Raw genomic sequence first — 72,089 nt, forward strand, 5'->3', positions numbered from 1 at the left:
TTCTGTGTTCCCCCCAGTGTGACAGGTGACTGTACCCACAGGTGTGTGAGTTGAGTGTACCTGTGGTGAGAGTGTCCAAATGATGTGTTCGTCCCCAGGACATTGGTGTGTGTGTAAGTCCCCTGTCATGTGGGTGAGTGTCTATGTGGAGTGTTGCACCCCAGCTGCATGAGGGATGCCTATACCCTACCCATCTGATGTGAGCAGGGAGCAGCGCTGTGTGTCTGACGTGCTGGGCTAGCCCAACACCTGTGACACCCCCCAGTCAAGTGGCACATGTGCAGAGTGAGGTTTGTACCCGCAGTTGCCAATGGCAGGTGATTGTCCTGTGCCTGTGTGTGTCTGTGTATTCTGCTGAGGTTTCCTCAGTGGCCTGGGGCATGTGCCTGCTGTGAGGTGCTGTACATAATCCATAATCCTGGTTTAGCTTGTGATGCACAGTGTGAGCCATGATCATTGATTGTGTCGCACCCCTCATTCCACCTGTGTACTTTCAATGCCACGTAGTGCATTTTGCCTTCCCCAGAGGAGAATGTCCCTATGACAAAGGTGCAATGAGTCTGCTGCATACTATGCCCTGTTCAAACCAGCCAAATTCTTCTAATGTGTGTCTCTGTGACATGTAGCATGTATATTTAAGTAGTCTCACTTTGTCATGCTCACAGGTAGGCGCCTATGCCAAGGGGGAGATTTGGAGGGAAGCCGTCAGTGCCGTGAGGTCGGTGGAGGGTCGGAAGCGGCGCCTGGCCCAGGTGAGGAAACGCTGGCAGGATATTCGGTGCTGGACCAGGAGGATTGCCCGGGTCCTGCTGGGGGACTCACCAGAAGGGAAGAAGAACCGTGGGCGCCGGCGCCTGACCCACATCATGAAGCGTGTGCTGGCGGTGGTCTTCCCTGACTTGGATAGGCGCTTACTGGAGAAGCAGCAGCAGGAAGGGGGTAGGTACATGTGTGTTTGTTGTGTGTCACCAGCTTTTGGAAGTGCGCTGTCGAATGGATACACTGCCAGGGTTGATATGTGCAGTGCATATCCTGTTCCACAAAGTCAACCCGTGCTGTTCTTCCTCCCTTCCCCTCCTTGACATGTGTTCCCGGGTCTGTGGGTAGTCACTCTTGCGCAAGGTTATCTAGGCTTCCAGTTAATCCAAGTACCCAATGCTTGCAGCATCATGTGTGGGGGTGGTGTGTTTCATGTGTTGTGAGCTTGCCTGTGCCCTGGCCAGTTCAGTCATTGTGGGGTCCATGTTAGTTGGCACTGCTGCTGAGTCCCGACATAGGAGTGTGTCTTAAAAGTGTACTGCCTTACAGCATGCATGACCAATGTTGTGCCCTCAGACATGATGTGCATGAGTGTGAGATATGCATAGTGCAGGGACGGTCGCCTCTGTTGCAAGCATATCCATACAGGACCATGGAGGAGTGTGGCCACTACAGTCCCCTGGGGCACCTTTTCCTAGGTATCATGTGTGTCAGCCAACAATGTTGACATTCTCTGTGTCTTCAGTTCAGCATAGGTTGGGCTCTGTGGCATTGTACCCTGGCCTCATTTGTATTTACGTTAAGAGTGCTACATGTGTCCACTTGACAGGGTGACCCAATTTGGCTTGTGCATACTCACAGTGGCCACTGCCTGTGTGTCTTGGTACAACTATCTTATGATGGTTGTTTGTCAATTATATGTGTGGTCAGGCGCACGAGGGGTAGTTCGTGTACAATCAGGATTTATTGTAGGGCATTTTTTTACTCCCGGAGTACGAGGTGTAAGTACTTCCTCTGTCTCAATCACATTGTCTCAGGTAGGGGGGGGGTTGTGCGGGCAAGGCCTACATGTCCAAACCGTATTTCTCCTTGCCAGGTCTGGCCTGTGTGTGATGATTGTCTGGACATACACTCAACATGCAGTGACCCAGTCATGTTGGGCATGGTTTAATGTATTTGCTAAGCATGCATGTGCCAAAAGTTAACAGACATGGTTCTGATCATCCCTTTTTTGGCAACGGTGTGTGGTCCAGATGCTGTGCTCGACTGTCCCCAGACACTAGCTCCTCTGTCTCATTTGATATCAAGTTATTTGCTGTTGTGTCATGCACTCCATTGTTTCTCAGTGGCATGGTGGGTCAATCCACTGTGTGGTGCAGGGCCTACATATGTACGTAGTATTGTAGATGTTACTCATGTTGCTTTTCATGCTATGCACTGTGACCTATGTAGTTTTGACTCATGTGTCATATGTATACAGGTGTCTGATTATTTCCTGTCTCTTCACCTTGCCCACAGCATCGTCAGGGGACACAGAGGGAGACACTGGCACGGACCTTGAGGAGGGATCCAGCACCGGTGCCACCACTGCTGGCGAGTCTTGCGCAGCGAGTGGCACGGAGGCCCAGGGGAGTGAGGCGAAGGACCTGTCCAGTCCCACCACCGACTATGACGCTGACAGGTCCGAGGCTGAGCTCCCAGAGGGGACGGAGGCTGCTCCCAGAGCTGAAAGCAGCACTCCATCTCTCGCCGCCCCCTCCATTCCCATCACCGGCCTCCCACTTGCTCGGGTCCCTTCCCTCCGTGCTAGGCAACCACATGTCTCCTTCGTGCCAGGCACCGCACCCCCTGCCCCTGTCTCCCCTGCTGCCGTCAATGCCGAGTCTGTGGACATTCTGCGGCAGTTGCAGTTTGGTCAGACATCACTGCTTAATGTCATCCATGGCCACACCAGACTGCTGACACAGATGGTGTCGTACATGGAGGGCATGTCAGCAGCGATGTCTGAGCAACTGATGTTGCTGAGGTCCATAGACTCGTCACTGGCTGCAGCAGTGGATCTCCAGCAGCGCTCCGTCCCCCCCTGCCCCTGCACCATCCACACTTCCCACTACCATGCCTGTCCCACGCACACCCAGACGTCCCCATGCACGCACCCCATCAGACACAGGCAGCACACCACCAGGGAAGGCCAAGCGCACACCTCCTGTCACGCACACACAGGGGGAAGTAGGCACAGCCACTGGGTCGGGGGGCAAACAGCAGCCACGCAGCCACAGTGGGAGTGCGCAGTCCTCACAACCCACTTCCTCCAAAACCACTCCCCTTAGCTCTCCTGGCCAACTGTCAGATAAAGAGTCCTTCATGGACAGTTTGTTCCTCAGCCCCAGTGTGGCACCACCCCGCAAGTGGTGGAGGCAGTACCTGGCCAGGGTAGTTGAGTCCCCCCCCTGTCCACACCCTCCCCCAGTAGTGCTGCAACCCATCCCTCCGACCCCCCCTTGGGGCCTGTTGTTTCTCCGGGTGCAGGGGAGACGCTTGAAGAACTGGCAGAAGTGTGCAGCGCCGAGCTCGCATCCACCTTTGGCGCTGCCCCACCCCCTGTGGTGGAGTCGTCCGTCCCTGCACCCACCACACCTACCCTTCCCCCTCCTGTCCCTGCGGTGCATGGTCCTTCCCCCCCACATGATGCCCCCCCCCTTCTGTGGATGATATGGAAGAGTGAACTGTGCAGGCAAGCAAGGGGAGACGCGTCCCAAAGTGTCCCCCACTAGGACTTCGCACAAGGCCTGGCCTATTGGCCCTGTATATAGTGGACATTTCTTTTGCTATAATTTTCTATGCTGAATAAAGCATTTTGTTTTTCATTTGCACACGAATGCTTTTCTGGTATTGCTGTTGGTGCTGCTGCTCCATGATTTGGGGTGGTGATAATGTGTTAGGTGTCTGGGAAATGTTGTAGTGTGCTGCTCATGGGGTGGCCCTTGGTATCTGTGTGCCATCACAAGGTATCTGCAAATAATCTTTGGTCATGTAAGCTCTTACTGTATGGTGACATTGTCCCAAGGTGTGTTCCTTCCTCTGTGGACCCTGACATCTTCCCTGCAGGGTGTTTCCCAATTGTTGTGCTGAGCTGTGTCTACATTTCCTGGGTGTGTGACGGATCCCTTCAACTTTGGCCATGCATGCTCAGCAATGTCTCCACCTGCATCATTTGTGGCATCCTTGGTGGTCACTGTACTTGTGTATGGAGTATATTGACATGACTTCATGTGGACATGTTCCCTTTTACGCACTATGCATGTGTGTACTCCCAGCCTCGCACACATGTGTTACATGTTCTGCAGGGTCTTTGGGCACCTGTCTGACAATTGTGGGCATTGTATCTGTGGGTACTCCACCCTTTTCCTTCCATGGGAGGCAACAACTTGTTGGCTGCCCCAGCACCTGTACATTCCTATCAGTCCTGGAATGTGCGTGACAGTGTGTGTTCCCTTTGGGTCTCTTAGTTTAGTAGGGTGGCACATGAATATACAGTCTTGTTGCATGCTCTCAGTGTATGCATTGTGCTGCCAGCGCCAGGGGTGGGTAAGCATGTGTCATTTGTCATCACACCCACATGTGGTGTGTCATGCAGTGGGGGATGGACATCCACCCTCATGGGAGTAGGACACTGCTGTCAGCGATGTGTTGGCATGCCACTCTCAATATAGTCGCACTTTGTGTATGCCTTCATGCACCCATGGAGTTTGGCTAATTGTAGGATGGTGTACACACCACCATGTCTCTGTCCACTGCTGGGAGGACTCTGCACCCACCCCTCCTGTGTCTGGGCACTGCTGGGAGTGATAGGCACCCACCCCTCCTATGTCTGGGCACTGCTGGGAGGACTCTGCACCCACCCCTCCTATGTCTGGGCACTGCTGGGAGTGATAGGCACCCACCCCTCCTGTGTCTGGGCACTGCTGGGAGGACTCTGCACCCACCCCTCCTATGTCTGGGCACTGCTGGGAGTGATAGGCACCCATCCCTCCTGTGTCTGGGCACTGCTGGGAGGACTCTGCACCCACCCCTCCTGTGTCTGGGCACTGCTGGGAGGACTCTGCACCCACCCCTCCTATGTCTGGGCACTGCTGGGAGTGATAGGCACCCACCCCTCCTGTGTCTGGGCACTGCTGGGAGGACTCTGCACCCACCCCTCCTGTGTCTGGGCACTGCTGGGAGGACTCTGCACCCACCCCTCCTGTGTCTGGGCACTGCTGGGAGGACTCTGAACCCACCCCTCCTGTGTCTGGGCACTGCTGGGAGGACTCTGCACCCACCCCTCCTATGACTGGGCACTGCTGGGAGTAATAGGCACCCACCCCTCCTGTGTCTGGGCACTGCTGGGAGTGATAGGCACACAACCCTCCTGTGTCTGGGCACTGCTGGGAGGACTCTGCACCCACCGCTCCTGTGTCTGGGCACTGCTGGGCGGACTCTGCACCCACCCCTCCTATGTCTGGGCACTGCTGGGAGTGATAGGCACCCACCCCTCCTGTGTCTGGGCACTGCTGGGAGGACTCTGCACCCACCCCTCCTGTGTCTGGGCACTGCTGGGAGGACTCTGCACCCACCCCTCCTATGTCTGGGCACTGCTGGGAGTGATAGGCACCCACCCCTCCTGTGTCTGGGCACTGCTGGGAGGACTCTGCACCCACCCCTCCTGTGTCTGGGCACTGCTGGGAGTGATAGGCACCCACCCCTCCTGTGTCTGGGCACTGCTGGGAGGACTCTGCACCCACCCCTCCTGTGTCTGGGCACTGCTGGGAGTGATAGGCATCCACCCCTCCTATGTCTGGGCACTGCTGGGAGTGATAGGCACCCACCCCTCCTGTGTCCGGGAACTGCTGGGAGGACTCTGCACCCACCCCTCCTGTGTCTGTGCACTGCTGGGAGGACTCTGCACCCACCCCTCCTATGTCTGGGCACTGCTGGGAGTGATAGGCACCCACCCCTCCTGTGTCTGGGCACTGCTGGGAGGACTCTGCACCCACCCCTCCTGTGTCTGGGCACTGCTGGGAGGACTCTGCACCCACCCCTCCTATGTCTTGGCACTGCTGGGGCTGATCGCCACACACCCCTATGTGTCTGTCCACTGGCGTGGTACGACCCGTACCCACGTCCTTAAGGGATGGGTATGGGCCATAGCCCTACGGCACCCCAACAATGGCGGTACAGCTCGTACCCACATCCCTAAGGCATGGGTACAGGCCGTACCGCCATTGTTGGGGTGACATAGGGGTGGGCGTGGTACGACCCGTACCCATGCCTTAGGGTCGTGGGTACGGGCCGTACCGTCATTGTTGGGTTGCATAGAGGTACGGCCCGTACCCACGCCTTAAGAGCGTGGGTACGGGTCGTACCACGCCCACCCCTACGTCACCCCAACAATGGCGGTCTGGCCCGTACCCACGTCCCTAAGGCATGGGTACGGGCCGTACCTCCATTGTTGGGGTGACGTAGGGGTGGACGTGGTACGACCCGTACCCATGCCTTAGGGACATGGGTACGGGCCGTACCGCCATTGTTGGGGTGACGTAGAGGTGGGCATGGTACGATCCGTACCCATGCCTTAGGGACGTGGGTACGGGCCGTACCGCCATTGTTGGAGTGACGTAGGGTTACGGCCCGTACCCACGCCTTAGGAGCGTGGGTACGGGTCGTACCACGCCCACCCCTACGTCACCCCAACAATGGCGGTACGGCCCGTACCCACATCCCAAAGGCATGGGTACGGGTCGTACCACGCCCACCCCTACGTCACCCCAACAATGGCGGTACGGCCCGTACCCACGTCCCTAAGGCATGGGTACGGGCCGTTCCGCCATTGTTGGGGTGACGTAGGGGTGGGCATGGTACGACCCTTACCCACGCTCTTAAGGCGTGGGTACGGTGCGTACCACAATTGTTGTGTTGCCGGTTCACGTCCATGTCGACTTCCGTTGTGGCGGACGCAGGCCTTGGTGGAGACGCCCCCGCCCCCTGAAGTGACCAGGCCCTGGGGGTCAGGTATGTACAGGGCATGTATGATTTTTAACTTGGGTGGGGGTTATGTTTCCTGCCCCCCCTTTGCCCCTGGGTGTTGTTCTGACCTTCTGCGGCGTCTGCGTCGGTTCCTGTACACCATGTGGACTGCTATGAGGGCCGGGATGACACGTAGGTTGGGGTCCATGGCCGTCCGTCGCGTACAGGTGCTCCTTCTGCGCGTCGTCCTGATTTCCCGGCAGTTTTTGGCTGCCGTAAAATATAATCCGTGCGGAGTGACGTGGGCACGGATCGCACTTACTGGTTCGTGAAACGCTGCCTGACTCCGTCCGGACGTCACGTATGCGGTGTCCCGGATCGGAATTGTGTGTTTGTGTTTTGTCGGTCGGTGGTTTTTGCGATTCGTATGGAAATGGTGTTTCCGTACGAATCGTACATGCATGTTTGTAAAGGTATTTTTCCCGGGTACGAGTCGGACGGAGAAAACGCTCCGTCCGACGATTCGTACCCGGTTTTTCCAGGATCGGAATCGGCCCCTATATAGGTGCCGATTCCGACCCTTGAAAAACCGGGTACGAACCGTCGGTCGGAGTGTTTTCTTCGTCCGACTCGTACCCGGTAAAAAAACCCTACAAACTTGCTAGTACGATTCGTACGGAAACACCATTTCCGTACGAGTCGGTAAAAACACCGACCGACTGTAAAAACACATACCAATGTGATCCGGGACAGCGCCGACGTGACGTCGGGACGCATGCAGGCTGCATTTCACGAACCAGGAAGTACGATTCGTACAAACACCAGTCCGGACGGCAACATTTTTACGGCACCCAAAAAGTGCCGGAAAAGCGAAGTACGGCGCGATGCGAGCGGAATTGGGGGCCCGGTACGTGGCGAACCCCCCCCCAGCCCCCGTAAGTACGCGCCGTCCCCCCCCAGCCCCCGCATGTACGCGCCGTCCCCCCCAGCCCCCGCATGTACGCGCCATCCCCCCCAGCCCACGTCCTCGGGTCGGGAAAAGTGTCCGACACATCCCCGGACGATTTACCGTACGATTCGGAAAGATGAAGTCCAACCACGCAAGTACGATCCGTCCCGTCCTTCCGATTTTACAACCGTATGGAAAAAACACCGTCCGGAGCGAACTCCTATAGCAACCATGGAGATGTCCAAACAGGTGCCCGGTATGCTCCGAACCCCCCCCAGCCCCCGCATGTACGCGCCGTCCCCCCCAGCCCCCGCATGTACGCGCCGTACCCCCCCAGCTCCCGCATGTACGCACCGTACCCCCACCCCACCCGTGTATGTACGCGCCGTACCCCCACCCCACCCGTGTATGTACGCGCCGTTCCCCCTCTCCCATAGGTACGGCGCGTACAACCACCCCCGTAGGTACGGCGCGTACCCCCACCCCCGTAGGTACGGCGCGTACCCCCACCCCCGTAGGTACGGCGCGTACAACCACCCCCGTAGGTACGGCGCGTACCCCCACCCCCGTAGGTATGGCACGTACCTCCACCCCCGTAGGTATGGCGCGTACAACCACCCCCGTAGGGGTGGGGGTACGCGCCGTACCTACGGGGGTGGGGGTACGTGCCGTACCTACGGGGGTGGGGGTACGGCACGTACATACACAGGTGGGGTGGGGGTACGGCGCGTACATACACGGGTGGGGTGGGGGTATGGCGTGCACATGCAGGGGCTGGGGGGATGGCGCGTACATGCGGGGGCTGGGGGGGACGGCGCATACATGCAGGGGCTGGGGGGGGGTTCGGAGCATACCGGGCACCTGTTTGGACGTCTCCATGGTTGCTATAGGAGTTCGCTCCGGACGGTGTTTTTTCCATACGGTTATAAAATCGAAAGGATGGGACGGATCGTACTTGCGTGGTCGGACTTCATCTTTCCGAATCGTACGGTAAATCGTCCGGGGATGTGTCGGACACTTTTCCCGACCCGAGGACGTGTCGGGGAATTTTCCCAATGCGATTCGTATGGACTTTTTCCCATACGAATCGTACTTGTATGGTACTTGTGCGATTCGTACGGAAAAAAATCCGGATACGATTCGTACGGGGAAAATTTTTCCAGGATCGGAATCGGCACCATAGTTGGAAATAATATCGACACATAGGTAAGTAATATCGAATGTCATTATATTGAATGTTCGGTATGCTCCGAACCCCCCCCAGCCCCCTCATGTACGCGCCGTCCCCCCCCAGCCCCCGCATGTACGCGCCGTACCCTCCCAGCTCCCGCATGTATGCGCCGTACCCCCACCCCACCCGTGTATGTACGCGCCGTACCCCCACCCCACCCGTGTATGTACGCGCCGTACCCCCACTCCCGTAGGTACGGCGCGTACAACCACCCCCGTAGGTACGGCGCGTACCCCCACCCCCGTAGGTATGGCGCGTACAACCACCCCCGTAGGTACGGCGCGTACCCCCACCCCCGTAGGTATGGCACGTACCCCCACCCCCGTAGGTACGGCACGTACAACCACCCCCGTAGGGGTGGGGGTACGCGCCGTACCTACAGGGGTGGGGGTACGTGCCGTACCTACGGGGGTGGGGGTACGGCGCGTACATACACAGGTGGGGTGGGGGTACGGCGCGTACATACACGGGTGGGGTGGGGGTACGGCGTGCACATGCAGGGGCTGGGGGGACGGCGCGTACATGCGGGGGCTGGGGGGGACGGCGCGTACATGCGGGGGCTGGGGGGGGGTTCGGAGCATACCGGGCACCTGTTTGGACTTCTCCATGGTTGCTATAGGAGTTCGCTCCGGACGGTGTTTTTTCCATACGGTTGTAAAATCGAAAGAATGGGACGGATCGTACTTGCGTGGTCGGACTTCTTCTTTCCGAATCGTACGGTAAATGGTCCGGGGATGTGTCGGACACTTTTCCGGACCCGAGGACGTGTCGGGGAATTTTCCCAATGCGATTCGTATGGACTTTTTCCCATACGAATCGTACTTGTACGGTACTTGTGCGATTCGTACGGAAAAAAATACGGATACGATTCGTACGGGGAAAATTTTTCCAGGATCGGAATCGGCACCATAGTTGGAAATAATATCGACATATAGGTAAGTAATATCGAATGTCATTATATTGAATGTCATTATATAGAATGTCATTATATAGAATGTCATTATATAGAATGTCATAATATCGATTTTTTTTAAATTGTATTATATGTTAGTGTATGTGTTAAAAGTATGTAATATTTTTTTAATGTATGTTACCATTTTTTTAAGATAATGAATTTTATGTTAATTAATTTTTGCCTATATTAGTTCCGTAGCGGGTTGTGGGTTTATAGGGGAATATGGTGGGAAGTAATTTAATTTAAATTAAAAAATGTATATATTAATTAATAATTTATTGTTTAATAATTAATATTGGGAATTCATTTTTGCGTATATTAGTTCCGTAGCGGGTTGTGGGTTTATAGGGGAATAGGGTGGGAAGTAATTTTATTTCAAATGTTTTTTTAAATTAATTAATAATTTATTGTTTAATATTGGCAATTAATTTTTGCGTATATTAGTTCCGTAGCGGGTTGTGGGTTTATAGGGAATAGGGTGGGAAGTAATTTAATTTAAATTAAAAAACCTAATTTATTAAATAATACTTTTATGGTAAATAATTAATATTGGTAATTAAGTTAATTAATTTATTATTAAATATTTAAAAAGTAATTAATGCAAGGTTTTAATTAATTGATAATTATGTAAATTGTGTACATTTTTATTAATTAGTAATTAATTAAATATGAATTATTAATAATTGATGTATTAATATGCCAATTATGTTAATTTTTTTAGGAGTGTGTTGAGTGTTTATAGGGGAGTATGGCGTGTATTAAATGTATTGAAAATATATTTTGATTAATATTTATATAATATTTAATCAAAGTTATTTTATACTGTTAATTGTGTTCATTAATTTAGATATCATAGTTATTATTTTTTTTGTTAATTGTGATTAGCTGGGAGGAGCCTAGCGCGCATCCAAGATGGTCGCGTGAGCACAGGGCTCCCCGGACCCTTTCTGCTCCTCGGAATTTATCCTGAGAATATCCTGATGTGGTTTATGGAATCTGGGAGATGAAGACCAGCTGAGCACATATCTCTTTTCAAAAATCAACTCGGACCTGGGAATCCTGAGTTGTCGTCGTCGGAACTTTTGGGACCCACCCGACGGAGGTGACCGGGGTGAGGGTGACCCGTGGGGCCGGGCTGCAATTGAACAACAGCGGCTTCAGCGCGGTTCCAGTTGCCGATCCACCACTTTCGGTTTCGGTTTTGGACTTCAGGAGACCAGCTGGCGGGCGCGCTCGGGGTGGAGAGGTGCTTCCTGGGCCTCTGCACGAGGTTTTCCTCCACCTGCCACTAGAGTGCCTATAGCCTCGGACCCCCTATACCGACATTTTGAGGTCTTCTTGCTGGTGCCCTTACACCTCTTGGTTGGAGGTCCCCTTGAGTGACCGTGTTCACATGGGGGGCAAAGGGGGTCCCGAGGGGCGCAAGACCAAGGCCTCCCTCCGCGGGGGAGCGGTCCAGAGCAACAACATGGACCGCTACACCCAGGGCAGAGGGTCCCCTGGCGCTGCTGGCCTCCCCCCGGACGCTGCAGGGGGAGGCACGAACGTCTCTACGGAACTTTCCCTGCAGGACATTATGGGCGCCATTGCTGGCATCAGGGAAACCATCGCCACGCAATACGAGGCCCTGGCCCGTAAGATTGACACCGTCGCGATTGATGTCACCCTGATCCGGGCCGACCTCTCCAAAACAAACGAGAGGGTCCAGGCCCTCGATACACGGACCTCCACCCTCGGTGCGGAGGTGTCGGATCTGCGGGCCGCGCTTGGAGACATCAGGGTGGTCAACGATCATATGGCCCGGCGGCTTGAGGACTTCGAGGGACGGGCCCGACGCAACAACATCCGCGTCATAGGTGTACCGGAGTCCTCCGACGGCCGCCCGGTTGACCTCGTGGTCGAGGAACTTATCCTGCAACAGTTGTCCCCGGCAGGCCTAAGTAAGTTCTTTGCCGTGGAGCGGGCCCATCGAGTTCCGTGCGGTCGGCCACGGCCGGGGGCCCCCCCGAGGCCTATCGTGGCCAAACTATTCCACTACAGGGACCGCGACGCCATTCTGCAGGCCTCACGGACCCACGGCCCGGTTCGTCACGAGAACTCGACCATCAATTTTTACCCGGACTTCACGCAACTGGTCCAGAAACAGCGGATGGGATTCCAAGGGGTGAAGCGTCGTCTCCGCGAGCTGGGCCTAAAGTATTCGATGCTCTACCCTGCAAAACTCCGAGTGGAACATGGGGATCGGACAGCCTTTTTTGACTCTCCTGTGGCCGCAAGTGACTGGCTGGACTCGCTGCCGGACGGAGGTGGCCGTCCCGGACCCTCTGCGGGCACCGCAGGTGACGGGTCCCCTTTAGAATGACTTTTGGTCCTTGATTTTGCCGTTTTGCACTGTTCAGTTGGGTCTTACTTCTTTTGTATATTGTGTTTCACCAGGACCTGTGAGGGGGGCGGGCGGGGACGGGTCCCTTTCCTCCTCCGGGGTCTTTTCGTAGAATGGGGTTAGTGGGGCGACAGGCACACTGCAAGTTGGGGGGGTTTTTTGGCCCGCAGGGGTGCAGGGAGGGGGGAGTTGGACTTGGGGTGGGGTTGGGGGGGAGGAGGGGTTGTTTTGTTGTGTGTTTTTTGTTTACAGGGCGAGGTATTGATTTTTGTCCACATCTGGGAACTGTGCTGCAGGCTGGGGGACCCTTGATCTATTGGAGGGGATGGGGGGGGACGGGTTGAGGCTTATGTCATGGAACGTCAATGGGTTGGGGGACCGTATCAAGCGGGGTGTAGTGCTGCAATATTTGCGTCGTTTGACTCCTGATGTGGTGTTTCTCCAGGAGACGCATCTGGTTGGTAATGTTTGTCATGCAATGAACAGGGGGGGATATCGCCTCGTAGCCCATTCTGGTTTCACAACTGGTTCCAGGGGGGTGGGCGTTCTCCTGCGAACCTCCCTTCCGGTGGAGATCACTAAGATAGTCTCGGATGACAGAGGGCGCTATGTGTGTTTGATTGGGAGGTGGGAGGGGCAGCCCCTTACCCTGGTTTCAGTCTACGTCCCCCCGGGCCTCCAGAACTCCACCTTCACTGACTTGGGTCGAATGCTGCTTGACCTTCCGGACGGCCTCCTGCTCATGGGCGGGGACTTTAATTCTGTGGTTTCGGGTGAACTGGATCGTCACCCACCAAGGACCCTCCCCGCTGCCCAGGCATGGCTGGGTGGGATGTTGGAGACCTTCGGCCTGGTGGATAGCTGGAGATTAATGCATCCGACCCAATGTCAGTTCACCTTTCACTCGGGGGCGCATGGGAGTCTCTCTAGGTTAGACTACTTCCTTATGCCCGCGGCGCAGACTGGTCGGATTAGAGAGGTCAGGCACCTGGCGCGGGGTATCTCCGACCATTCTCCGCTGTGGCTTCTTTTTGACACCGGGTCGCGGTCTGCTGGGCGGATCGCTCCCATTAACCCATGGTACCTGCGAGACCCTACGACTCGCGACAGCCTGGTTAAGGCTATGGACCAATACTTCCTTGATAACGAGGGGTCGGTGTCGTCTGCAATGTCCCTGTGGGAAGCCTTTAAAACCGTGATCCGCGGACACGCCCTCTCCCAGATAGTGGTGGCTAAGAAGGTCAAGAGTGAGGCAGTGGTGAGGCTGGAGACTGACATCTCGGGGCTGGAGTCGGCCTTGGAGGCGAATGTCACTCCGGACGGGCTCCATGCCCTTAGCCTGAAACAGTTTGAATATAGGTCCCTGGTCACTGACGCGGCCAAAACTATGTATAGGGAGCAGCAGGGTCGACTGTACGACGCCGGGGACAAGGCGGGAAAGTTGATTGCGTGGCTGGACAAAAAGGAGAGAGTGAATCGTGTGGTCCCGGAGTTGCGTGCTGCGGATGGTGCGTGTGTGACTGAGCCGGATGAGATTGTGGAATGTTTCGCCGACCACCTCCGGGCTGTGTACTCCCCAGTGACTGACAGAGATGAGGACGACTCTCGCCTTCTACTGAGGGATATTGCCTTGCCCGGCCTGTCCGTTGAGGACCGTGAGCGGCTGGACGCCCCCTTGTCGGCGGATGAAATAGCGACCGCGATCCGCTCCCTTCGCTCGGGCAAGGCTATGGGTCCCAACGGTCTGCCCATTGAGCTATATAAATTGCGCCCTGATAAGCTTGCGCCCTTCCTCAGTCGCATGTTCCGTGAGTCTCTTGCGGCGGGTTCCCTTCCGGCTGACCAGCGTTTAGCCACGATAGTCGTGATCCCCAAGGAGGGCAAGCCGCGAGACCGCTGTACTTCTTACCGGCCTATTTCACTGCTCAATGCAGAGCCTAAAATCCTGGCGAAAGTCCTTGCCAATCGTTTGTTGAGCGTCGTGTGCGATCTTATTCATCCGGACCAATGCGGCTTCATCCCGCATCGCAACACCGCTCTTAACTTGCGGCGTCTTCACGGCGCCCTGGCCAGGGCGGAGCTCCTCTCCGAACCGGCCGTGCTGGTTTCTTTGGATGCCACGATGGCTTTTGACACCATCGAGTGGCCATTCCTCTGGGCTGTCTTGGCTAAATTTGGCTTTGGGGAAGGATTTATTGGCTGGGTGAAGCTTCTTTACACGGGGCCCATGGCTCAGGTGGTGGTGAATGGGCGGGTCTCTCGGCCCTTTGCCCTCGGCAGGGGCACGAGGCAGGGGTGCCCGTTGTCCCCTTTGCTCTTTGCTCTCGCCCTGGAGCCACTCGCTGCTTGGCTCCGCTGGGAGCCCTCGCTTAGAGGGATCCGGTGGGCCCCGGGCTTCGAAGATCGGGTCTCGCTGTATGCGGACGATATTCTCCTGTATCTCACCTCACCGCGGCAGTCGCTCAACGTCCTCTTTGACGTTCTGACTTCCTTTGGGAACAATTCGGGTCTCACGATCAATTGGTCTAAATCCTGCGTCTATCCTATCTCTGGTGGTCCTCCTCTCCTGCCGCCTCGGCTTCCGATCCAAATATCTCGGAGCGGCTTTAGGTACCTGGGGATATACGTTTCGCTGGACCCGGTGGCTCGTTATGAGCAGAATCTCCTGCGTCCACTCCGGCGATTGCGAGAGGACACGGCCCGGTGGTGCAGGCTGCCCCTGTCCCCGCTGGGTCGGGCCGCGCTGTTCAAAATGATGTCCCTTCCCAGGTTCCTCTATGCACTCCAGAACTCCTTCGACGTTATCCCAGTGGCCTACTTTCGGGAGGTGGAGAGCCTGCAGAGGAGACTGGTGTGGGACGGGCGGGCGCGTATTGCTCTTGCTAAGCTTACTCTCCCCTGGTACGACGGGGGCATCGCGCTTCCTGACATTCGCAGGTACTATTGGGCCTCGCAGCTAGCGGCCATTAACCATGCCACGTATGCGCCTGGCTTGAATCCGGCGTATGAGATGGACAAGTTCCTGCTTCCCGGCGGGAACTATAACAGGGCACTTTATTCCCGCTCGGCTGGCCGGACCCTTACGGGTCCTACTAAGATTGCGGTGCGGACCTGGAGGGCTGCCACTGCGGCCACGGGCTGGAGTGAGCGACTAACATGTGCTACTCCTTTGTTTGCCTCCGACCGCCTGGGCAGCCTCTGGACTACGAAGGGGTTTGACCAGTGGGATACGATTGGTATCAGCAAAGTGGGAGACCTGTGGCATAAGGGCACGGTTAAGACTTTCGCGGTGCTCCAGGCCGAATACGAGCTTACGGACAGGGAGTTCTTCCGCTATGCCCAGGTTCGACACGCCCTGCTCTCGGTCTTTGGGGAGGGGACCAAGATCCCGGTTTCCTCGCCCCTCGAGGACCGCATACTTGACGGACATGTCCCTGACAGTACTATTTCTTTAACTTATAAAAAACTGATCAATCATCGGGCTGACCTCTTTGTGCGCCTCCGGGAGGCTTGGACGGGGGACGGGGTGGAATTGGACGACGAGGACTGGCAGTCTGCACTGTCGTCCCCCAAGGAGGTCGCCATTCCAGCCCGTCTCCGGTTGGTACAGCTCAAGATTCTTCACCGGGTGTATGTGACGGGTCCTCGCTTGGTCTCGATGGGATTTTCCGACGACGGGCTCTGTAAGCGGGGTTGTGGGCTCAGCGCCACCTTTCTCCATATCCTGTGGGAGTGCCGCGAGGTGGCGGACTACTGGCGCCGGGTCCATATGGTTATGGGACAGGTCACCGGGGTTGTGCTGCTGCCGGAGGTGCGTCGCTGTGTCCTGAATGTGTGGGAGCCCAATGATTACAGCGCGGCTCAGACTCGGTGGGCGGCCCTGGGGAACATGATTGCCAAGAGAGATATAGCGCAGCTTTGGGGCGCCCAACGGCCGCCCACCGTGTCAGTATGGAAGGAGAATATGGACTGGTGTATGTTCAGGGAGAAGACTGTGTATGTGGCCCGTGGTAAGCCGGGGGCATGGGGTAGAATCTGGGGGCAATGGAATGCGTATCGCGGGGGTATCTGTACGCCCCCCCTGGTGGACACCGATATCGCCATGTCCCCCTGACCCCTGATGGTTCCTGGCACCTTTTGGAATAACTACATATGGACGTTCATCTCCCTTGACCCCCCCCCCCCCCCGTCCCCAGCCTCCCGGTACTCCTTCCTTTTGCCGGCTGCTTAATGGTCTGCACTGGAGTTCCCCGGAGGAAGCCTGACTCGCACTGTTTGCCCTTATGCCTCGCCTTTTGTTTTTCTTTTAGTTTTTGTGTCTGTTGGACTTAAGTCTCCTGTTCCTTTAGAACTATCCGGAGCCACTACGGGGCTGCGCCCCGGGACTTGACTGCAGCCATGATAATTGTATATTTCATTCTGTACCTAGCGGCCGGCCCTGGTGGTTGTAGGCCCGTGCTTGTAACCGAATTATTGTTCAATAAAAATTAAAAAAAAAAAAAAAAAAAAAAAAAAAAATTGTGATTAGCTAATTAATTAAATGTTAATTAATTATGTTAATGTATTAATATTTTAGTGTATTGAAGGTGACGTTTATAGTGGAAAATAGTGGGAGGTAAATTAGTAATTTTTACACTCCCTCTATCCAACACTTTCCCTACTGTTCCACTCACTGGAGTGGGAATAGTAATTTTTATTATCCCGCTATCCAACACTTTCCCTACTGTTCTACTTGTAGGAGTGGGAATAGTAATTTTTACCCACCCGCTATCCAACACTTTCTCTACTGTTTCACTCACTGGAGTGGGAATAGTAATTTTTTCCTCCCGCTATCCAACACTTTCCGTACTGTTCCACTCATTGGAGTGGGAATAGTAATTTTTACCGTCCCTCTATCCAACACTTTCCTAACTGTTCCACTCCATGGAGTGGGAATAGTAATTTTTACCCACCCGCTATCCAACACTTTCTGTACTGTTACACTCACTGCAGTGGGAATCGTAATTTTTACCCTCTCGCTATCCAACACTTTCCCTACTGTTCCACTTACTTGAGTGGGAATAGTAATTTTTACCCACCCGCTATCCAACACTTTCTCTACTGTTTCACTCACTGGAGTGGGAATAGTAATTTTCATTCTCCCGCTATCCAACACTTTCCCTACTGTTCCACTCGTAGGAGTGGGAATAGTAATTTGTACCCACCCACTATGCAACATATTCTATACTTTGGCACTTGTTGTAATGTGAATACTATTTTTATTCACTACGCTATGCAACATTTATATTGTTCATTTAATGTAGTGTAAAATATTAATTTGCATAAAACATATTAATATTAGTATTTAAATTATTGTATAATATTTATTTTTAAATGTATATGTTTATATATATATATACATGTGTGTAATTATATTTTTAATAATGTTTTAAATATTTTATCATTAAGAATATTAATTATTTTTTAATGTTATTAAGTTAATATATATATGTTAAAAGATTATTAAATTTTTTACAGTACATTAATTATTTTTATATTTTAAGCTTTTTTACATTATTTTAACTATGTTTTATTTAATTGTGTTTATTATTTAATTACTTTTATATTAGTTTCAATATATTTTAAAAAATCGATATTTTAGTTACCTATATTTTTAACGATGATATTTTGTACTCTATATTTTAGTCCTTACCTGTTTGTAGATACGGACTGGATATTCTGTTCCTCGATATTTTGGCTTCGATATTCTGGGTAGTCGATATTCCGTCCCTTGATATTTAGTCACTGATCCAGCTCAAACCTAGGGTGATTCCTTGCAGTACTTGAGAACCAGGTCATTTGTGATATTTACAGGGGCAGCTGCTGGGACAGAAGGGATTCACGTAGCTCTACCCATCAGCCCCCCATGAGGAGATAATCCACTTGTATTGCAGCTGGTACTTCGGGTATATTCATTAGCACCCAAGGAAGAACATCAGGCCATTTGAGCGACATAGAGGCACTGGTTTTAGCCAGTTTAGCTTTGATTACATAGTTCAGACTTTCCATAATACCTGATGCTTTAGCCTGTAGCCACAGTGGAGTCTCTGGTCTATCCTTAAAGCTGTACACAATAACTGCATCACTTCACTCTTGAAGTGAGGTCCTTGATCTAATTCAAGATGAACTGGCATCACGAATCGCAGTATTAACTACTGCAGCAATAGTTTAGCGACTGTTCGACTGTCAAATTTCTGGGTTGGATATGCCTCAACCCATTGTGAGACAAGCCTCACAATGAGGAGGATATGCCTCGTTTGGTTATATTAGGTCATCTCCACAAAGTCAATTTGAAGGGACCATCAGATTGCCAAAATGTGGCTTATGGTCACCGCTACCCTTATGTCTACATTTCGATTTATGCAGGTAACATGGCGCTTGCATTCATTTTCTGGTATTGTTCTAAATTGAGGATTGTACCAATATAATCACACAATAGACACCATTCTGTCTTTGCCCACATGGGTTGTACAATGCAGGTGTTGCACCACCGTGGGCAGGAGGGAATCAGGAAGAATTGGTTTCCCCTCTCTGGATACCCAAATGTCACTGGCATCCCTTACGATTCACCATCTGCCGCCTCATTCCACTCAGGTAACATGTCCTCCACAATTGACTACACTCTAGTATCTCTCCCATTTTTCCATCATATATTAAACTTCAGCCTAGGAGATAAAGGAGACAGTGACCACCGACCTCAGGAAGTCTCCATTCTGGCCTCTCCAGACTTAACCCTCCCCAATCCGACAGGATCCCAAGCTTGCCACACAATAAACCTCAAAAGAATTAAATCCTCAGTGGCAAACACAAAGGAGGTACTCTCAGCAGCAAAATCTCAATTAAACAGTCTGAAATACCCCATGGGCAATCCTATAGCCCTATGGGAGATCTTCACAGATGTATTTTCAAACCTTTACTCTACCACAGTTCAGCACCATCCGTCTCACGGCTCAATGACCACAGGGAAGATATCCAGTGCTCAGAAATCGGCCCTGAAACATCAAAAAAATGCCATAAACAGACTACTAAGGCTGCAGAGGACACATCAGGGGGGCACGAGCACTCTCCAACAGCTTCGCAGACATAAGGCTGATCTTAAAAAACTTAAATGGGAGATCAAAAGATGCAAAGAAGATGACTTTTGGGCTAAACTTTACTGTGACATTAAAGCAAATAACAGTGCGCGCTTCTGGTCCACCCTGAATAAATTCCTAAACCCCAAACATGGAGGCATAACATCACATGTAACAGATGTCTAGACAAAAAAAGGTCCCCACAGCCGACTAATGTTGAGCACATCAATACCAAGGTCCCACAATTCAAAGAGTCCCGTGCCAAGCGTCTCCAAGACCTGCTGCAGAAAGGTCTTACTAAAAAAACCAGGAGTAAACTTTTAAAGAAAAGTAGAGGCGGCACCAGGAATGACGTTACACATCCGAAAAGATCATCATTTTTCTAGAAAATCCTTTATTCATCTTCAAATATTGGTAGGTATACACAGGACGACAGCCAACGCGTTTCGTTCCAATTGATGGAACTTCATCAGGGCATCAAATTGTACAGATGTAGAACACAAGCATGTACGTATATATGTAGGTTCAGCAATGAATACTTCGATACTGCAGCGTTTCGATTGGCGCTGTAGTCATGGTTGACCATACCCGTAGTGTGAAGGCAAAGCAACGTAACAGATGACTCCTGGGAACTCTATTTAGCTACTCACTTGAATCAACAGCCTGTAGGAATAATTAGGCGCCAGGATGTTCAGGCGACCAACCCACAGCAAACAATAACACTACATGAAGAGGCAGCACCTGAAATCAGCGCTGTTACAATCAGGGAACTAATTTCCAAAGGGAGGAAAGATGGAGCGTCAGGGCCAAATGGAATACCACCAGCTCTCTTTAAACACGATCCGGAGTACTGGTCAGAAATTCTGACCCCACTTTTCATCTCGGCCAGCCTGTCTGGGAGCCTCCCAGCGTCATGGAAGGGCTCAGTTATCTCACCAATATATAAAGCAGGCGACAGAGCTCTTCCTAAAAACTATCGCCTGATCGCTCTATTGGACATTGAGGCAAAGTATTTTGCAGGGCTATTATTGATTCAGCTGCGTGAATGGGCTACCAAGAACAACTTAATTCCGCCTAGCCAAACAGGATTTTGCAGAGATGCCGGAACAACTACAAATCTTTTAGCTTTATCACTACTCATTGATAAAGCAAAACAGACCAAACAAAGCCTCCACTTCTGTTTTGTAGATTTTAAAGCAGCCTTCGACAATGTCAATCGAGCAAATCTGTGGAGGAAACTAGCTCTATGGGGGATTCCCACACCACTCTTAAATCTTCTGATAGAACTGCACTCCAACACATGGGTCCAAGTGAAGCTCGGAAATGGCACCCATCTTTCAAGGCGCATAACAACCACAAAAGGCCTTAAGCAGGGGTGCGTTTTAGCACCAACTCTCTTCAACCTATACACGGCTGATTTGCCACCGGCTCTAGAGGCTTGCAACGCACTCGCCCCTCGTTTGGGGGGTCGAACCCTGCCCAGCATATCCTATGCAGACGACGTGGTTCTGATTAGTCACACTAAGGTAGGTCTGCAACACCTTATTAATGTACTGCACGGATATGCTGAGGACAACCTGCTCAAAGTCAACATTGAAAAAACCAAAACATTGACAATATCCAAAAAAAGAAAATCCTTCTCCTGGTCTTTTGGGATAAGGGCAATTGAGAACTGCTCTGAATACAAATATCTTGGCGTCATTGTCGACAAGGGCGGCCAGTTTTCAAAACATCTTGAGGCCACCAAGAGGAAAGGTATGCTGATCGCAACAACTCTCAGACAACTTAAAACCAATCTGTCTGGGCCAACTCTTCTGCCACTACTGCGTGTTGCCCAAGCAAAAATCGAGTCATCAATTACTTACGGTAGTGAAGCCTTAAGAGGTACAGATGCAAAACTGCTGGACATAACTATCTCAAAAGCTTACAGAGTCCTCCTAAACCTACCATCATATACCTCACAGGCTCAAATCCGGCTAGAATTTGGTTTAACCAAGCAACTACTCGCTAGGCGAGGATTATACATCAAATGCTGGTACAAAATAAAGAACTCGCCTGAAAACACACTGAATCACCAGCTTTGGGAAAACCTGCGCGGCAGCTCCACTGCACTTGCAAAAAACTACCTAGAGGAGTCACTAGTAAAGACAGGTCTAAAAGACCTATGGGAAACTTCCCTTCCGAACACACAATTTAAACGCGTTGTAAATAGGAACATAAAGCGACTCTCCTTTACAGAGGATAAAGCTACCTTTGCTCACAGATGCCACGCATGGATGATACTGAGCTCTTATAAATCGCCCTGGTTACAGGCATACTTCGGACTGGGTTACTGCAGGAAATCAAAAGAATCAGTTTTAAAACACAGGTTCGGAATCTTACCAGCCATACCCCACCTACAACCTTGGCTGAGAAAGAACTGTGGGCCCACATGTAGGCTGTGTGGCTCAGGGAAAGAAGATATGGAACATCTGATATGCTCCTGCAAAAAGCTAAAAGAGGAAAGAGTAGCTATCCTGAAAACCAGCTTCAACAAACTTAACATACGTACACGGAGACAAGCAGTCATTGCATGCTTCGACCCAAGACTTTTACATCTGAATGGACTGTTGGTAAAATTCCTGAAACTAGTTAAGTTTAAACAACCTAAAACAGATGACGGTGCACAGAAAATCAAGGAATCATGAACATCTCTTAAACTTTTACTTTTTAACTCTTATTTTCTTTTTAACACTGTCCTCAAATTCAGAAATTGATGAAATGTGTATTTATTATGAACTTTTGTAATGGTTTTAATTAATCAGAAACAATAAACTTTTACTCACTTACTTACACTGGCATCCCTTACACATCTAATCTTTTCCCATTTGGCTTTCTCTAGCTCTGGGCCAGCATGCTGCAGTTCTATCAATTCATTCAAGTACAGTATTCAGTAGCATGTTGGATTCAGCTTCTCCTTCTGTATTACATGGGTCATCAAAATAGAAGGTGTTGGACTCAAGCAAGCAGTGTCAGGCAATTTCTTCGGCATAGCAGTTGCCTGTGGTGACAACATCACTGCCACTCTTATGTGCAGCATACTTCACTACAGCAATTTCCCTTGGCATGTGCAGAGCATCTAATACATTGAAAATATACAACCCATTCCGTGGGGGTACCTGCTGAGGTCAGAAATCATCATTGCTACCATAGCTGCCCGAGGTCGTGCACACCTCCAAAACCATACTTGCTGTCAGTATTAATGTGACTAGTGAGCCTTCTGAAGAGCAGCAGGCTTTGGTAAGGCCAATTAGTTCAGCTACCTGTGCAGACGTTACATGGCTCAAGTACGGCACTTCTACAACTCTGCTTAGTGTACATACAGCATAAGCAGCTCTTGAAATACCACAGTGGTCTCTCAAACAAGACCCGTCAACAAAAAGAGTATGGTCAGGATCAGGAAGGGGAACATCCAGTGTTTCAGGTCTCAGTTTGGTGCACAACTCGGTAGAACTAACACAATCATGATCAAATTTGCCCTAATCATCTCCCTATGAGGTTGGTAACAGAGAAGCAGGATTTGGTGTGTCACACCTCCGAATAGAAATAATTTCTGCTGCCAAAATTACTCTATCATAGCGGGTCAGGCTGCTATTTGTCAGGTGTAGAGTTCTGGTGCGAGTCATGAGGATCTCAATGGAGTAGGGTACCATTATAATTAAGGGGTAGCCCGTCACAATCCCTTCAATCTGCTGAATTTTAAGGCTCACAGCTGCAACCACTTTGAGACAACCAAGTAACACTGCTGCCAATGGGTTAAGAGTAGCTGAGAGGTACCCAATGGGGGTGCTTAATCTCCGCATGGTGTTGTGTTAGAACAGACAAAGTACATCCATCTCTTTCGTGACAAAAGAGGACAAATTATTTTGTGTAGTCTAGCATTCCAAGACCGGTAGTACTACAAAGTAGATTCCTGAGCTCCTAGAAGGCTTCCATGCTTTCAGCAGCCTTTGGTACTGGATCATGGATATCAGTGGACATCAGCCTCAGTAAACGCTTTGCCACAAAGAAAACGTTCAGGATCCATTGTCAGGAGTTCCTAACCATGCCCAAAACATTCTCTCTTCTCTCTGAGTAGTTGGGAACTTCACCTTAAGGACTTTCTCTATTCACTCATAGGATACTCACCTCACTCCCTTCTCTATCTGATGTCCCACTCCCAGGGATATGAATTCCCTCTGACAGTATTCTAATTTCTTGGGTGAGAACTTCTGCCCATTCTCGGACAAATGGTTGAGCAGAGCAATCATGTCTTGTTTGCAAGCTTCCTTGGTCATGGAGGCAATCAAAAAATTGCTGATGTATTGTACTAAGGTCGAACTACATGGCAACTACAGAGACTCTAGGTTCTTTTTACGTATCTGATTGAAACAGGATGAACTTCCAGTATAGCCCTGTGGAGTACAACACCACAGGAGGGTCTTTTCTTGGAACCGGAACTCAAAGAGAAATTGGCTCTCTTTGTGTAATAGAACCGAGAAGAAGTCTTGACAAAGTTCAATGATGTGAACCATTCAGCCTCTGGGGGAATTTGGTACAGAATCATAGCACGGTTCGGTACCACAGGATAACATGTAACAACAAGATAGTTAATCTTTCAGAGGTCTTGAATGATCCTCCACTTTTTGTTTGCATTCTGTAGGGCCATGATTAGGGAGTTACATGGACTCCCAAGAGGATGCCTTGTTCTATTATGCTTTCGATGACACAGTGACCCCTGCTATAACTTCTGGGGTCATTTTATAACGGCGAGCCTGGGGGGAAAAACAGTATTGGGTCAGAGGGTGATATTTAGGGGCTTATCCCCTTTAATTAACCCAGTCTCTCTCCCTGTGAAATCCCAGACCTCTTCCCCTACTGTCTCTCTCAAATCCACTGGTCAGGTTCTCCCTTGTAATGCCCAGGAATAACCTGACAACAGGTTCCGGGGACTGCAACTTAAATGCAGCATCGGCTACTTGAGTTTCAATTGTGACCTTATCCTGCGTACAATAGATGACGCAGTTATGTATTTGAGCTTGCAAAGGAGATACTGACACAACAGGTTTACGAGACTAGAATCATAAATCACGAACTGATGTTGTTCTCTGATAGCTTCTATTTTCACCGGTCCTGGGGCATTAATTTGGTTGGTACGTTTTTGATTTGTAATTCCTGTGAATTGGACTTCTTTCAATGAGAGGGGTAGGTTAAGAACGTCTAATGGTTCTAACCATTGAACTAATGGTCCTGTGTCTATTAGGAAAGATATGGGATGTCTGTAAACCTCTTCATCCACATATGGTTCACTCTGAACAACTACCAAAAACAAAAACACTTTCTCCCAGGTAAAAAGCTGAAAAACTGACCAAACAATAATTTCTCAACAATTCCCAATAGGACTATGTCAGTTAAAGAATTGCCACAAGTCCCTTTAATCATTGGGCCCTCACAATTGTAGGATCATTCAACTCTGTATAGTTACAGTTGTCGGAGCCTTAATTCTCCCCCACAAAAGACATAGTTCTGTTGGTAATTCAGTCCAGAGTCTGAGGATAATACAGATATTTTTGGGAAAGAAATTGGGGAGGAAAAATGTATATGTAAGTCCTGTAGAAGATGATGTTTTATACTTGGGTGCCATCGATACAGGTTTATGGAATTTGAAACCATGACCTACAGTACATGGATTATATTTATATGTTATAGAATATACTCAGAGATCCAGTGACATAAAAAGTAGGAGTGCTCCTATTGTAAAAGACAAATTGGATTGTGTTGGAAATTCTTCTTCTTGTTTTGTACATGTTATGTTTGCATATTTGTGTTGTTATATATATTAAATCTTAAATTTATGAATTTTTAAGAGAAAATTATTAAAGCCATATATATATGTTTTCAAACTTTTGTGGTATTTTTTGCATCAGATTAGATATCCTGTTGTGATTGTTGAGTGAGTGATTGTTTAGAAATTCGGGTTGTCCGTTTTTTCCCTGTGGAATGTGTTTTGTTTTAAGAACCCTGTCCCCTTGGTTTCAAAGGTATCTCTCATTGTTTTGACCACTCTGATCCACTTCCAGGACTGTGTCAAGTACACTCACACCCCACCAGGCACTGTCAGTGGTCCTAGTTGAAATCTATGGAAGTCTTGCACAACATAGGGACTGGACCTCCTAGTGACATCCTCGAATTTTGAGGTACCTTGGGGATTTGAAATGCCCCCCTGCATCTGCATTGGGTTGACGGAATTCGGCAATACCCTGGATTTATGAACCTTCTGGGCTGCCATAGGGGGTCTAGGTATTAGGGGAAGATCCCCCTGGCCTGCTGGTCACACACCTTGGGAATCTGTCATGATTCGGTCTGAGTTGTAATGGCACTCCTGCATCCAATGCCCCACCCTGCTGTAAATGTGATATGGAGTAACTTTCTTTAGTGCACTTATACTGGTCCCTGACCCTTGCCCTCTCCCCATTCCTGGGACATTCCCACTGCAGTCCAGGGAGACCCTTTCCATTGCCATTCCGAAACTGGGGTCTAACTCGCATCCTTAGAGAAGAACCTGTAAGTTCCTTTGCCCCTTCATTCTGTGCCACCTGAGCTTGGGCTACCATGTACTCCTTCCCTCCTGGATTTCACTGCAGTATTTTGCACTGTAAAATCTCATCAACCAGTTTGCTCTGCCAATAAAAAACACCTTGGGTCATTTCATTCTTAATCTCTGGCCTCAGTCCATATACAAAGGATGCAATAAACCCTCCCATGTTAACTTCTAGTGGATCGTTTATCCCACTGTGCTCTCTCTACATTTTCATCAATCTCTCAAAGGAAGTGTGCACCTCCTCTTTTCACTCTTGAGAGGCTCTTGGGCCAATTCATATCCCTTTGGGGAACCTGCATCTTTAGGTGTTTTATGACCTCTTCGTATTTGGTTTTAACGATGGGCAAAGGGGCATTAGTCATTGCCACCTGAGGTGGTTCTTGTGTTGGACAATCAACTGCCCTTTAACACTCTGCCCACAGATCCTTCCGAACTACCACTTCACACGTCCAAGTCTTTCCACAAAAGTTTGGATATGGTCACAATCTGTTCCATCTGGGTGTACCATTTATTGGGATTTTCTCTGAGGTTTGGAAGGGTGTTAGCAAAATGGAAAAGGTCTGTTTGCTCCATGGGACATATATGTGTTCTCCCCCTGCACTTCCCATAAGGTACACTCACTTACCCCTCCTCCAATGGCTCCTTCCTCATCTTCCCTTGATCCATCTCTCTTTTGCTTCACCTTGACCTTCTCTTTCTTGGACCACAACTCCCTAAACTTTTCAGTATTTGCCCATTCCCTAATGTTTTCAATGATTTCCCTCACATGTGCCCTCAACCCCCTCAATTTTAATATTCGTATCTCCTTCTCACTCATTGACATCCTAGCATTCTTTTGCAACTTCTTTTACTGGATTATATCAATTCCACATTCGTCTGCCACCTTTTTCATCCTTCCATGTGCTTCTTTTGCCACTCTTGCTGCCTCCCTGCCCATGTAGAGCAACTCATTCTCCCTGTAATGTCCTAAGTAAGCCATTCTCACATTTCCCTTGACAATTTCCTCAAATTCTGTTTTCAGCTGGGTGAGGTTGATTCGTTGTGGCATTTGCCCTACACTCAGTGAGGTACCTGTCACGTCTTTACTAAATGTCTGACCTCCTATCCTGTCATTCCTTGCACTTACTTCTTGTAGGAGGGTTTGATGCCACCCTTCCAAGGCTTACTGTTGAGTCCTGAGGTATACTTTGGATAGGCTGACTCAGGAGGGTACCAAAAAGTGTCTCAGCCGGATAAATGATTGTGGTACTTGATAAAAGCAGGGTGTCTACTACTACAGGCACTGGAGTCTGAGCAAAGGATAGAACTGCAATTTCTGTATGACTTGGAGGGTGTGTGGACTCCTCTAGAGGGTTTTGCAACTGTTCCTGTCTCAGTGGTTACAGGGGGGGTAGCACTTGATGCAGCATATGCCGTATTATATTGGGGTGGTCTTGTGCTAAGGAGCTCTTCCTCGCTATCCGTGGCTGTTTCCCTCTTTAGTTTCTCCTTTTCTTTTTCTTCACAATAGATCAGGGGATAGACCCCAATGGTCTCCATGGCTTCCTCTCTCTACTTTCTCTGCTTCTCCTCATCCTTTGCGCTTTTCCAGGAATGAGCCCACTGGGGATTTTTTATTTAAACGTCTTTCTTTTCTTTTCAATTGCCATTTGTTGACAAAGATTTTAGGCTTCAAATTGTGTAGGCCTAGGCTGTGGTTTTAAGTTATATAGTCTTCTTCTCAAATTCTCTATTCAATGGATGTGGAAAGTCCCACTCAATGGGAATCAATGTTCCCCATCTTTGGAAATATATTTCTAGCATTGGCTAAAGCCACATGCATGTGTTTAACCCTTTCTTTGCCGCCATCTTCCTAGCTGAAATACCTTTGGGAGGAAACTTCTCCTTCGTTTTCTGTCCTTCTCGTTCTTTGACAAAGAATTCCCCATTTTAGCAAGCTCTTAGCCACTCTCTGTTTGAATCTCTCACTTATTCTGCACCAACAATCTCCCAATCTGTCTGCCAATATCAGTGTATCTCTGTCAAAGGTCACTCTATCGCAGTGAGGCTACGGCCATTCAATACTTTCATAGCACCTTGATGACGCAATGCTCCAATACCACCAGACAGCTTCTAAACCACTTTGCAAACATTTCACCATTTGCCTGCTTTAACTAAACAAAGGTTTCTATAACAGTAAGAATGCTACCTGCTTTCATACAACACTGATCTATTGACCTGCGAAAGTCACTATACTCAGCACATCCACTACCCGTGCACTAAGCAACGGACTGCTACCGACCTCAATTAGTACACTCATGCAAGAAAATTATGTCTCTATCTTTGTGTAACTGAGAGCGCCTCACAGTACACCTTATCCAGCAAGCTAGTTCAATAGTTTAATGTTCCAACATGAGGTACCTCTCTTTTGGTCCAAACAATGTGTGTAACAACCAAGACATCCATCCCTTTCAAAAGTCCAAGAATATCATCAAAAACACAATAATTATTGCTCTAGCTAATCCAACAATCAATGCCACATAATAATTACTCTAAAAATTCATCCATTGCATTCCATCACAATGCGCTTACTAAAACTCCCAACATGCACTGCTCCACAACGAATTCATTTTTGCATTTTGCATGCAAACCCTGTTGATACTCACATTGTTCTCCTACTGCCACCTCGTCTTTCCATAATCAGGATCGGGTTGGGACTTGGTCAGTTCTGTTCTCTGGGTAAGCCACCTGAACCATGAAGATGCAGTAATCGTTTCTATAGACTATTAATTTGTCAAATGTAGGTCAGCTCAAAATGGAACCATCACCTCTGCTACCAGATCTGTCTTCCCATAACCCAATCATAAATTCCAGCTTATAAAGCACACCAACGGCTAGGACCAATAGCAGAGTAGTCCCGATACTGACTTTGGTGCTGCCTGACTGGAGCAGTCAATATTGATATGAGGTTAAATTCCATGGCAAATGCTGAAGCATTCTTGTAAGAATGAAAGACAAATTTTTTCATTTTAAGTTTTATACATAGAATTAATAGGTAATTACATGAAACATGCCACAGGAATTTAGCAACTTAGGGGGAGAGTTACCAAATCTCCACGCAACGCAGTGCAGCCACTGCGAGACTGCACTGCGTTGCACAACAGGGAGGGAGCAGGAGAGTGCCATATGTTCAAAGAGATTGCTCTTTCCTCCCCTTCCCTTGTGCCGGCGCTGATTACAACGATACCCTTCCTGTACAAAATACTATGCCTAGACACAAGGGAAAGCTTTTCCCACTTTGTATGGGTGCTGCACAGCTCAAGACACATGCAAAGTCAGAAAAGGAAGGAGAAATGAAAGCATTTCTCCTTCCTTGAGCCTAGTTTAAAAGGACTCAGTTTTCTCATGCTAAACCCAATCTACTGTATTTGGTAAATTGGGTTTAGCATGAGAAACCTTGAGTGGTTGCAATGAAATGCCCATGCACCACCTTTGGAACGCCCACATGGCTCTGCTTCGCATTGCTTTTACGTTAATTCCAGCACTAAACGAGTTTAGCGCTGAAAAGTAAATTAGGAAAAAAAGATTTTGTGCCATTTCACAACACTTTTGTGACACAAACTCTGCGCAAATTCTTAGTAAATCTCCCCCAAAGCATACAGATCATAGGTACAAAGAACTTAGTAGAGTTCTAAGTGAAATCCAGTATAGATTCGCCTTCTAAAGGTGGGGAAATACAGAAATCTACATGTCCTGTTTTTAGGACTTCGAACAAAAACATACACACATTCTAAATGAGTACATGGTTCTTAAGATGTGAACCAATGGAAAGCAAGCAAGATTTTTTTTTCTTCTACAGAATGCATTTGAAGATTCTCTCATGGTAGTAATACATTGGATTTTAGTCACTCTCATAGTTTATTCAAGCAATTCCAATTCAGTTGGTACACTGTATAGTAATAGCCTAGGACTATGAAATGTCTTTGGTTAGGTACAGTGAGAGGAAGATTCTGTGAACACTCTCTGGGGCATATTTATAAGCCTCTTGCCCTACGGGTGCGTCATGTTTAATATGGGAAAAAGTGACGTATTAGGGTGCCCCAATACAATGCTTTATTTAGAACATGAAAAACATAAATATACATCACATGATATATTGTGACATCGGTGCAGGATGGAGAACAGTGTAAACACAATCTAGATTTACGTAAGCTCAGCTTATAATGTATTTACTATGAAAACCAAAGACAATGACTCCCCCAGAAACATATGTTATGTTATATTAATTATATTTATAGAGTGCACGATTACCCACAGGTGTCCTGGCGCTAGTAGCTCAACTCCACTGAGATCAAGGTTGCAAGGACGGATTAGCTGAGGGATTCTATAGGTTAAAAAGCTACATTTTAAGTTCCATCCTGAATGCGATGAGGTCAGTGGAGTTCCTCAGATTCCAATGGAGGGCATTCCAAACTTTGGCTGCACCTAAAATAAAAATTCTACCCCCCCCCCCCCCCCCCACGGAGCTTTCTTCGTGGGCGGTATGCTCACTAGTTTGGCTCCTAGTGAGTGCAAAGTTCTGTTGGGAGTGTACCATTGAAACTGGTGAGTTGAGAATTCAGGACCTTGGCAATGTAGTGTTTTGAATACAACGAATAGCAACTTAAAGTGCACCCGTTTCCTGTTAGGCAGCCAGTGTAAGCTTTTAATTTACTTGCTGACCAATACAAATTACAAACATATGTGCCAGTCCCCAAAAATGAGTGCAGGTGGGCTCCAACTGCAACCACTTGCTCTAAGCACAGACCAGTACCTTCGAACTGCAAACATCAGCTCATATTAAATATTGAATATGGGACCCAAACATTGTTTTTGAGCCTGGGCAGGAGACCACAGCTCCTAGGCTTCACCGCTTCCTAGCATCACTGTCGGCGCCAGGAGGCGCATTTTAAGCTGCTGCGAGGGACCCAAACCTTGTTTTTGAGCAGGGGCAGGAGACCACAGCCCCCAGGCTCCACCGCTTCCCAACATCACCGTAGGTGCCAGGAGGTGCACTTATGTACCACAAAACAATGTTCACAAGGAACTCATTTGAAAATAGTTATCTATCCCATACAACATCAGTAGTTGTCTTTGAGTTAATCTCTCACCAAACTAACATAAAGTTAGAAATTCACGCAGTAAGCCTATACACAACCAATATTTTACAAAGCCTCAGCCGAGGTCTTTTATTTAGCAAAAAAACTTTTTTCAAAGCACATATAAAAACATATCATATATACAATACTCCTCTCTTTTTCTTACATTCACAGTGCAAAGTGACCCCAGTGAAACCATAACCATACAGACACAGATAAACAAAAACAATTTTTGATAAAGGTGCAAAAGGTTATTGGAAAAAAATTAAACAAGGACAGTTTTGTAAATAATATAATAATTCAGTCAGAGCTGTCTCTTATTTTGTTTGTCGACGGCGTTTCGACCCACTTCTAAATACCGGGTCTCATCAGGACTGTAAATATGGGGACTAGTTTATGGCATACACAATGTCCATTTCGGATCCAGTATGCAAATTAAATAATAGTATCCACACTTTGACTTCGTTAGCAAATAAAGCATATAATTATATCTTCCACTGATATGGGTCAATTGGTAGGTCGAATGATTTGCGGAACAAAATTCTTGGGATTTTATGTTAATATAAATCCCTATTTTCGGGGTGCCCCATCGTTTTAGGGAGATGCGGCCTGTTCTTGTAATGTTTTTGGTTTCTGTTGAATTGTAATGTAGGAAAAGGGGTCCGTAATACAACCGGGCAATAGCCGATTGATTCCACCCTCAACACGCTCTTGATCCGTGTCTTGCCAGTAACGGACTGAATCACGCTGGCTAGCGTGATTCAGTCCGTTACTGGCAAGACACGGATCAAGAGCGTGTTGAGGGTGGAATCAATCGGCTATTGCCCGGTTGTATTACGGACCCCTTTTCCTACATTACAATTCAACAGAAACCAAAAACATTACAAGAACAGGTCGCAACTCCCTAAAACGATGGGGCACCCCGAAAATAGGGATTTATATTAACATAAAATCCCAAGAATTTTGTTCCGCAAATCATTCGACCTACCAATTGACCCATATCAGTGGAAGATATAATTATATGCTTTATTTGCTAACGAAGTCAAAGTGTGGATACTATTATTTAATTTGCATACTGGATCCGAAATGGACATTGTGTATGCCATAAACTAGTCCCCATATTTACAGTCCTGATGAGACCCGGTATTTAGAAGTGGGTCGAAACGCCGTCGACAAACAAAATAAGAGACAGCTCTGACTGAATTATTATATTATTTACAAAACTGTCCTTGTTTAATTTTTTTCCAATAACCTTTTGCACCTTTATCAAAAATTGTTTTTGTTTATCTGTGTCTGTATGGTTATGGTTTCACTGGGGTCACTTTGCACTGTGAATGTAAGAAAAAGAGAGGAGTATTGTATATATGATATGTTTTTATATGTGCTTTGAAAAAAGTTTTTTTGCTAAATAAAAGACCTCGGCTGAGGCTTTGTAAAATATTGGTTGTGTATAGGCTTACTGCGTGAATTGCTAACTTTATGTTAGTTTGGTGAGAGATTAACTCAAAGACAACTACTGATGTTGTATGTGATAGATAACTATTTTCAAATGAGTTCCTTGTGAACATTGTTTTGTGGTACATTGTACTTACCCGGTTCGCAGGGACATAAGGGTTGCTCTTGTGACTTTAAATATAGGAGGTGCACTTAAGCCGCTGTGAGGCCCCACTGCACGGGACCCAAACAATGCTTTTGAGCCGGGGCAGGAGACCACGGCCTCCAGGTTCCACTGCTTCCCAGCATCACTGTTGGTGCCAGGAGGTGCATTTAAGCCGCTGTGAGCCCTCCCCTGCATGGGACCCAAGCATTGTTTTTGAGCTGGGGCAGACCACAGCCCCAGGCTCCACCACTTCCCAGCATCACTGTCGGTGCCCAGGAGGCGCATTTAAGCTGCTGTGAGGCCCTGCTGCACAGGCCGCACCCGGGCCAAGGGCAGGCCCGTCTGTGCCCATCAGAGACCGAAGGAGGCCGGGCTGGGCCATCCCCCTTGGTTCTCTGGGCAACTATGGTAGGAATTTGTTCTGGGCGAACAGTCCGAGAGGGGGTGGACCACTGACAACTAAAAGGGAACTGTTGGAACACAAGAAACTACGGGGAAGAAATCGGACTTGCCATCTCTGGACCACAGGTACTTGTGCAAGCCAATAAAAACAAGCCGCAGCCTTTAGTTTCTCATTGCTTCTGCCAAATTTTAACAAAAAAGATAAGACCTATATTAAGTTCCCTAAGGCTTAAAGCAGGTCCGATGCTTTACAACCAGGAAATATATATAGAATAGGACTTCAGCTGGATGACACTTTTGATTTACAAACTATATCTATAATATTTTCTATATCTTATATATCAACTTTTAATTCTCAAAGTTTTCTTGTATGTTCTGTATGTTTATTTTCATATAAACTGTATACTTCTATCTAGTTGTTGATCCCAATTTGAAATAAGTATGGGAAAAAGGAAGCTTACAGGTGAAATGGGAAGGTCAAGATCGCCAAAAAAGCCACAGACACAGACCACGTTATTAAAATTCATTTCAGGAGCTATGGGAGCTATAGAGAAACAAATCTCCTCTGTGGAGGAGTCATTGTCAGTTTGTGGCGATCAAATTACGGCCCCCACAAGTTTGGTACAGTGCCCAGATAACCATGTCGATAGTATCAGGACCAGTGATAAAGGCAGACCGGCTATGATCAGTAAGGGGGGGAACAGCTGCATTCAGCATACATCTGAAACTATTCATCTAAATCGGATTCTCCACCATCCCCCAAATGAGTAAAAAAAAAACTGTACATGTACCACATCCAGCACTTTAAACAATGAGGTAATTCGAAATTAAAAAAAACGGACCCCAAAATAAGAGCAGCAACTTAAATAACCAAAAACTTGATACTTTATGCACGGAAGTTAAATGTTTAGAACAATATGTGAAAATAACTTTAGATTCAATTAACTCTCGCCTAAAGCAAATGGTAATTAAATGCATGACCTGCCTAGACCTACTTAAGATTTGAACTACAGGTGACATCACTGGGAAAGAAGCCCCTGGCAATAATATGCATACAATTAGCAAAGAGAGACAAATAAACCAAGTATGTAATCAGGGCATTCAGGACACTACACCCCGTGACTATTCTGGGTTAGGTTCTATTGTAGGGGAAAATCCTGGTAACGTTTCACCCCCTCTAGATAATATCAGACCCACACAAATTTTACAACCACAACCAACTACATTTTTTGATCTTCGCCGGTGTCCACCCCATATGTAATTGCTCTGGCAAATGTTCTGCCCTTATCATCACAGAGTACGGAATCGTGGTGCTCTCTCAGCAATAAAGCATTACATTGGTTAGGGGTTAGATCAGGTCTAACCGAACATTTGTTTGAGAATATTAAGATGGTAAGGTGAAATAAATGGGGGAGCTGGACACAGAAATCTTTAACAGGAGATTGTGTTGTTCTGTCGTTCAAAACACCGAGACTGGTGGAGACAGTCCTGAATAGAATCAAGAAAAAAACCTACAGATAGAAACACTATCCTCCACTATGAGAGTAACCACCCAAGATGCCAGAAAGACAACATACCCTTCGGGCAGTTCCTCCGATTGAGGAGGAACTGCACGAATAGGAGTGATTTTGAGTTCCACACGATTATTTTGAAAGAGAAGTTAGGCGATAGAAGATATCCAAAACATATAATCAAACAGGCTTATAAAAGAGCAACATATTATAATTGGGTACTCCTACTTGATAGTAATAAAGAGAAGAACGAAAGTAATGACAACATAGTGTGCATGATGAATTTCTCCAATATCAGCAACAAAATAAAGAATCTGATTAATAGAAATTGGTCCTTGTTGTCAGGCAAAAATCAAGGAGCTTTGGATAAACCATTGTTTGCATATAGGAGAAACAAAACAATAAGAAATAGTTTAGTACAAACATACAGAGAACCTAAGCAAACGCAACAGATCACTCTTGATGAAAACAAAAAGGCAGTAGGTCATTTCCCCTGTAGTAATTTTAACAATTGTAGTTCTATGATTTAAGGCAAAGAAATAGTGCTTGGGTTGAGGGTATTAAACACATATATAACTAATTGCTAAACTGTAAGACTAAAAATGTGATATATCTAATCCTATGTCCCCGTAACAATGGGTATGTGGGAGAGAAGGCAAGAGAAGTACGCACTCATTTGAATGAGCATAGCTCAGCGAAACGCAGAGGTAAAAAGAATGCTCCCTCAACTGAAGATTGGCTCACTTGTAACCATAAATTAGAAGATATCAAATGGTGCATACTGGAAAAAAATCACTGGCATTGCATGTGGGGGTGACCTTGATAAAATACTCAAGTGTAGGGAACAATTTTATTTGAGCAAATTGAAAACATATATACGGTTTAAACAATAGGGACGAATGGGAAGGAATCTTACGACAAAAGAATAGATAGCTTAGTCACGCACGTAAAAGATACAATAATTTTTGCATCTGAATAATATTTAATATCAGGGGTCGGCAAAGAAGACCCTCTGTTGTCAGGTGAGCATAAATTAAAAATAAAAATGATAGATGTTATCGGTTTCTATTGACACTAACACCATTTTAACTAAGGTGTTTGGAAAAGAGGTCTATTGTAGGTTCTTGTATAGATCTGCACAACGAAATGCGAGTTTGTATATGAGATTTTTGGAGATATAAGTTAATTATAGGAATACCCCCCATATCCATTCCTGAAGTATTACAGCTTAACAACAAAGGTCAATACGCCTATTGAAACAATTAGTGAATTTGTACCATAGATCAAAAAGACTGGTTTGAAGAATACTGTAGCATATAAATTAAAATAGATAGCGAATGGTAATACTATTAATAGGCTAAGTATCTCCGCTTTGTTTTGGTACTTCAAAGATGGCCGTCAGTTAATTTACCGTTATACATATATATATATATATTTTTTTGTAACAAAGGACGCCGCACTCTGGAACTTGTCGTTTTATATTTTATTCCACAGAGCCCAGTCTGTCACACCGACGCGTTTCGGCCTGGCGGTCTTTCTCACGGTAGGTGGCATTACTTTTTTGCATCTGCTTTATTGCATTTCCTGTCAATACATTTTCCCTAAGACTTATGGGAAATGTAGTTTCTTTGGAATTCGATACAAATCACCTTGTGACAGTTACTTTCAGAATCAATATCATGCATTGATACTTACATTTCGCAATCAGTGATATTCAATTATTTAGTTGAAACCCGATTGTGCATTATTTACGAATTAGTTGGCATTACAGGGGCATTATACATATAATTGTCAAGGAGCATTATACATATAATTGTCCATTGTCATTTATAAGGAATAATAGTATACCTGGTAAATTACTCTAATTTTCGATTTAGATTTTTTACAACTAATTCGTAAATAATGTACAATCGGGTTTCAACTAAATAATTGAATATCACTGATTGCGAAATGTAAGTATCAATGCATGATATTGATTTATACAATTCTGAAAGTAACTGTCACAAGGTGATTTGTATCGAATTACACAGAAACTACATGTCCCATAAGTCTTAGGGAAAATGTATTGACAGGAAATGCAATAAAGCAGATGCAAAAAAGTAGTGCCACCTACCGTGAGAAAGGCTGCCAGGCCAAAACGCGTCGGTGTGACAGACTGGGCTCTGTGGAATAAAATATAAAAAAGACAAGTTCCAGAGTGCGGCGTCCTTTGTTACAAAATTGATATTGGCTATTGGTTTGGCCCTACGCCTGCACCCGCTGTTGAGCGATCCGGTAACGAAACCACATTGAGGAAAATATATATATATATATATATATATATATATATATATTACCTACTGGCGGTCGCCAGTAGGTAGTTATAGTTAGTGACCGAAATAAAGTTATCATCAGTTATAGTTAGGACCTATTTTCCATAGGAAGTCCGCAACATTCTATTTGGAATAACTTTGGCACCCGTTGACGAATCGTCGCGAAATTTTCAAAACTTTTGGCCAGCTCCGGTCCGCTCCTATCCTGAAAGTCTCGGGATGATTCGTGTAGCGGGGGCTGAGAAAAAAGCGGGGTCCCAAAACATGTTTTCCCCATGCAATTTCCAATAGGACCTTTAGCCGCAGCTACAGCCCGAACTGCTGAACAGAATTACACCAAATTTGACAGCAAGGTAGACCTTGGTTCAGAGTCAGGCCTTTTGCTTAAATGGTGTAAATCCGTTCAGTAGTTCCTGAGACAATCAAAAGTAAAATCACATATATATCTGGGAAGAGCCTAACCACACATCTCATCGTGAGATTTGATTGGCTGTCAGCACTTCATCCAAGAAGTGTTGGCAGCCATCTTGGGACCAATATACATGATAGCACCTCATTAAAAAGCATTGCTGTTAATAGAAGGTTTTAAGGGCCCGATTCACACAACTAACTTAAGACAAAATCCTAAAACTTACTACTTTTAGTATTCACAGAAGTTAGGATTTTGTCGTAAGTTTGTCTTAAGACAAACTTAAGACAGACTTAAGACAGTCTTAAGAAAGACTTAAGACAGTCTTAAGACAGACTTAAGACAAACTTAAGACAGACTTAAGAAAAAATCCTAACTTAAGTCTGTCTTAAGTCTGTCTTAAGTCTGTCTTAAGTCTGTATTAAGTTTGTCTTAAGTCTGTCTTAAGACTGTCTTAAGTCTGTCTTAAGACTGTCTTAAGTCTGTCTTAAGTTTGTCTTAAGACAAACTTAAGACAAAATCCTAACTTCTGTGAATACCTAAAGTAGTAAGTTTAGGATTTTGTCTTAAGTTAGTTCTGTGAATCGGGCCCTAAGACTTTAGTTACATTATAAATCATTTGTTGATGGTACCATACTCATTTTAGGAATTGTGGTATGTTCTAAGGTGATTTTACCATGTGAAAAAGCCTTCTACTGGGATATCATGAATCATGTTTGAGAGAAAACTATTTTCTCATGCTTTTCCCACAGAGGTTTGGAAGGTGATCTATAAGCTAAACTGAGAGCATATTTTCTGTAAATTCACATTATCTTTCTCAGTCATGTGAGAATGAAGTCTGACATTCTCAGTAAAACATGTAAATCCAACAAGGGCAGAGACTGTCAGTTGATTCCTTTGTGTTCTACTGCAGCTTCCCAGAGTGTTCCAAAGAACAACTAGAGCGCTACCAGTCCTACTTATGATAAACGTACGGCACACCTGAAGCCGTCTTGATTGGAATAAAGTGGTAACTCTTAAAACATTTAATTAAAAAAAGAACAAAATGAGGGGGTTCATTTTGCCATAGAAAGTAGGATTAGTGCTGCAGAAAGAAAAATGAGGGCACATTTTGAGTGACATCTCAAATCCTCTTCTATTTCATTAAAAAATTCTGACATGCAGACTGAAACATGCACTTTCAATACCAGCAGCAGACTTCCTTGGTGAGCAGTAGCTTTACTACAGTGATCTAATGAGCAACTAGAGTGCTAACATTCTGAATTTATGGCAAATGTGTGACACATCTGAATGCCTTCTTGATGGAATCAAAGTAAAAAACTAAAAGTATGCCTACTGAGGAGACTGTAGTAAATGAGGAAATTAGGAAACTTCATAACAAATAAGTCTCCCAAAATGGACACCAGAGACAAAAGAGCCCAAATGTAGCACAAATATCACCCAGATGTAGCCCAAGTATAGCCCAATGACAGACTGTCCCAGAGTGTTTTAAAGAACAACTAGAGCGCTAAAAGTCTTACTTGTGACAAAAGTATGGCACACCTGAAGCCATCTTGATTGGAATAAAGTGGAAACACTTAAAACATTTAATTTGCAAAGGAACAAAATGAGGGGGTTCATTTTGCCATAGAAATTATGATTAGTGCTGCCGCAAGAAAAATGAGGGCACATTTTGACTTCTCAAATCCTCTTCTATTTCATTAAAAAAATTCTGACATGCAGACTGAAACATGCACTTTGAATACCAGCAGCAGACTTCCCTGGTGAGCAGTAGCTTTATTACAGTGATCTAATGAGGAACTAGAGTGCTACCATTCAGAAACTATGGCAAATGTCTGACACATCTGAATGCCTTCTTGATGGAACCAAAGTAAACAAGCATTGAAAATGCAATAGGTCTCGCCCTAGTTTAAGTTAAAGCAATTCTGTTTGTAATTAGGTGGCTTTTTAGCTTTGCTTTTATTAGTGTTTTTCAAACTTTCATGTACATAACATGCATATATGTATATGTATATGTATGCATGCATTTATATTTGTATTTATATAGATATGCAGATTATATATATGTTTATATATGTATGAATATATATATACACATACATATATATAAATGCATGTGCATATAAATGCATATATATATGTGCATATGTGTGCGTGTAGATAGAGGTAGAGAGAGGTAGAGGTGTAGAGGTAGAGAGGTAGAGGTAGAGAGTAGTAGAGAGAGAGGCAGAGAGAGGTAAAGAGGTAGAGAGTAGAGAGCGAGTAATAGAGAGTAGAGAGTGAGTAGTAGAGAGTAGTAGAGAGAGTGAGTTGTAGAGAGTAGTAGAGTGAGTAGTAGAGAGTGAGTAGTAGAGAGTGAGTAGTAGAGAGTGAGTAGTAGAGAGTAGTAGAGAGTGAGTAGTAGAGTGAGTAGTAGAGAGTAGTAGAGAGTAGTAGAGAGTGAGTAGTAGAGGTAGAGAGTAGTAGAGTGAGTAGTAGATAGTGAGTAGTAGAGAGTAGTAGAGAGTTAGTAGCAGAGAGAGGGTATTAGAAAGTAGTAGAGAGTGGGTAGTAGAGTGAGTAGTAGAGAGAGTAGTAGAGAGTGAGTAGTAGAGAGTAGTAGAGAGTGAGTAGTAGAGAGTGAGTAGTAGAGTGAGTAGTAGAGTAGTAGAGAGTGAGTAGTAGAGAGTAGTAGAGAGAGAGTAGTAGAGAGTGAGTAGTAGAGAGTGAGTAGTAGAGAGAGCGTAGTAGAGAGTAGTAGAGTAGTAGAGAGTGAGTAGTAGAGAGTGAGTGGTAGGGAGTAGTGGAGTAGTAAAGAGTGAGTAGTAGAGAGTAGTAGAGAGTGAGTAGTAGAGTAGTAGAGAGTGAGTAGTAGAGTAGTAGAGAGAGAGTAGTAGTGAGTGAGTAGTAAAGAGTGGTAGAGAGTGAGTAGTAGAGGGTGAGTAGTAGAGTGAGTAGTAGAGTAGTAGAGAGTATTAGAGAATAGTAGAGAGAGAGTAGTAGAGAGTGAGTAGTAGAGAGTGAGTAGTAGCGAGAGAGTATTAGAGAGTAGTAGAGTAGTAGAGAGTGAGTAGTAGAGAGAGAGTGGTAGGGAGTAGTGGAGTAGTAGAGAGTGAGTAGTAGAGAGTAGTAGAGAGTGAGTAGTATAGTGAGTAGTAGAGAGTAGTAGAGAGTGAGTAGTAGAGTGAGTACTAGAGAGTAGTAGAGAGCGAGTAGTAGAGAACAAGTAGTAGAGAGTGTGTAGTAGAGAGTGGGAAGTAGAGAGAGTAAGAGAGAGTAGTAGAGTAGTAGAGAGTGAGTAGTAGAGAGAGTAGTAGAGAGTGGGAAGTAGAGAGAGTAAGAGAGAGTAGTAGAGTAGTAGAGAGTGAGTAGTAGAGTGAGTAGTAGAGAGTAGTTGAGAGCGAGTAGTACAGAGTGAGTAGTGGAGAGTGAGTAGTAGAGAGTGAGTAGTACAGAGTGAGTAGTACAGAGTGAGTAGTAGAGAGTAGTAGAGAGTGAGTAGTAGAGTGAGTAGTAGATAGCCAGTAGTAGAGAGTGAGTAGTAGAGAGTGAGTGGTAGAGAGTAGGAGAGTAGTAGAGTGAGTAGTAGAGAATAGTAGAGAGTGAGTAGTAGAGTGAGTAGTAGAGAGTAGTAGAGTAGTAGAGAGTGAGTAATAGAGAGTGAGTTGTAGAGAGAGTAGTAGAGAGTAGTAGAGTAGTAGAGAGTGAGTAGTAGAAAGTGAGTAGTAGAGAGTAAAAGAGAGCAAGTAGTAGAGAATGAGTAGTGGGGAGTGAGTAGTAGAGAGCGAGTAGTAGAGAGGGAGTAGTAGAGAGTGAGTAGTAGAGAGTGAATAGTAGAGAGTGAGTAGTAGAGAGAGAGTAGTAGAGAGTGAGTAGTAGAGAGTAGTAGAGTGAGTAGTAGAGAGTGAGTAGTAGAGAGAGAGTAGTAGAGAGTAGTAGAGAGTGAGCAGTAGAGTAGTAGAGAGTGAGTGGTAGAGAGTAGTAGAGAGTAGTAGAGTGAGTAGTAGAGAGTGAGTAGTAGAGAGTGAATAGTAGAGAGTAGTAGTAGAGAGTAGTAGACAGAGAGTAGTAGAGAGTGAGTAGTATAGAGTGAGTAGTAGAGAGTAGTAGCGAGTGAGTAGTAGAGTGTGAGTAGTAGAGAGAGAGTAGTAGAGAGTGAGTAGTAGAGTAGTAGAGAGTGAGTGGTGGAGAGTAGTAGAAAGTAGTAGAGTGAGTAGTAGAGAGCAGTAGAGAGTGAGTAGTAGAGAGTGAATAGTAGAGTAGTGGAGAGTGAGTAGGAGAGAGTGAGTAGTAGAGAGATGAGTAGTAGAGAGTGAGTAGTAGAGAGTAGTAGCGAGTGAGTAGTAGAGAGTGAGTAGTAGAGAGTAGTAGAGTATTAGAGAGTGAGTAGTAGAGAGTAGTAGAGAGTGAGTAGTAGAGAGTGAGTAGCAGAGAGAGAGAGTAGTAGAAAGTGAGTAGTAGAGAGTATCAGAGAGCGAGTAGTAGAGAATGAGTAGTGGAGAGTGAGTAGTAGAGAGCGAGTAGTAGAGAGTGGGTAGTAGAGAGTGAGTAGTAGAGAGTGAGTAGTAGAGAGAGAGTAGTAGAGAGTGAGTAGTAGAGAGTAGTAGAGTGAGTAGTAGAGAGTGAGTAGTAGAGAGAGAGTAGTAGAGAGTAGTAGAGAGTGAGTAGTAGAGTAGTAGAGAGTGAGTGGTAGAGAGTAGTAGAGAGTAGTAGAGTGAGTAGTAGAGAGTGAGTAGTAGAGAGTGAATAGTAGAGAGTAGTAGTAGAGAGTAGTAGACAGAGAGTAGTAGAGAGTGAGTAGTATAGAGTGAGTAGTAGAGAGTAGTAGCGAGTGAGTAGTAGAGAGTGAGTCGTAGAGAGTAGTAGACAGTGAGTAGTAGAGTGTGAGTAGTAGAGAGAGAGTAGTAGCGAGTAGTAGAGAGTGAGTAGTAGAGTAGTAGAGAGTGAGTGGTAGAGAGTAGTAGAAAGTAGTAGAGTGAGTAGTAGAGAGCAGTAGAGAGTGAGTAGTAGAGAGTGAATAGTAGAGAGTAGTAGAGAGTGAGTAGTAGAGGGAGTAGTAGTAGAGAGTGAGTCGTAGAGAGTAGTAGAGAGTGAGTAGTAGAGAGTGAGTAGTAGCGAGTGAGTAGCAGAGAGTGAGTAGTAGAGAATAGTAGAGAGTGAGTAGCAGAGAGTGAGTAGCAGAGAGTGAGTAGTAGAGAGTGAGTAGTAGAGAGTAGTGGAGTAGTAGAGAGTGAATAGTAGAGAGTAGTAGAGAGTAGCAGAGAGTGAGTAGTAGAGAGTGAGTAGTAGAGAGAGAGAGTAGTAGAGAGTGAGTAGTAGAGTAGTAGAGAGTAGTCAGTCAGTGCCAGTCAGTGTGGGTCAGTGTCAGTCAGTCAGTCAGTGTCAGTCAATCAGTGTCAGTCAGTGTCAGTCAATCAGTGTCAGTCAGCGTCAGTCAGTCAGTCAGTCAGTCAGTCAGTGTCAGTCAGTCAGTGTCAGTCAATCAGTGGCAGTCAGTCAGTCAGTTTTAGTCAATCAGTGTCAGTGTCAGTCAGTCAGTGTCAGTCAGTGTCAATGAGTCAGTGTCAGTCAGTCAGTGTCAGTCAGTCACTGTCAGCTAGAGCAGCTCTGCTGGCCTGGTTCTCTGGCTCTAAAGCAGCTCTGCTGACCTGGTTCTCTCTCTCTAAAGCAGCTCTGCTGACCTGGTTTCTCTGGCTCTACAGCAGGTCTGCTGACCTGGTTCTTTGGCTGTAGAGCAGCTCTGCTGACCTAGTTCTTAGGCTACAGAGCAGCTCTGCTGATCTGGTTCTCTGGCTCTACAACAGCTCTGCTGACCCGGTTCTATGGCTCCAAAGCAGTTCTGCTGACATGGTTCTCTGGCTCTAGAGCAGCTCTGCTGACCTGGTTCTCTCCCTCTAGAGCAGCTCTGCTGACCTGGTTCTCTCCCTCTAAAGCAGCTCTACTGACCTGGTTTCTCTGGCTCTACAGCAGCTCTGCTGACCTGGTTCTCTGGCTCTAGAGCAGCTCTGCTGACCTGGTTCTTAGGCTCTAGAGCAGCTCTGCTGACCTGGTTCTCTGGCTCTAAAGCAGCTCTGCTGACCTGGTTCTATGGCTCTAAAGCAGCTCTGCTCACTTGGTTCTCTGGCTCTAGAGCAGCTCTGCTGACCTGGTTCTCTGGCTCTAAAGCAGCTCTGCTGACCTGGTTCTCTGGCTCTAAAGCAGCTCTGCTGACCTGGTTCTCTCCCTCTAAAGCAGCTCTGCTGACCTGGTTTCTCTGGCTCTAGAGCAGCTCTGCTGACCTGGTTCTCTCCCTCTAGAGCAGCTCTGCTGACCTGGTTGTCTCTCTCTAAAGCAGCTCTGCTGACCTGGTTTCTCTGGCTCTACAGCAGGTCTGCTGACCTGGTTCTCTGGCTCAAGAGCAGCTCTGCTGACCTAGTTATTCGGCTACAGAGCAGCTCTGCTGATCTGGTTCTCTGGCTCTACAACAGCTCTGCTGACCTGGTTCTCTGGCTCTAAAGCAGCTCTGCTGACCCGGGTCTATGGCTCTAAAGCAGTTCTGCTGACATGGTTCTCTGGCTCTAGAGCAGCTCTGCTGACCTGGTTCTCTCCCTCTAGAGCAGCTCTGCTGACCTGGTTCTCTCCCTCTAAAGCAGCTCTACTGACCTGGCTTCTCTGGCTCTACAGCAGCTCTGCTGAACTGGTTCTCCGGCTCTAGAGCAGCTCTGCTGACCTGGTTCGTAGGCTCTAGAGCAGCTCTGTTGACCTTGTGCTCTGGCTCTAAAGCAGCTCTGCTGACCTGGTTCTATGGCTCTAAAGCAGCTGTGCTGACTTGGTTCTCTGGCTCTAGAGCAGCTCTGCTGACCTGGTTCTCTGGCTCTAACGCAGCTCTGCTGACCTGGTTCTCTGGCTCTAAAGCAGCTCTGCTGACCTGGTTCTCTCCCTCTAAAGCAGCTCTGCTGACCTGGTTTCTCTGGCTCTACAGCAGCTCTGCTGACCTGGTTCTCTGGCTCTAGAGCAGCTCTGCTGACCTAGTCTTAGGCTCTAGAGCAGCTCTGCTGACCTGGTTCTCTGGCTCTACAGCAGCTCTGCTGACCTGGTTTTTTGCACTCACGATGCACGCACCCAACTTCGCGAAAATATATTTAAAAATAATATAAGTTTATTATAAGTACAAATATATTATTTTTATGAATATCTTACATAATCTCTTGCCCTAATATGTATATTAAAGACACATACATATAATTTTGGAACATAACATTATTTGCGGGAGTCGCGCACCCAGCGTGCCCCAGCACATATATGATGTCACGCAGGACCCGCAACTATGCAAACATCTTGTACCATAATGTGCATGTGTCGTAAATGCGCGGGAGCAGGATTCGTGGACTGGTCGCATACCAATCGCGCACATCACGTGATATTAAATGTATATGAGGTAACTGAAAAACACGCAGCCGTTGAACACCATACGCTGATCCTGCATGACTTTTCTAAAATGGCGGCTAGAATGCGCGCACCCACCGTGATGTGTACGCTTTGAGTGCGCGACTCTAAAAAAAAATTGATTTAAAAAAAAAAAGAAAATAATATAAATATATTAAAATAAAAATGAAAACAAGAAAAGTAATCAATATTTCAGTTTTAATTTTGTTAAAAAAATTTGTGTTCAATTTTCAGGAAAATACATCATGTTATTTAATGAATAAAATATTTATAAATAAACAGTTAAAAAACTGGAGAAAATCAGTACAAAAAAATATGTATAACTGCTATCACACTTAAAAAATTAGCATTTAAAAAACCTTTGAAATTCACTGAAAAAAAACATAGGCTTTCAGAGACGTTATAGTTAGAAATTAGCATTTAAAAAACCTTAGAAATTCACAGAAAAAAAAAAGCTTTCAGGGGTGTTATAGTTAGCTGACCATTTCACTCGTACAAAACCATAGAAATTCTTCCGTTATAGTTAGTTCTGCTAACTAAAACTCACGCGCCCGCAATGCACTGCTGATGATGTCACATATTGCATCACTTATGACATGGTCAGTGACATCACTGAAGACATCACTGATGACATCTCAAATGACATCACTGATGACATCATCCACGTGACAATCTGATACACCTCATCATACACTAGTACAACCTTTCATCACTCACTGTAAAATACAGAGTACCATATTTGAAACCATTGACACCCCAATACCAGTTATTACATACCCACTCACTGATTCCTAAGTCTACACACACAACTACCCATTCAACAACAGAATCATTTAGACATGCAGTCACTAATTATTAGAACACTATCAAATGCACTTATACACATATATAGACATTGACACATCCGCAGTCATCTTAGTCGGTTATGCAGTCATCCCACTCACCCATTAAAAAAATTAATCGCACTTACATTTACTCACTTACACAATTATCCAACAATACCTCATTTATTCAAACACATAGTAACTCATAGTTAATATGTTAATAAAGCACCATCACAATTATACACTCATTCATATAGTTACTCTCACAATCACTGACTCTTACACATACTTTTTTATATACACCAACTCTCACATACAATGCCTTTTATGTTTTTACTTTGTTGAAGATGTACAACTAAAACATATATTCGCTCACCAACACACAAGTAAATACACTCAGTTACCCAAACAACTGTTTCCACATGCACTCTTAAACCTATACACCTAGTCAATCAACCATTCACACATCTATGCATAGAGTTACACACACCCCATCCAACCACACACAAACTCAGTATCCCATACAAAAACTCACCCAACTATTCAACAACTAATATACACACTCATGTAGTTAGTGACCAACTGATGCAGCATGTTATACAACAACTGAGACAGTGCTGCACACATTCACATAGTTTAGTTACTAATCCATGTATTAAGGGAGACACTTTTAATTACTCACTTAAAAAGACAGCTACTAAATCCTCCATCCAGACAGTTATATATCCACTCAATCTTCAATACAGATTGGTATATATATAATACATATTTAAATTTCAAACTAAACCTGATGTCATCAGTGATGTCATTTGAAATGTCATCAGTGATGTCATCAGTGATGTCACTGACCATGTCATGAATGATGCAATATGTGACATCATCAGCAGTGCATTGCGGGAGCGCGAGTTATAGTTAGCAGAACTAACTATAACGGAGGAATTTCCATGGTTTTGTACGAGTGAAATGGCTAGCTAACTATAACACCCCTGAAACCTATGTTTTTTTCTGTGAATTTCTTAGGTTTTTTAAATGCTAATTTCTAACTATAACGTCTCTAAAACCTATGGTTTTTTCAGTGAAAAAAAAATAAATATATATATATATATATATATTCACTGAAAAAACCATAGGTTTCACACATGTTATAGTTAGCGGGACATTTTACTGATAAAAAACCAATGAAATTCCCCCGTTATAGTTACTGTAGGCAACTATAACTCACGCGACCGTAATCCTCTGCTGATGCTAATACTGTATTTAGACACTTATTTGCCCATGTCTTCTTCCATTACATTTTAGCTATACATATATTACAAATATTTTTTTTTCATAAAGACACATATGTCATCAGCAGAGGATTACGGTCGCGTGAGTTATAGTTGCCTACAGTAACTATAACGGGGGAATTTCATTGGTTTTTTATCAGTAAAATGTCCAGCTAACTATAACATGTGTGAAACCTATGGTTTTTTCAGTGAATTTGCAAGGTTTTTTAAATGCTAATTCCTAACTATAACGTGTGTGAAACCTATGGTTTTTTCAGTGAATTTGAACCTTATTTTAAATGCTAAGTTACTTTACGCCATTTGTTGCGTGCGCGCCCACTTAACGCAGTTCGTTCCGTGCGCGCACGGTGCGCTTCGCGCACCGTGCGCGCACAGTGAGCACGCGGTGCGCTTCGCGCACCGCGTGTCCACGTTACGCTAGATGGGCCATGAACGCACGATGCGCTTCGCGCACCGTGCGCACATGGAGGAAACATATGATGAGCATTGTTGTAAATGGAAATATATATGTTTTGTTTGTTGAATATATGCCATGCACAAATGGTGCCCTACGGGCACCGTTTGCACACGGGGTGGGGAGAATTTGGATATTTTTTTTTTTTTTATTATTTGCTACCGTACGCGTACGGTAAGCGTAATCGGCGAAATTTTCAAAAAAATAAAATTTGCCTTTTTTCACTTAGGGGATCGTTGGGGACACCCCCAACATGGCTAGGTGCTTGGGAGCTGTCTAAACAGCCCCTTTACATCTTTTTACACTTTGTTTATCCTCCCCCCCTCAGAGTGCGAGAGAGAAAATGGCGGCCGCCGCTTCCTGGTTTCGACCGATTCGAATGTTTACTAAGATCTAGCGGCCAATCAGAATCGCGCTCGCGCACGTCACCGTACGCGTACGGTAAGCGCACCATAAGCGCACCGTAAGCTGGCTCAGATATATACATTGATTTAAAGGCTATTTTCTCATAATCTACTGAACAGATTTACACCAAACCTACAAAAGGCACTTCCTTGACCTGGGGACTACCTCTCTGCCAAATTTCATTAAATTCTGTTCAGCCGTTCGGGCTGTAGCCCTGTCTAAAGGTCCTATGGAAAAATGCATGGGAAAAACGCGTTTTGGGACCCCCCTTTTATCTCAGCCCCCGCTTGACGAATCCCCCCGAGACTTTCAGGGTAGGAGCGGAGCGTAGCGCCCCACCTATTTTGAAAAATTCGCGAGGATTCGTCGACCGGCGCCAAAGTTATTCAAAATAGAATGTTGCGGATTTCCTATGGAAACGTGGTCCTAACTATATATATATTATTTTTTTTACCGTACGCTTACCGTAAGCTTACCGTACGCGTACCCCGTGATTTTTTTTTAAATCAATAAATGTTTTTTTTGTACTTTTCTGTCCTTCTTTGACCCCCTTACAAATGTTAGGGGGTCTGTAACTCTCCTCATTGCCCCCTTTCCTTGTTTTCACTCTTTTTTTTCAGAGTGAAATACACAAAATGGCGGCCGCCGCTTCCTGGTTTCGGCCGATTCGAATGTTTACTAAGATCTAAGAGCCAATCAGAATCGCGCTCGCGCACGCCACCGTACGCTTACCGTAAGCGTACGGTAAGCGTACCGTAAGCGGGCTCAGATATATATATTGATTTAAAGGCTATTTTCTCAGAGTCTACTGAACAGATTTACACCAAACCTACAAAAGGCACTTCCTTGACCTAGGGACTACCTCTCTGCCAAATTTTGAGTAATTCTGTTCAGCCGTTCGGGCTGTAGCTCGTTCTAAAGGTCCTATGGAAAAATGCATGGGAAAAACGCGTTTTGGGACCCCCCTTTTATCTCAGCCCCCGCTTGACGGATCCCCCCGAGACTTTCAGGGTAGGAGCGGAGCGTAGCGCCCCACCTATTTTGAGAAATTCGCGAGGATTCGTCGACCGGCGCCAAAGTTATTCAAAATAGAATGTTGAGGTTTTCCTATGGAAACGTGGTCCTAACTATAACTACCTACTGGCGACCGCCAGTAGGTAATATATATATATATATATATATATATATATATATATATATATATATATATATATTCACTGAAAAAACCATAGGTTTCACGGGCGTTATAGTTAGCTGGACTTTTCACTCGTACAAAACCATTGAAATTCCCCTGTTATAGTTAGTTCAGCTAGCTATAACTCGCGCGCCCGCAATGCACTGCTGATGACGTCACATATTACATCACTCATGACATGGTCAGTGACATCACTCATGACATCACTGATGACATCTCAAATGACATCACTGATGACATCACTGATGACATCATCCAGTGAATGTGTGTTGTTCTGAAAATTACCTATGTTTTATATATGTATATCTCAAGTTCGATGGAAGAATAAATGGGTATATAAGTGTCTAAATGGATGATTTGTTTTTGAAAAATTGATTGTATAACTGACTGATTAAGTGTATCTTAGTGAATACATGGCTTAGTGAGTAATGTTTAAATATGCAAATATCTGTATCAGTCTCTCACTTTGTGTATAAGTGGCTGCATGGGTTGGTGAGTAGCTACATGAGTGTCTATATAGGTTATTAGTTGGTTTTTTGAGTATCAGTATGAGTGTCTGAGTGTGTGTATGGTTCGGTGGGGGGTATTACGTAGTGCATAGATGCATGAATGAGTGACTCACTGTGTGCAGGACTGTATGGGTGGATGAGTGTGTGCATGGGTGTTTTAGTAAGTGAATGACTGTCTCAATAGTGTCTTTATGAGTAACTACATATGTTTTAAACTAGTATATGTGACTATTGGTGTATATAAGTGAGTATATGTGAGAGTGAGAGATTGAAAGAGTTCCTGTATGAATAAGTATGTGTTTGTATAAGTGATTGTTTAAAAGACTAAGTATGTGTAAGTTTCTGTAGAAGTAAGTGTGGTGGTGTGTGTATAACTGTATATGCAAGTAAATGGATGTTTGATTCTTTATTAGCATGAGTGACTATGTGTGTGAGTAACTCTATGGATGAGTGGCGTTGTGTAACAGGATGTATAGGTGTATGAGTACATATGATGAGTGAGTACATGTATGAGTGACTGTATAGGACTGTTGGTGAATGAGTGGATGTGTATGTGGATCTTTGAATTACTGAATAGGTTGTTGTAACTGATATTGGTATGTCCATTGTTTTGAAAATTGTAGTTTCTATTTTTCAATGTGTGTATCAAAGGTTATATTAGGGGGAGAGGAGGTCTGCCACTCTATCACAAGGATGATGTCATCAGAGATGTCATTTGAGATGTCATCAGTGATGTCATGAGTGATGTCACTGACCATGTCATGAGTGATGTAATATGTGACATCATCAGCAGTGCATTGCGGGCGCGCGAGTTATAGTTAGCTGAACTAACTATCACGGGGGAATTTCAATGGTTTTGCATGAGGGAAAAGTCCAGCTACCTATAACGCCCCTGAAACCTATGGTTTTTTCAGTGAATTTCTAAGGTTTTTTAAATGCTAATTCCTAACTATAACGTGCCTGAAACCTATGGTTTTTACAGTGAATTTCAAAGGTTTTTTAAATGCTAATTTCTAACTATGCCTACAGAGATAGGAGATGTGAAGAAAGAAGAAAAAACACACAGAAAGAAAAAAAAGAAATGCAGAAAGAAGCAACAGAAGTCCTCAAAGATGAAGAAAAGTGCAGGAAGAAGGATAACGTGCAGAAAGAATAAACAGAAGTGCAGAAAGAAGCCTTTTTGCAAAATCATCCTGTACCCTCAACTTTTTCAGACGGATACTGGTGGTAACTGAGTCTGACTAACCAGTCCTAGAGCCAGTGCTATGTTAAAAGACACTCAGAATACAGTGAAAACACCTACATACACTATGGAACACTATGCGTTGGGGTCCCCCTGTGATCAGCATGACCTCCTCTGTAAGCCCCTAGTATATAATAGGGCAGGGGATTAAAACTACCTCTTAAAACGCGCCACAGGGCGTGTTTGCACATGTCACCTCAGGCCCAGTCCCCTCACTTCCCCACTGTGTAAACACGCCTGTGGCCATTTTAAGTTGGGAGATTAAGTCCCCTTGAATCCTGAGGGTCCCTAGGGTCCAACTAGACCACTAGGTACCGCCAGTAAGCGCCACAGAGCTGCGTTGCAGAGAGATGTAAAAAGGAGCACGGCCTAGACCACCTCTCTGCAACGCAGCACAATGGCGCTTACTGGAAGCACCTGGTGGGCTAGTTGGCCCCCAGGGTCGCTCAGGATTGAAGGGGAATTATTTCCCCAACTTAAAACGCGCCACAGGGCTTGTTTGCACACGTTAACTCAGGCCCCGTCCCCTCCCTTCACCACTGTGTGAACATGCCCTGTGGCCGTTTTTAGATAGGAGATTAAGTTCATTTGAATCCTGAGGGTCCTTAGGGTCCAACTAGCCCACTAGGTACCTCCAGTAAGCGCCACAGAGCTGCGTTGCAGAGAGGTGTAAAAAGTGGCACGGCCTGGACCACCTCTCTGCAACGCAGCTCAGTGGCGCTTACTGGAAGCACCTGGTGGGCTAGTTAGCCACCAGGGGCCCTCAGGATTGAAGGGGAATTATTTCCCCAACTTAAAACGCGCCATAGGGCGTGTTTGCACACGTCACCTCAGGCCCCGTCCCCTCCCTTCCCCACTGTGTAAACACGCCCTGTGGCCGTTTTTTAAGTTGGGAGATTAAGTCCCCTTGAATCCTGAGGATCCCTAGGGGCAAAATAGCCCACTAGGTACGTCCAGTAAGCGCCATTGCAGAGAGGTGTAAAAAGGGGCATGGCCTGCACCACCTCTCTGCAACGCAGAGCAGTGGCGCTTACTGGAAGCACCTGGTGGGCTAGTTGGCCCCCAGGGTCCCTCAGGATTGAAAGGGAATTATTTCCCCAACTTAAAACACGCCACAGGGCGTGTTTGCACACGTCACCTCAGGCCCGTCCTCTCCCTTCACCACTGTGTAAACGCGCCCTGTGGCCGTTCTAAGTTGAGAGATTAAGTCCCCTTGAATCCTAAGGGTCCCTAGGGTCAAACTAGCCCACTAGGTACCTCCAGTAAGCGCCACAGAGCTGCGTTGCTTAGAGGTGTAAAAAGGGGCATGGCCTCAGAACACCTGTCTGCAACGCAGCGCCCTGGTGCATACTGGATATACCTGTTGGGCTAGTTGGCCCTCAGGGACCCTCAGTATTGAAGGGGAATGAATTCCCCAACTTACAACTGGCCAGGGGACACGTTTGCAGAGTGCTGCAAGGAGGGGGCGTGGCCTACGGCGCGATGCCGGTCTTTTATTTATTTTATTTTTTTAAGAAGGAGGGCTGTGTGGTCCCCCTTCTTTTTCTAATTTACTGGCACTGGGGACCCCATCCCCCAGGGCCTGCACCCTAATTGTTTTTGTTGAAAAAAAAAAATTTGGCCCTCGCAAGGCCTTAATCGGCCCCGGGGACCCCAACCCCCGGGTCATGGCCTTTTTAAAAAAAAAATCTTTAGGAGGGGCTGCGTTGCCCCCTCCTCAGGCCACTTATGGCCCCGGGGACCCCATCCCGCGGGGCCGGCCTCTGTTTTTTATTATTTTTAAAAAATATATATTTTTAGAAAAATCTAGGACATGCTGGACAAACCGTATGTACCTATCACCATGACGATTTGCGTGCTATTCATTAAAAGGCGACTATGCATAGAATGAATCCACATGGAATGTATTTACACCGCTAGTGAAGCTCTGACGTGTCTGACGCCCTACCGTGACTAATCCCGACGCCCCCGCCGGTGGGTACTCTTCAAGTAGACACCCTTGTCGTTTATTCATACAAACTTGGGTAGCTATTGACGGGCACATTTAATATACACGCACACCAAGCCATTCAAAGGGGATTCAACAAAAATTCGACCAAACTATGCAAGAAACCCCCCTCACGGTTAATAAAACACATATCCACCGCCGGATGTGTAATACTTTTTATTTTACTCTCTGGAAAGGAGACGAACCTCACTTGAGAGTCACAGCGTGCTCCTGGCTGAGCCCAATGCTGTGTTACACCCACCAGTGCCCGCCGAGTGCCTCGCACCTCTGTGTTGTATTCCACCAGCTAGTGCGTATGCTATGACACTCTCTAGCCCATGTGCACTGTAACACCACCCCGTGAATATGTCATGCCACACTTGCATTCGCACGGGTTATATTGCCCCATCTAACGTGCCTTCCTCGATGCCTATGTTATAACGCACAGCGCTATGCCATACATATTACAATCTGGGATCCATATCTTTGTCACAGTGCATATGCAACGTTACACTCCCCAGCACATATTGTATATTACAACTTTAGAGACTAGTTAGGTTACACAACACTGCCCTGTGCATATTACCCTCCAAGGCGCATATCGCATAGCATGCGCTAGTGCCTGTGCTATCTCGCGCTCTCCAATGAATCTGTCATTGCGCACAATGTATTGCATATTATATTTCACACCCCGGTTCATCTTATATCACACTTTTTGGTGCATAGTTTATACCATATACTATATCTAGTTTTCATTTTCAATCGTGCTCTCACTGCGTCTATCTACCCTTTTCACGGGCATTACATTTTGCGATGGAGGGTGGAGGGTCAGGGGGTGTTTCTGCCACGTGAGCCCGGATTCACAGTCACAAACGTCCTCTTCTTCCTGAATAAAAGTGAGATTATGCTGCATACTTGTTCATATTTTAAGTAGTTCGCACAGACACACATTTTAAAAACAATAAAGTTCCTAATACCCACCTTCTCTGAACAGTTAGCCTACTGCACCATCCACCTCCTCCCTATCCTCTGTTGTCTGAATCCATGGACTACCCTCCTCCCTCCTGCCATGCATGGTCTGATGTGCTGCCACTGGCCTCCATTTAGCATGATGTGCCAGTCCACTCCTCCTGCCCTCTATTGGCCAATTCTATGGCCCATCATTGACCTCCTGCTTAGCCTCTGTGCTTAGCTTGCTGCCCCTATTCTACTTCCCCCTGCCCTCCGATGTCTTTGTGCATGCCCCTGCTCCATCCTTTTTGCCCACCATGTTCCATAGTCCTGCCACTCCTATCTACTCTGAGTGTTCTGTTGAGCTGCCACTCCCCTCCCACCTGCCTAGCATTGTCAGATGACTGTAACCTGTCCCTGCCACCTCCACACTGCCCGTCCACATGCCATGCCCCTATCCCCTTCCTCCTGTCCTCCATCGTCTATTTTACTGCCACACCCTTCTGCCCTCCCAGGTCTGCTGTGCTGTAACTGCTCCTCCTGCCTGCCCCGCGCGGTCTGTTGTGAGGCCACTTCCCCTGAACTCTCTTGTCTGTGCCCAGGTCCTGACCCTCCCTTCTATCCTCCATGGTCCTTTGTGCATGCCCCTGCACCCTCCTTCTTGCCCATCATAGCCATTGTGCTGCCACTAACCCTCCCGCTTGCCATGCATGGTCTTCTGTGCTGCCATGACTCCTCCCACCTTCCCTGTGTGGTCAGCTAGCTTCCCCTGACCCCCTCCCACCTTCCCTCCAAGGTCTGTGTGTATGCCATCATAGTCTCATTGTTGCTCTCCATGGTGTGTCTTGTTTCTAGTGCCCATCCTGCCTGACCTCCATGGTCATCTTGCTGCTCCTGCCCTGCCCCCTTGCCGCCAGCCCTCTGTTTCCATGTGCGACCCCTATTTCCTCCCTCCTGGCTTGTCTGTTCCATTGTAATGCCCCTGATCCGTCCCTCCTGCCCTTTATGGTCTGTTATGCTGCAGCTTTCTCTCCTGTCTGTCCATTACGGTCAGCTAGCTACCATTGCCTCTTTCCCCTCTGTTCTCTATTGTCCATGTGCATGGTCCTGTCCCCTCCCTATTGCTTTCTATGGATTGTTGTGCTGCACTCCCGTCTTGCATGCGCTGTGTGGTGTATTGTGCTGCTGCAAACCCTGATGCCTGCCCTGTAAGGTCAGTTTGGTGGACCTCTCCTTGTCCCTCCTGTCCTCTGTTATCCGAGTCCATGTCCCTACCCCAATTCCTCCTGCCTACGATGATCCAATGTACCATACTTGCGAACATTTTGAACTTGGTAAGAGGGAGATTTTGAAAATAAACTGGGGTATTGATTTTCCCCTTTGAGTTACATTGAAAAAGAGGAGATTGAAGATAGGAGACAGATCAAATAAAGCCCATTTGAGCTTAAAAACATTGGACGTTTCCTGGCTGAAACTGGTCTGTTGGCATGTATGGTTGTACTACCACTGCTTCTTCCTTCTGCACACAATGGTCTATTATATTGCCACAGACTCTCTTGCCAGTCCGGTATTGTTGGTTTGTTGCCCCTGCCCCCTTTCCACTGCCCTCCATAGTCTGTTGTGCTGCCACGGCCCTTCCTGCCTGCTCAGTGTGGTTAAATTGTTGCCTTTGCACCCTCCTACCTGCCTTAAATTTTCAGCGTCCGTGCCCCTGGCCTCTGCCTCTCAACAGTATCCTAATGAACAACTAGATTGCTAACATTCTATATTTATTACAAAAGTGTGGAACGCCTGACGTCATCTTGATGTAATCAAAACTGTAATACCTAGAGTGTTTCCTTTAGAAATTACATATATGAGAGGGGCTTATTTGCATCAAAAGTATGGTTAGTGCTCTAAAAAACTAAAATGAGGACATATTTTCTGAGTTTTCAAATAGCGACAAAGAACTTTTAAATTATTTGTAATCTTTATGTTTTTTTATCCAGTTGACCACTTGATTAAATGTTGCACCTAGGGTAGAGAATGTGGTGTTACTTCCAGAGCTGCAGACTTTGCAACTGGGGAACCACGTTGGAGTTTCTGCTTCAGCTCAACATTCTGTGATTCTGGTCAAATCACTTAATCTCCCCATGTCTACAACCAAAATGAATTTGATCTTGTGTGATGTAACCAATGCTCATGTAAAGCACTCCAATACCTGACAAGTCTGCACTATATAAAACTGCAAATACACAAAAAATAAGTGTTTTGCACACTTCTGTCATTGGGCTATGCTTGGGCTACATCTGGGTGATATTTGGGCTACATTTGGGCTCTTTTGTCTCTGGTGGCCATCTTGGGAGATTTATTTGTTATGAAGTTTCCTAATTTCCTCATTTACTGCAGTCTCCTCAGTGGGAATACTTTCAGTTTTTTATTTTGGTTCCATCAAGAAGGCATTCAGATGTGTCACACATTTGCCATAAATTCTGAATGTTAGCACTCTAGTTGCTCATTAGATCACTGTAGTAAAACTACTGCTCACCAGGGAAGTCTGCTGCTGGTATTCAAAGTGCATGTTTCAGACTGCATGTCAGAATTTTTTTATGAAATAGAAGAGGATTTGAGAAGTCAAAATGTGCCCTAATTTTTCTTTCTGCAGAACTAATCATAATTTCTTTGGCAAAATGAACCCCCTCATTTTGTTCCTTTGTAAATTAAATGTTTTAAGTGTTACCACTTTATTCCAATCAAGATGGCTTCAGGTGTGCCCTACTTTTGTCATAAGTAAGACTGTTAGCGCTCTAGTTGTTCGTTGGAACACTCTGGGACATTCTGTCATTGGGCGATACTTGGGCTACATATGGGTGATATTTGGGCTACATTTGGGCTCTTTTGTCTCTGGTGGCCATTTTGGGAGACTTATTTGTTATGATGTTTCCTAATTTCCTCATTTACTACAGTCTCCTCAGTAGAAAATACTTTCAGTTTTTTACTTTGATTCCATCAAGAAGGCATTCAGATGTGTCACACATTTGCCATAAATTCTGAGTGTTAGCACTCCAGTTGCTTATTAGATCACTCTAGTAAAGCTACTGCTCACCAGGGAAGTCTGCTGCTGGTATTGAAAGTGCATTTTTCAGTCTGCATGTCAGAATATTTTAATGAAATAGAAGAGGATTTGAGAAGTCACTCAAAATGTGCCCTAATTTTTCTTTCTGCAGCACTAATCATACTTTCTATTGCAAAATGAACCCCCTCATTTTGTTCCATTTTAAATTAAATGTTTTAAGAGTTACCACTTTATTCCAACCAAGATGGCTTCAGGTGTGCCATGCGTTTGTCATAAGTAGGTCTGTTAGCGCTCTAGTTGTTCTTTAGAACACTCTGGGAAGCTGCAGTAGAACACAAAGGAATCAACTGACAGTCTCTGACCTTGTTGGATGTACATGTTTTACTGAGAATGTCAGACTTCATTCTCACATGACTGAGAAAGATAATGTGAATTTACAGAAAATATGCTCTCAGTTTAGCTTATAGATCACCTTCCAAACCTCTGTGTGAAAAGCATGAGAAAATAGTTTTCTCTCAAACATGATTCATGATATCACAGCAGAAGGCTTTTTCACATGGTAAAATCACCTTAGAACACACCACAATTCCTAAAATGGGTATGGTACCATCAACAAATAATTTATAATGTAACTAAAGTCTTAAAACCTTCTATTAACTGCAAGGCTTTTTAATGAGGTGCTATCATGTATATTGGTCCCAAGATGGCTGTCAACACTTCTTGGATGAAGTGCTGACAGCCAATCAGATCTCACGATGAGATGTGTGGTTAGGCTCCGCCCAGATATATATGTGATTTTACTTTTGATTCAGGAACTACTGAACGGATTTACACCATTTAAGCAAAAGGCACGAGTCTGAACTGAGGACTACCTCTTTGCCAAATTTGGTGTAATTCCGTTCAGCACTTCGGGCTGTAGCTGCGTCAACAGGTCCTATGGGAAAATGCATGGGGAAAACGCGTTTTGGGACCCCCTTTTTTCTCGGCCCCGCTTGACGAATCACCGTGAAATTTTCACGATGGGAGTGGACCGGCGCTGGGCAAAAGTTTGGAAAATTTCACGAAGATTCATCAATTGACGCCAAGGTTATTCCAAATAGAATGTTGCGGATTTCCTATGGAAAATAGGTCCTAACTATAACTACCTACTGGCGACTGCCAGTAGGTAATATATATATATATATATATATAATACTTGGTCGTATTAAAAAATTGTGATTACATCAGGGTGCTGAGCAGTATGTTACCGACTGACAGCTGAAATGAGGAACTTTCAAACTACCACTTACCCGCAATATACGATGCATTCTGGGAACTGTATGCTACAATCAGTCAGGTGACTGCAAACGTTATAAATTCGTAGGCACAAACACTTTGGTGAAACTTCCTGCCCGTGATCAAGGCTGCAAGTGCCGAAACTAGTAGGGAATCAGGAACGTTGTGCTGAAATCCCGATTAAAGGCTTTCTGATTGCTGAAGCGGGCCTCTTGTGTGTGTCTCTTCACTGGGGTGGATTTGTCGGGCTTCTCCGTGCCCGTATGAAAGAGGCCGCCCTGCAGGGTCGGAGGCTCCCCATTCGGAGGTTTTCTTGTTGATGTTAAATGGGGGAGCATGACCCACACGCTGCCGCCAAACCTACAAAGGAGATGCCAACATGGTGAAAACAACGGCAGCGCTGGAAGGGATTTGGTTGGGGCTGACTCCCCTTCCAATCGTTCAGGTGACAGATGCGCGTTGGTCGAGATGTTTGATTACGCAGCATTTGCTATCACAAGGAATCTGACTGATTTCCAACTTGGTCGTATTAAAAAATTGTGATTACATCAGGGTGCTGAGCAGTATGTTACTGACTGACAGCTGAAATGAGGAACTTTCAAAATACCACTTACCCGCAATATACGATGCATTCTGGGAACTGTATGCTACAATCAGTCAGGTGACTGCAAACGTTATAAATTCGTAGGCACAAACACTTTGGTGAAACTTCCTGCCCGTGATCAAGGCTGCAAGTGCCGAAACTAGTAGGGAATCAGGAACGTTGTGCTGAAATCCCGATTAAAGGCTTTCTGACTGCTGAAGCGGGCCTCTTGTGTGTGTCTCTTCACTGGGGTGGATTTGTCGGGCTTCTCCGTGCCCGTCTGAAAGAGGCCGCCCTGCAGGGTCGGAGGCTCCCCATTCGGAGGTTTTCTTTTTGATGTTAAATGGGGGAGCATGACCCACACGCTGCCGCCAAACCTACAAAGGAGATGCCAACATGGTGAAAACAACGGCAGCGCTGGAAGGGATTTGGTTGGGGCTGACTCCCCTTCCAATCGTTCAGGTGACAGAAGCGCGTTGGTCGAGATGTTTGATTACGCAGCATTTGCTATCACAAGGAATCTGACTGATTTCCAACTTGGTCGTATTAAAAAATTGTGATTACATCAGGGTGCTGAGCAGTATGTTACCGACTGACAGCTAAAATGAGGAACTTTCAAAATACCACTTACCCGCAATATACGATGCATTCTGGGAACTGTATGCTACAATCAGTCAGGTGACTGCAAACGTTATAAATTCGTAGGCACAAACATTTTGGTGAAACTTCCTGCCCGTGATCAAGGCTGCAAGTGCCGAAACTAGTAGGGAATCAGGAACGTTGTGCTGAAATCCGGATTAAAGGCTTTCTGACTGCTGAAGCGGGCCTCTTGTGTGTGTCTCTTCACTGGGGTGGATTTGTCGGGCTTCTCCGTGCCCGTCTGAAAGAGGCCGCCCTGCAGGGTCGGAGGCTCCCCATTCGGAGGTTTTCTTGTTGATGTTAAATGGGGGAGCATGACCCACACGCTGCCGCCAAACCTACAAAGGAGATGCCAACATGGTGAAAACAACAGCAGCGCTGGAAGGGATTTGGTTGGGGCTGACTCCCCTTCCAATCGTTCAGGTGACAGAAGCGCGTTGGTCGAGATGTTTGATTACGCAGCATTTGCTATCACAAGGAATCTGACTGATTTCCAACTTGGTCGTATTAAAAAATTGTGATTACATCAGGGTGCTGAGCAGTATGTTACCGACTGACAGCTGAAATGAGGAACTTTCAAAATACCACTTACCCGCAATATACGATGCATTCTGGGAACTGTATGCTACAATCAGTCAGGTGACTGCAAACGTTATAAATTCGTAGGCACAAACACTTTGGTGAAACTTCCTGCCCGTGATCAAGGCTGCAAGTGCCGAAACTAGTAGGGAATCAGGAACGTTGTGCTGAAATCCCGATTAAAGGCTTTCTGACTGCTGAAGCGGGCCTCTTGTGTGTGTCTCTTCACTGGGGTGGATTTGTCGGGCTTCTCCGTGCCCGTCTGAAAGAGGCCGCCCTGCAGGGTCGGAGGCTCCCCATTCGGAGGTTTTCTTGTTGATATATATATATATATATATATATATACATATATATATATACATAATGGCGCCCGAACAGGGACAATTCTCTTTCCCCACACGCCGGAGATGAGGGTCCAGTTTTGCCCCCTTCCACAGCCGTGACGGACTTCAAGTGCGCACGTCGCGGGTTTTCCCGCCAACTCCCTCAGGCCAGCGAAGGAGACGGACTGCGACCAGGCATCCACACGAGGCGGTGAGGAACGCAGATTGTCCTACCCAGAGCCCACCTGCGAGAGAGCTGTGTCCGAGGTTTCTGGAGATCCGCCTAGGTTACGCCATTCCCCGCGCAGCGTCAAGTTTCGGAGGCCTTCGACTTCAAGTTCAAATTTTCAAGTTTTCAAGTTTTCAAGTTCAAGTTCCGCTTCCCGGTGAGTTTTCTCATGGGGGTTGCAATCAAGATGGGTTCTCACTTGTGAGACCTGTATGTTCAAGTGCATGCTTTACGAGTTATAGGAAATAGAGATCTCAAAATGTTCAGGGTGCACCGGTATAACTGTATGAATGTTATTGTCATAGCCAGGTTCAGTTAGGTTTGAATGTGTCAGGTTTTATGTAAGTTCGTTTTATTATAGTTTTTGTCTTTACAGCGCTATTGTGATTTTTTTGATTTTGGCCACATTCCAACATGCCGTTATTTTCGAAACTACGCAAAATATGTACCAGGAAAGGTGTACTAGAGGAACCAGTTAACATTCCTCCTAGGGACACCCCTGGACATTTCATGTACTGTAAGCATGGTTTAGATGCCGTGTTGTTCTTGGAACTATGGGTAGATTACACAAAGGATTTAGAGACAAAATATAGATGGCCTATCACGGGAACGTGGGATGCGGAAAGCATCATGAAAGTAGAGGAAGAGATATGGAAGAGAAAATCTAGACCTGCCCAGAAAGATGCCATTGAGTTGTGGCGCAAGGAGTCACATAGAAGAACAGAAAAAGAGTTCCACAAAGTAGAGAGAAGTAAGCAAGAATCAGAAAAAGCCAAAGAACAGAACTTAAGAGAGGAAGGGGAACGAGTAAAAAGAGAGCAGACTGAAAGAACAATGAATACTGTCGTTGCTGGTATTTACCCCGTCCTTTCAGAGGAACTAGCAAAAGTGACTCGAGTAGAAAGAACCATCAGAGTGCCTCCGCCAGTACGCCGCAAATTAAAAACAGCATCCGACAGGTTTATTGACACCTATCTAGAGGAATCCCCACCAGCCTACGTGGACGGATCTTTCCCTGCACCACCAACGCCAGAACAGCTCCAGGAGCTCGATGACGGCGAGGAGGGGGGATCCGGGACAGCGTCAGGAGGGGTGTCGACAGTAAAAGTAGACATCCCCGAATGTATATATGATCCAGACCCAGGAAAGGGTAGGATGCTTGTTTTTTCACTACGGCTTAGAAGAGCAGTCACAGATCTGGAAAAACTACCAGATATGGATAAACATCTAAAGAAAATGTACACATTCATAAGAACAGGGGAAGGTCCTGAGAGCATAGCAGATGCTATACAAAATAGAAAAGTGGTTGTTAAAAATTACATCCTTCGCTTCCTAATTAATTGGCTGATCAGAGAAAAAGACGAAGGAAACGGGGATGTAGACCATCGTTATACTGGTTGGAGTGATCGCATAGATGCCGGTCAGCATGATAAATCAGGACAGACAGACCACATGTTGACCAAAATCCGAAAAGCAATAATAGCATCACACGAAGCAGGACCGCACGATAAAGCTGCTTTATCATCCGATGATGAAACAGGGGACCAACAAGATAAAATACAATACATGGGCGGTCGCCAGTAGATAGTTATAGTTACAACCTAGTTTCCCTAGGAAATCTCAAAATTCTATTTTGAATAACTTTGGCGCCGGTTGACGAATCCTCACGAAATTTTCAAAACTAATGGGGCGCTCCGTTCAGCTCCTACCCTGAAAGTCTCGGGGTGATTCGTCAAGCGGGGGCCGAGAAAAAGGGGGGGTCCCAAAACGCGTTTTCCCCATGCATTTTTCCATAGGACCTTGAGTCGCAGCTACAGCAGGAACGGCTGAACAGAATTACGTGAAATTTGGCAGAGAGGTAGCCATAAGGTCAAGGAAGTGCCTTTTGCAGGTCTGGTGTAAATCTGTTCAGTATTTCCTGAGAAAATAGCATTTAAAAGCATATCAATATCTATACGCGCGCACCGTGCGCGCACGGTGCGCGCACCCTGCCGTGCTCGAGCGCAATTCTGATTGGTTGTTAGATGTCGGTAAACATTCGAATCGGTCGAAACCAGGAAGTGTCAGACGCCATTTTGTCTCTCGTAGTCTGAGGGGGTGAAAAAAAGGTGGAGAACGTGAAAAGGGGGCAGAGTGGACAGTTCCTGACCCCCTAGCCTTGGTCAGGGGGTTACAGACGGACCCCCAAGGGAGAAAAAAAAATATACATTTTTTTTTTTAAATCGCGAGGTGCGCACTGCGAACCATGGGCGCTGGGTGCGCGAAGCGCACCGAGCGCCTACAGAGCGCGCACGGTGCGCGCACGGTGAAAAACCTGAAAACAAAAGAAATTAATAAATACATAAACCGTACAAATTCACTGAAAAAACCATAGGTTTCACACACGTTATAGTTACGAATTAGCATTTAAAAAACCTTGCAAATTCACTTAAAAAACCATAGGTTTCACACATGTTATAGTTAGCTGGACATTTCACTCGTAAAAAACCAATGAAATTCCCCCGTTATAGTTAGTGCAGGCAACTATAACTCACGCGACCGCAATCCTCTGCTGATGACGTCAGATATTACATCACTGATGACATATGTGTCTTTATGAAAAATAAATATTTGTAATATATGTATAGCTAAAAATTAATGGAAGAAGACATGGGTAAATAAGTGTCTAAATACAGTGATGTAATATCTGACGTCATCAGCAGAGGATTGCGGTCGCGTGAGTTATAGTTGCCTGCACTAACTATAACGGGGGAATTTCATTGTTTTTTTACGAGTGAAATGTCCAGCTAACTATAACATGTGTGAAACCTATGGTTTTTTAAGTGAATATATATATATATATATCCAAAAACAGGCTCCGAGCAAAGGAGCCCTTGACCCTACAGGGCGGCCTCAGAACAATGGGCACGGAGCAGCCCATCCATTTGACATCCATCAAGAAAACACATGAGGCCCAATACCGGAATAGGAGCGTTTTAATCACAGGTTTAGCAGCGCAAATGCATCTCCATTCCCTTACGCGTTCCAGCGTCTTACTGCCTTGATCACAGGTGGAGACAATAATTTGCATAGTGCTTACGTGCGCGCTTTAAAGTTTCAAAATCACGTGACAGTCCTTTTAAAATACAGTCCCCATGATGCATTGCACTGATTGTCATAGTTCGGTACATGGAATCTTAATAGATTATGTTTCTCTTTCAAATATCCATTCTTATTCAGTGCATGTTTCAATAATAGTGGGTTTCACTACTCACGCCGTCACATTGATATCTCATGGCTTGATGCTGTTATTTCATGTTTGCCTGCAATAATGCCCCAGCTCCGGCACGATCAGAATGAGAGGTATCCCCCTCTCTCTTAATCCCTTCCTGCAGCCACTGTATTTTTGTTAAAATAACTGCCTTGGCTAGGATTGCAGTGGCAAGTGAGTCATGCTCCAGATTAGGTATCCAAAAACAGGCTCCGAGCAAAGGAGCCCTTGACCCTACAGGGCGGCCTCAGAACAATGGGCACGGAGCAGCCCATCCATTTGACATCCATCAAGAAAACACATGAGGCCCAATACCGGAATAGGAGCGTTTTAATCACAGGTTTAGCAGCGCAAATGCATCTCCATTCCCTTACGCGTTTCAGCGTCTTACTGCCTTGATTTTTTTTTTTAACAAACAAGATCTTTATTGGTATCATCAGTCGTACAGCTCAACCCCTGCCTACATCCCGTCGGGCCGGCAGGGCCAAAGTAACAGTGCTAGGTGGCACGTAGGGGGGGGGCGGGGCAAAATACACAGCAAGCCGCCTACAACCCCATGTGGGGCCGGCCGCATCAGGGTGGGGCAGCGGTAACGACACAGGGTGAGTTAGATCTCGTTTTTTTAGGGTTTTTCTTCTGATATAATCATTTAACAGAGACAGAACTAGGGAGGGGGAAACCACAAACCGTGAAGTGTGTGCCAGGGTATGCGCGCCGAGGTAGGTAGCGTCTTACTGCCTTGATCACAGGTGGAGACAATAATTTGCATAGTGCTTACGTGCACGCTTTAAAGTTTCAAAATCACGTGACAGTCCTTTTAAAATACAGTCCCCATGATGCATTGCACTGATTGTCATAGTACATGGAATTTGAAAGAGAAACATAATCTATTAAGATTCCATGTACCGAACTATGACAATCAGTGCAATGCATCATGGGGACTGTATATATATATATATATATATATTATCTACTGGCGGTCGCCAGTAGATAGTTATAGTTAGGACCGTGTTTCCATAGGAAATCCGCAACATTCTATTTGGAATAACTTTGGTGCCGGTTGACGAATCCTCGCAAAATTTTCAAAATAGGTGGGGCACCCCGCTCCGCTCCTACCCTGAAAGTCTCGGGGTGATTCGTCAAGCAGGGGCCGAGAAAAAAGGGGGGTCCCAAAACACGTTTTCCCCATGCATTTTTCCATAGGGACCTTTAGTCCAAGGTACAGCCCGAACGGCTGAACAGAATTACTTGAAATTTGGCAGAGAGGTAGTCCTCAGGTCAGGGAAGTGCCTTTTGCAGGTCTGGTGTCAATCTGTTCAGTAGTTCCTGAGAAAATCAAAAGTAAAATCATATATATATGTGGGCGGAGCCTAACCACACATCTCATCCTGAGATCTGATTGGCTGTCAGCACTTCATCCAAGAAGTATTGGCAGCCATCTTGGGACCAATATACATGATAGCACCTCATTAAAAAGCATTGCAGTTAATAGAAGGTTTTAAGACTTTAGTTACATTATAAATCATTTGTTGATGGTACCATACTCATTTTAGGAATTGTGGTATCTTCTAAGGTGATTTCACCATGTGAAAAAGCCTTCTGCTGGGATATCATGATTGAGAGAAAAATATTTTCTCATGCTTTTCCCACAGAGGTTTGGAAGGTGATCTATAAGCTAAACTGAGAGCATATTTTCTGTAAATTCACATTATCTTTCTCAGTCATGTGAGAATGAAGTCTGACATTCTCAGTAAAACATGTACATCCAACAAGGGCAGAGACTGTCAGTTGATTCCTTTGTGTTCTACTGCAGCTTCCCAGAGTGTTCCAAAGAACAACTAGAGCGCTAACAGTCCTACTTATGATAAACGTATGGCACACCTGAAGCCATCTTGCTTGGATTAAAGTGGTAACTCTTAAAACATTTAATTTAAAAAGGAACAAAATGAGGGGGTTCATTTTTCCATAAAAAGTATGATTAGTGCTGCAGAAAGAAAAATATGGGCACATTTTGAGTGACTTCTCAAATCCTCTTCTATTTAATTAAACAATTCTGACATGCAGACTGAAACATGCACTTTCAATACCAGCAGCAGTTTTCCCTGGTGAGCAGTAGCTTTACTCCAGTGATCTAATGAGCAAAAAGAGTGCTAACATTCTGAATTCATGGCAAATGTGTGACACATCTGAATGCCTTCTTGATGGAATCAAAGTAAAAAACTGAAAGTATTTCCTACTGAGGAGACTGCAGTAAATGAGGAAATTAGGAAACTTCATAACAAATAAGTCTCCGAAGATGGCCACCAGAGACAAAAGAGCCCAAATGTATCCCAAATATCACCCAGATGTAGCCCAAGTATAGCCCAATGACAGAATGTCCCAGAGTGTTCTTAAAAACAACTAGAACGCTTACTGTCTTCCTTATGACAAAAGTATGGCACACCTGAAGCCATCTTGATTGGAATAAACTGGTAACACTTAAAACATTTAATTTAAAAAGGAACACAATGAGGGGGTTTATTTTGCCATAGAAATGATGATTAATGCTGAAGAAAGAAAATGAGGGCACATTTTGAGTGACTTCTCAAATCCTCTTCTATTTCATTAAAAAATTCTGACATGCAGACTGAAACATGCACTTTTAATACCAGGAGCAGACTTCCATGGTGAACAGTAGTTTTACTACAGTGATCTAATGAGCAACTAGAGTGCTAACATTCAGAATTTATGGCAAATGTGTGACATATCTGAATACCTTCATGATGGAATCAAAGTAAAAAACTGAAAGCATTTCCTACTGAGGAGACTGCAGTACATGATGAAATTAGGAAACTTCATTACAAATAAATCTCCCAAAATGGCCACCGGAGACAAAAGAGCCCAAATGTAGCCCAAAATCACCCAGATGTAGCCCAAATATAGCCCAATGACAGAAGTGTGCAAAACACTTATTATTTTGTGTTTTTGCAGTGTTATATAGTGCAGACTTGTCAGGTATTGGAGTGCTTTACATGAGCATTGGTTACATCACACAAGAACAAATTCATTTTGGTTGTAGACATGGGGAGACTAAGTGATTTGACCAGAATCACAGAATGTCGAGCTGAAGCAGAAACTCCAACCTGGTCCCCAGTTGCAAAGTCTGCAGTTCTGGAAGTAGCACCACATCCTCTCCCCTAAGTGCAACATTTAATCAAGTGGTCGACTGGATAAAAAAACATAAAGATAACAAATAATTTAAAAGTGCTTTGTCGCTATTTGAAAACTCAGAAAATATGTCCTCATTTTAGTTTTTTAGAGCACTAACCATAATTTTGATGCAAATAAGCCCCTCTCATATATGTAATTTCTAAAGGAAATGCTCTAGGTATTACAGTTTTGATTACATCAAGATGACGTCAGGCGTTCCACACTTTTGTAATAAATATAGAATGTTAGCAATCTAGTTGTTCATTAGGATACTGTTGAGAGGCAGAGGCCAGGGGCACGGACTCTGAAAATTGAAGGCAGGTAGGAGGGTGCAAAGGCAACAATTTAACCACACTGAGCAGGCAGGAAGGGCCGTGGCAGCACAACAGACTATGGAGGGCAGTGGAAAGGGGGGCAGGGGCAACAAACCAACAATACAGGACTTGCAAGAGAGGCTGTGGCAATGTAATAGACCATTGTGGGCAGAAGGAAGAGGCAATGGTAGTACAACCATACATGCCAACAGACCCGATTCAGCCAGGAAACGTCCAATGTTTTTAAGCTCAAATGGGCTTTATTTGATCTGTCTCCTGTCTACAATCTCCTCTTTTTCAATGTAACTCAAAGGGGAAAATCAATACCCCAGTTTTTTTTCAAAATCTCCCTCTTACCAAGTTCAAAATGTTCGCAAGTATGGTACATCGGATCATGGAAGGAAATGGGGTAGGGACATGGACTTGGATAACAGAGGACAGGAGGGACATGGAGAGGTGCACCAAACTGACCCTGCAGGGCAGGCATCAGGGTTTGCAGCAGCACAATACACCACACAGGGCATGCGGGACGGGAGTGCAGCACAACAATCCATAGAAAGCAAGAGGGAGGGGACAGGACCATGCACATGGACAACAGAGAACAGAGGAGCAAGAGGCAATGGTAGCTAGCTGACCATAATGGACAGACAGGAGAGAAAGCTGCAACATAACAGACCATAAAGGGCAGGAGGGACGGATCAGGGGCATTACAATGGAACAGACAAGCCAGGAGGGAGGGAGTAGGGTTCTGCACATGTAAACAGAGGGCTGGGGGCAAGGGGGCAGGGCAGGAGCAGCAAGATAGCCATGGAGGTCAGGCAGGATGGGCACTAGAAGCAAGACACACCATGAAGAGCAACAGTGAGACTGTGATGGCATACACACAGACCATGGAGGGAAGGTGGGAGGGGGTCAGGGGCAGCTAACTGACCACACAGGGAAGGTGGGAGGGGCCATGGCAGCACAGAAGACCATGCATGGCAAGTGGGAGGGTTAGTGGCAGCACAATGGCTATGATGGGCAAGAAGGAGGGTGCAGGGGCATGCAAAAAGGATGATGGAGGATAGAAGGGAGGGTCAGGACCTGTGCACAGACAAGAAAGTTCAGGGGAAGGGGCCTCACAACAGACCGCACAGGGCAGGCAGGAGGAGCAGTTGCAGCACAACAGACCAGGGAGGGCAGAAGGGTGTGGCAGTACAATGGACCATGTGGACAGGAGGAAGAGGATAGGGGCATGGCCTGTGGACAGGCAGGGTGGAGGTGGCAGGGACAGGTTACAGTCATCTGACAATGCTAGGCAGGTGGGAGGGGAGTGGCAGCTCAACAGAACACTCAGAGTAGATAGGAGTGGCAGGTCCATGGAACAAGGTGGGCAAAAAGGATGGAGCAGGGACATGCACAAAGACATCGGAGGGCAGGGGGAAGGAAAATAGGGGCAGCAAGCTAAGCACAGAGTTTAAGCAGGAGGTCAATGATGGGACATAGAATTGGGCAATGGAGGGCAGGAGGAGTGGACTGGTACATCATACTAAATTGAGGGCAGTGGCAGCACATCAGACCATGCATGGCAGGAGGGAGGAGGCTAGTCCATGGATTCACACAACAGAGGATATGGAGGAGGGGGATGGGGCAGCAAGCTAACTGTTCAGAGAAGGCGGGTATAAGGAACTTTATTGTTTTTAAAACGTGTGTCTGTGTGAACTACTTAAAATATGAACAAGTATGCAGCATAATCTCACTTTTATTCAGGAAGAAGAGGACGTTTGTGACTGTGACTCCGGGCTCACTTGGCAGAAACACCCCCTGACCCTCCACCCCCTATCGCAAAATGTAATGCCCGTGAAAAGGGTAGGTGAACACAGTGTTATACAGAACATAGTCCTGAGAGCACGATTGAAAATGAAAACTAGATATAGTGTATGGTATAAACTATGCACCAAAAAGTGTGATATAAGATGAACCGGGCGTGAAATATAATATGCAATACATTGTGCGCAATGACAGATTCATTGGAGAGTGCGAGATAGCACAGGCACTAGCGCATGCTATGCGATATGCGCCTTGGAGTGTAATATGCACAGGGCAGTGTTGTGTAACCTAACTAGTCTCTATAGTTGTAATATAAAATATGTGCTGGGGAGTGTAACGTTGCATATGCACTGTGACAAAGATATGGATCCCAGATTGTAATATGTATGGCATAGCACTGTGCGTTATAACATAGGCATCGAGGAAGGCACGTTAGATGGGGCAATATAACCCGTGCGAAGACAAGTGTGGCATGACATATTCACGGGGTGGTGTTACAGTGCACATGGGCTAGAGAGTGTCATAGCATATGCACTAGCTAGTGGAATACAACACAGAGGTGTGTGGCACTCAGCAGGCAATGGTGGGTGTAACACAGCATTGGGCTCTGCCAGGAGCGCGCTGTGACTCTCAAGTGATGTTCGTCCCCTTTCCAGAGAGTAAAATAAAAAGTATTACACATCCGGCAGTGGATGTGTTTTATTAATCGTGAGGGGGGTTTCTTGCATAGTTTTGGTCGAATTTTTGTCGAAGCCCCTTTGAATGGCTTGGTGTGCATGTGTATTAAATGTGCCCGTCAATAGCTACCCATGTTTGTATAAATAAACGACAAGGGTGTCTACCGGGATTAGGCACGGTAGGGCATCAGACATGTCAGAGCTTCACTAGTGGTGTAAATACATTCCACGTGGATTCATTGTATGCATAGTCGCCTTTTAATGAATATCACGCAAATCGTCATGGTGATAGGTACGTACGGTTTGTCCAGCATGTCCTAGGTGTGTCTATAAATATATATTTTTTTAAAATAATAAAAAACAGTGGCCGGCCCTGGGGATTGGGGTCAAAAAAATATAATTAGGAGACAGGCCCTGGGGGATGGGGTCATCAGGGCCAATAAATTAGAATAAGAAGGGGAACCACACAGCCCCCCTTCTTAAAAAATTAAAATAAATAAAAGACTGGCATCGTGCCGGAGGCCACGCCCCCTCCTTGCAGCACTCTGCAAACGCGCCCCCTGGCGAGTTGTAAGTTGGGGAATTAATTCCTCTTCAATACTGAGGGTCCCTGAGGGCCAACTAGCCCAACAGGCATCTCCAGTATGCGCCAGGGAGCTGCATTGCAGAGAGGTGGTCCAGGCCGTGCCACTTTTTACACCTCTCTGCAACGCCCGTCCCAGAACAGGCGGCGTTGCAAACTCTCCACCTCGCGTAAGTAGCGCGCCGGGACGAGGTCCATTGTATTCTGCAGAGCGTACAGGAAACGCGGCAGCGACATCATCTTAAACAATGCCGCCCGGCCGAGCGGCGAGAGCGGCAAACGCCGCCAACGCGCGACATCCTCCTTCAGGCGCTGGAGGGGGGGCAGCAGGTTTCGATCATACCGGGCCTCCGCGTCTAGGGTGATGAAGATACCCAGGTACCTAAATCCCTGCGGGGCGATCTGGATAGGACAGCCCCGCGGAAGGATAGGAGCCTCCCCAGAGAGAACATACACGCACGATTTAGCCCAGTTGATGACAAGGCCGGAGTTACGACCAAATGATTGCAATACATCAACCAGTACTATCAGTGATTTACGTGGGGAAGCCAGGTACAGGAGAATATCGTCAGCATATAGAGACACGCGGTCCTCATACTCGGGGGTCCAGCGGAGACCACGAATAGAAGGTTCCCACCGCAGCCACTCCGCCAGGGGCTCCAAGGCAAGCGCAAAAAGGAGCGGCGATAACGGGCAGCCCTGCCGCGTGCCCCTGCCCAACTCAAACGGAGCCGACACTCTCCCGTTCACAACCACCTGCGCCAGTGGGCCAGAGTACAACAATTTAACCCAGCTGATAAACCCTGGGCCAAACCCAAATTTCGCGAGCGTCGCCCAAATATATGGCCATTCAAGTGTGGCGTCCAAGGATGCCAAGATGGCCGGCTCCCGTATGAACGGGACACGTGCGAGCACCCCATGCAAACGCCGCAGGTTAAGCGCTGTGTTACGATGGGGAATAAAGCCGGACTGGTCCTGGTGGACCAAGTCACACACCACGCCGACCAGCCGATTGGCCAAAACCTTGGCGAGAATTTTGGGCTCCGCATTCAATAACGAAATGGGTCGATAGGATGTGACCCGGTCCCGTGGCCTCCCCTCCTTGTGGATAACCACGATGGTAGCCAGACGCTGGTCTAGCGGGAGGGAACCCACCGAGTGGGCCGCAAGGAACATAGCACGGAGATGCGGCGCCAGCGTATCCGGTCGCAGCTTATACAACTCGATGGGAAGACCATTAGGACCCATGGCCTTGCCGGAAGCGACCGAGCGTATGGCGAGGGCAATTTCTTCGGAGGTTGGAGCGGCGTCCAACAACACTCTGTCCTCCTCCGAAAGGGAAGGCAGCGCGATATCTCTGAGCAGGGCATGGGAATCCTCTTCAGAGCGGGAAGACACTGGGGAATACACCCCACGGAAATAGTCCGCGAAGCAGGAGACAATTTCCTCCGGTTCAGTGACACACACACCATTCGTTTTCTCAATCAACGGGACAACTCGACTCGCTCTCTCTTTTTTATCCAGCCACGCAATCAATTTACCAGCCTTATCACCCACATCATACAGTCTCCCCTGTTGCTCTCTACTGAGGCCCCTGGCCGCCTCCGTGACGAGGGCCTTATAGGCCGCTTGCTTGAGTTGGAGAACATGTAATTTATCATCCGTCACCCCACATTCTAGATCACCCTCCAACTCGGTTATCTCAGCTTCAACACGGGTCACCTCCTCCCGCTCGCGCCTCCGGGAGTGGGAAATAAGGGACAGGGCCTCTCCTCGGAGTACTGTCTTGAACGCCTCCCACAGTGAGACCGCCGATGACACAGACCCCACATTCTCGTCAAAATAGCGCTTAAGGGATTTAATCAGCTCTGCGCGAATGGTGGGGTCACACAGGTACCAGGGATGGATCGGGGCCACTCTACCCTCTCCCCTCGGCAAAATATCAAAGTGCAACAAGAGCG

The sequence above is a fragment of the Triturus cristatus genome, chromosome 8, assembly GCF_964204655.1.
Source record: "Triturus cristatus chromosome 8, aTriCri1.1, whole genome shotgun sequence".
Lineage (NCBI taxonomy): Eukaryota > Metazoa > Chordata > Amphibia > Caudata > Salamandridae > Triturus > Triturus cristatus.